The sequence below is a fragment of the Apodemus sylvaticus genome, chromosome 17, assembly GCF_947179515.1.
Source record: "Apodemus sylvaticus chromosome 17, mApoSyl1.1, whole genome shotgun sequence".
In the NCBI taxonomy this organism is placed as follows: domain Eukaryota; kingdom Metazoa; phylum Chordata; class Mammalia; order Rodentia; family Muridae; genus Apodemus; species Apodemus sylvaticus.
The window spans coordinates 22,974,995-23,047,083 of record NC_067488.1 but is presented as its reverse complement, the minus strand read 5'-3'; the positions used below and the strand labels follow the sequence as shown (position 1 = coordinate 23,047,083).

At 41.7% G+C, this 72,089-nt stretch overlaps 1 protein-coding gene across 1 annotated transcript; it reads right to left on the bottom strand.

The window, feature by feature from the left end:
* Positions 1 to 28,043: 28,043 nt before the first annotated feature.
* On the bottom strand, positions 28,044 to 68,189 carry Mal2 (mal, T cell differentiation protein 2). The gene is made up of 4 exons (XM_052160847.1): positions 68,058 to 68,189; positions 49,592 to 49,762; positions 32,297 to 32,452; positions 28,044 to 30,165 (listed from the first exon to the last, which is right to left on the bottom strand). The coding sequence occupies exons 1-4, from the start codon at positions 68,187 to 68,189 to the stop codon at positions 30,094 to 30,096; spliced, it is 531 nt and encodes a 176-aa protein (XP_052016807.1). The 3' UTR covers positions 28,044 to 30,093.
* Between the last annotated feature and the right edge of the window lie 3,900 nt (positions 68,190 to 72,089).

Here is a 72,089-nt window from a genome sequence, read left to right as displayed (position 1 = left end):
GCTGAAACTAATGGACAGGCAATGGGAAATTGCTACTTACTGACTTGCTCCTTATGACTTTCTTATAGTACCAGGACCACCATCAGAGTGGAGCTGTCATCCACAGTGAGCTGGGCTCTCCCTCCTCAATTATCAATTAGCAAAGTGCCTCACAAACCAATGTGGTAGGAGCACTTTATTAATGAGACTCCCTCTTACAAAGCACTCAAGCTTGTGTCAAGTTGACATAAAAGTAGCCAACATGCCCCAAAATACTCTTTACTATTATTGAAAAACAATAAGTTTCTAAGCATGTGAGATGGAGACTTGAAGAATTATGCTTTTGGAGTAATAGAAATTAATATCATGGAAGCTGGAATGTTGTGGAACCTTTAGAAGCCTATCTGTTGAGAAAGGTCATTGGCAGAGTTGGGGGGGGGGCATGACCTGGCTCTGGTTTTGGTGGACATTTTTGCTTCATGGTTCACTGTGGTGTGAGCAGTCTCTGGCACACATGCCAGCCACCATGAATATACCTTTCTGTCCTGATAGACTGAAACCTGACACCATGAGCCAACCTTTTTTTCTCTGTTTTCATTCTATTTTTTATTGGATATTTTCTTTATTTACAGTTCAAATGTTATCCCCTTTCCTGGTCCCCCCCAAACCTCCTATCCCATCCTCCCTCCCTCTGCTTCTATGAGGGTGCTCTTCCATCTCCCTGCACAGCAATCCCCCACACTGGGGCATCGAACCTTCACAGGAACAAGGGCCTCTCCTCCCACTGATGCCCAACAAGGCCATCCTGTGCTACATATGCAGCTGGAGCCATGGGTCCCTCCATGTGTACTCTTTGGTATGTTTGTCGCAGTGATGTAGATGTAACTCATACAGGCACATAGCTCCTTCTGCACAGCGTTCTGCCATCTTTCTTTCAAACATTCATGTCTGTTTCATTTGTGTCTCTCCAGGTCTGCCCAGAGCTCTCTGTGTACTTTGGGGCCAGAGCCTAAGAGGTATACCAGTGGGAAGGAAACTGAAGAAGCTATTACGCCTCTCCCAGACTCTATCAGAAGTCTATAATTCAGAAGGAAGGGTAGTGTCCCATAAACCCCACCTTCATTCATGTCTGGCTGTTGAAGCACTTTTCTGTAGACCTACGTACGCATGGAAGGTCAGAATTACTTTGGCTGCGTTCTATCTAGAGGACAGAGTTTTAAAGTTGTTCCTTGTCCTTTGCATGTTAAATTCTTTCATTATTTCTTCCACACATTTATCTGAGCCTTGCATGAGCAGTATAAATCACTCCTTTAAGGCTGAGCCTTCATCTGTCACTTAACTCTCAGCATCTGTGGCAGCCAGAAGTTTTTGCATTCACAGCAGTTCACTGCAAATAGCTTTTTGATTAGCGTTGAGAGTAGCTTTTGTCTAAGGCTATAGACATAGATACTTAGGAGGCAGATTGATGATATGTCTGTTTAGCTAACCATCACTAGTAGCATTTTTTTTCTCCTGGGGCATGGGTTTGTTTATTTTTAACCTGGCTTCACTTAAAAAGTTTTTTTTGTTTTTATTTTTTTAACTTTCTGGTGGATCTTGATGTTTCTTGGCTTGTGATAACAAAACTTTAAATTCTCTGTTCATCTTCCCATAGCCTTCATCCTGACATCACAACCCTGGGTCTTCATATCATCTCATTTTTGAAAGATATTTAATTTACTTTGTGAGTGTGTAGTGTGGGTAGGAAGGGTTTCAATAAAACAGGTATTGTCAGAAGACATTTTGAAGGAATTTGTTTTGTCCTTCTATTATCCCAGATTGTATTTAGGATGGTTTCTAATTCTAGAGTAGGATTTCTTATCTTGGACTATGTATATTAATTATATTTAAATGAATCTTTATGTGCAGATATCAGGGAATAGGACCAGGATGTGTTTTTAGACACAATTCCCCCCTCTGCACTTTCTAGGGCTGGGATTTTAGTGTTTCCCCAGGTCTATTATGAATCCTGGGTTTATCTTACCAGATCAAAATGATTTTAACATGTTTTAACTGTCTTCATGTATTCATGTTTAAATTAGCTGGGGTCAAATACCTAAATAGGTTAGGTATTTACATCCTTACCTATTTAGCACAGTGCCTGGAACATAGAAGGAAAATTGACAAGTATTACTAAAATAATGGATTGCAACCAGTATGTAGAAACACTGAGGAAGGTAACATTCGGGCTAATATAAAAATACATGGAGAAATAGTCTGTTACTTTAAAGTTAACCATGGTTTTTACTTGGCTATTATATGGGTGAAGGTTAGCATTAATGAAATGAACATTCCTTTGCATACAAATTCCCCCAAAATCATTCTGCAAATACATATTCTCAAACTAATCTACACAGAAGAAGATAAAGTATGAAATGATATCTGTTAGTAAAACAAGACTTCACACTATTAGCTGGTAACCATGGCAGGGTGAAGAAGAACATGAGAAATACGGCTGACGGAATAGGCAGGAGAGAGATTGGCAGCCCAAATCATGAGCACGAGGATGAGCAGTGGGCTCAACTGAGCTGCTCAGTGAGCAACAATGAAATCCTATTGTTGCATATGGATAAGGGTCTATTTAACTGTACATTCTAGTTGTAGCCCAATAACGCTGCCTACTCAAGAGTAAAAAGTCTTGAAAAACCTTTTTATACTTGGTGCTTTGGGAAATGAAATGTGGGCTAATCCATGCACATCTGTGACATAATTATGTTGCAAGTTGATAGCAGCTTTTGTGAACAATGGGAAAAGATGTCCATGATATATAACCAATCTGAGCGGGCATCCAGAATGAAATAAATATATATAAATATATGAAATAGGATCTTGAAACATCTTGCTTTTGCATCAGTGGGAGTTTGGACAATGGAGATTAACTACTAGAGACTTAAAAGATGGTTGAATTGCATGTGTGCACGTGTGTGCATACCCACACACGTCAGTTTTTTGATTTTTAAACAGTCTAAGATGTATTCAGGGAAAAGATGCAAAGTATGCTTTATCACTATAGGCACACAAGCACTACTGAAAGACAACTGATGGTAAAAGAATACTCTGGGTATACGTCAGAAACTGAGATGCAGGACCCCGCCACTAGGACATTCATATATCTGCTGCTGCTTTGGGAAGGTTGACCTAATTCAAGAGAACCAAAACAACCCCTTTAAGGAGTTAGAGGATAGATGGAGAAATCAGTCAGATGACTTCACACGGCATTACTTTGCTTTTTTTCTTCTCTTTCCTCTTTTCAGTATGAAACACAGCATAGGCAAGCATTGCAAACACAGAGATTACCTCATCTTAAGGTTGCTCTCAACTGTCTCAGATATAGTTCTCCCTAATCAGTCTGTGATTGACTGGGTTAGCCCTATGTTACTTTTTTTGGGTTGAGTTTGCACTATACTGATAGAAACACTTCTGACAGGGAGTTGCACACTTTCTTCATCAGTGCTAGAGACTGGACATAAGTGTGCAATTTGAGCTACACCATGACCCAGGCTGTTGGCTTTTGAATATTATCTATGCTGCAGTGATTCTAAGATTCTTGGGCTGGTTGCAATGCAAAGCAACTTTTAATTGGGGGATATTTCATTATTTCTGTGGGTTAACTCTGAAATGAGGTAATTTGTAGGACATGATAGCTGAACGGAGTATGTACTAGACTTCCATGTAGTTAAAAAAGGTCTGAGTTCATCTTGTGTGCAACCCTGGCCTATGTTCTGTTTATGGAGTGTCTACACTTAGTGTCTTACTGGTTCTTTAGGAACCTGTAGCAGGTTTGAGTTCTGCATGCAAAAATGCCTCGTAGCTTTTGCTTCCGTCCTGAACAGAATTCTATATTAACTTTCTCTAAGAAAGATTCATAGTGTTCTACAAATTCTGCCTGGCATTCAAGCCAGACTTAAAATAAAGTTCCAGATGGAGACACCTACATAAATGTACAGAGTGAACAGCTAAAGAAAACAAGTAAATGTCATCACCACCTTAGGAGTTGGAAGTTCTGTGAGATATTACATTGGTAAGTTGAGGGCTCATACTGAATCCATACATTATTCTAACAAAATTAAACTTTCAACCCACAAACATGGAATATCTTTGAACTTATTTGTACATTAATTCACTTTTTAAACCAGTTTTATATGTTTTAATACATGATTTCCCCCAAATCTTTGGTTAAGTTTAGTTCTAAGAGGTTGATTTTATTTTTTTAATTATTATAGATGAGATTATTTTCTTGATTTATTTTTTGAATAGTTCATTAGCAATATGTAGGATAGAAGTGCACTGATTTTGTGTCTTATAATTTTGCTCTTATTTACTAGTGGAGAAGGAGAGTGACACACACATATGGAGAGAGACAGAGACAGAGACAGAGAGACAAGAGAGAGAGACAGACCACACACACACACACACACACACACACACACACACACACACACACACACGGGGGTGGGGGTGGGGGTGGGGGTGGGGGGAAGACTTCAGGGTTTCTTATATGTGAAAGCATACATTCTCACAAGATAATGTCATTCTCCCTTTTAGACTTCCTCTGTTCCTCATTCCTTTCTCTTGCCTAAGAGTTCTTAATAATTCCAACTGGGACCAATCTAGCACTATAATGACTGCCTAACTGGCAAGAATGTTGAGTCTTCTGATATTAGCAAAATAACTTTGAAGTTTTCATCATTTCATGTGATGTTGTCTGTGTGCTTGCTCCATTTGGCTTTTGTTGAAGGGGAGGTTTCAGCACTTGGAGACACAGCAGGAATAAGAAAAACAGCATTTGAAGAGCAAAGGGAGGAGAGTGTTGAGTGATGTGTGTTATCTCTTCCCTTATCTCAGGCAGCACAGAATACACCCTCCACCTTGGAGCAGGGAGTGTAATAATACGATCCATTGAACCCTAAGCTTGAGACTATCTCAGTGAACCTCAGATTGGACAACCCATATCCTCAAACTACAGTAGTCCCAGATAAACCCTCCAGATACATCCCACCACCACGTTTGATACTGTAGTCTATTGTAGGACTAGCCCTTGGAAAAAAACAACCCAACAAACTACTGCTTGAGACTGGAACTCCCAGACTCAAGGATCTACAAGGTCACCATGACCACGGGCTTCACTGGTCTGTGCCCAGGCCAGTGACAGATGAGCCCATGGCAGAGATAGCATGGTGGTGGCTCAGGATGCCCTGTGCTGGGAAGAAGTGGCAGGAGACAGCAGCTCCTCATTTCCTGGAAGACAAGGAAGCAGAGAAAGCAGGTTAAGACAGAGCTAAGGAAAATTCACCCATGAACACCCTCCAGTGACCCACTTTCTCCAGCTAGAGGAAGGTTGTGCTGGATAGTTTAATGTCAATTTGACACAAGCACCTGGGACGAGAGAACCTCAATTGAGAAAATGGCTTCATAAGAAAGCATTTGGAAGGTAAACAAAGAATATAGAAAAACAAAACAAAACAGAAACATTATTCTGGGCTTGGGGGTGGGGTTGAAAGCTCAGTGTCAAATGACATGTTGAACATAGGTGCAGTTCAAGGTCAATCCCTAGTATGAAGGCATGCATAGACAGAAGCATATAATTATGAATATTCTCATTACTACAGAATTTCAAGTAATATGCCATTAATGATAGTTGAGACTTTAGAGATACTGAAAATATACATAATAACGAGGCGGCAATGTAAAACAAAGCAGATAAACATCAAAGGATAAGAGGATTTCAAGTTATAAATAAGTCCTACTAATCAATAACAAAAGAGATCCATTTTTGAAAACAATACAAATCCTAAATAAAGGAATAAAATAGGTCAGGATTATAATAGAAGGGTCCTTTTGGTATATACACAATGAAATTATGAGAATGAAAAAAATGAAATAATACGGGCTTCAGACCAGTCTGTAGGGCTTTTTCTTGGTGATTGATGGGAGAGGGCCCAGTCTATTGTGGGTGGTGCTATTCCTGGGCTGGTGTTCCTGGGTTCCATAAGAACGCAGGCTGAACAAGCCATAAGGAGTAAGGCAGTGAGCATTAGCTTCCGTCTCCAGGTTTCTGCCCTGCGTGCGTTCCTGTCCTGACTTCCCTTGATGATGGACAGTGACATGGTCAGTGTAAGCCAAATAAGCGCCTTCCTCCTCAAGTTGCATTTGGCTATGGTGTTTGAGCTCAGTAATAGTAACCCTAACTGAGACAAGGTTCAATGTACTATTATCATCTGGGAGACAAGGTTTAAGTCATGAGCCTTTCAGGGTTGAGTTTTTGATCCAAACCACGTCACTTGGCATGGGAGAAAATGATGCCATATTTGTATTTCTCACTCTCTTTAATGCTCTCTTCTGTCACCCTGAGTTAGTCCTCCTCAAGTGGACTGTGCTTGTGTGTGTGTTCTGTGTGTGCACGTGCATGTGTGTGTGCATGTGCGTGTGTGTGTGTGTGTGTGTGTGTGTGTGTGTGTGTGTGCATGCATGAAGACCATGCATATGACAGAAAACGTGTGCTATTTGTCTTTCTCAGTTTGTCTTCTCTCACTTGTCATGATGACCTCCAGTTCCATCCATTCTTCTGCCAGTTATATTGCTTAATTCTTCTTTACAATGGAATAAACACTATTGCGCCAAAGGAAATGTTTCAAATTGAGAACAGGAAAGTTGGGTGTTTGTTTAAATTCTATATTTTTTAATGGTTTAAAAAAAGGTATTTTGAATAATACCACACTCCTTTTATCTATTGACCTGTTAATGTAGAATCTAGGCCAATTCTACAACTACACCATTGTGAACATGCAGCAATAAATTCAGAAATGCCTGTGGAACCCTAACACACACACACACACACACACACACACACACACACACACACACACAAGGTGGGGTGGCAGGGAGAGATTTGGGGAGTGGTATAGCAAGATTATATAGCAGCTGTATTTTTAGATTAAATTTGTCTTGATTTTTTTCAGAAGCAGATTGCTCTATAAGTTTTGTTTATTTGTTTAATGTGTATGTGTGCTTCGCCTGTGTGAATGTGTATGTGAGTCTGGTATCCACTGAGCCAGAAGAGGGCACCAAATCTCCTGGAACTCTAGTTAAGGATAGTTGTGTGTCCTTAAGCCACCTTGTGTGTTGTTGAGATTGAATTGGAGGGGCCCTCTGCAAAACCCAGGAGCGCTCCTGGCTGCTGAGCTGTCTCTCTGGTCCTCTCTGATTTTAGTATTTTTGGATACCTTCCATCCTGACTTCCACAGTGGTTGTACTAGCTGCGTCTTGGGGTTCCTCTTTCTGTATCTTCACTCGTGGTGTTTGTTGTGAGTTTTCTCATGGCAGCCATTTTGAACTGGGTTAGGCTGACTCTCAAGTGATAAGGATTTTGAACTTTTTTTTTTTTCAAATAGTTGTTGGCTTCTTGTATCTCTTAGGGCTTTTTGCTCAACAAATTTTTGTTAATGTCTTTTTAAAAATGAATTGATAGTTTCCATTTTAAATTAAAATGCAATTACATCACTCCCCACTTCCCTATTTCCTTCCATCCTCTCCATAGTCCATAATAGACTCTCAAAGTGAAAGCCTGTTTTTCTGTTATTGTTACACATGTATGTACTCTTCAAGTGGTATAAGTCAGTTTGCCATTTACCTGCTCTAGATTTTCTACTTAATGATACTTATCCTGTTCTCCATTTCAATCAAGTTGTTTCCAACCTTGAAATACAATGTATGTTTTTCAACTGCCATTTATCTTATATTCAACAGTGAGGCACTCTTGGTTAACTTCCAACCAACTCCCTGCTATCAGAATATAGGCAGACTGCCATAATTCTCAGCCACAATATAAGTGCCTGTAAGTGAAGTCATCTGAGCCGTAGACACTTACCTATCTTTAGTTGAGAACAAGAGGTTTCAGCACAATAAGCCTAAATTCTCCAAGAACTCACCAAGAACAAAACCAGCCCAGGCTGGTATCCTGACCTTTTCTGTGGCAGCTTTCATGAAGGAATGCAAAGTATTTTATGGTGATGAATTGTGGTAATTTGAGTTGGCACTTTGGATAAATACTGTAGGGCTTATTTTTATGAAAGGATAAAATGTTGATCCCTGAGCTTGGGTAATTCATCCAACACTTACAACAGACTGGCTGCAAGAACCTCTGTGGAGTCTGTCTTCTGCCCTCCATTTTCCCCTTTCTGTGAGTTCAAACCACAAAGGGGGAGCCCTTTTTTGAGACTCTACCCTCCCCAATGCCCACTGACAGGTTGATAGTATTGAGCTGGATGACTAGGAAGTCAGAGAGAGAAATCTTGGCTTGAGCTTGCCTCCTAGATACAACTGAATGGGGGCTGTAAATAGCTGGTTTGCTGGTCACTCTGCCTGCAGCCAGTTCCTCTACCCTGCAAGTGGCTTACAAAACATGTTTGCAGCCCATTTGTTCTTGTTCTCAAGGAGACAGCCAATATATATTTGGCAAAGTATATTATAGTAGAGACTCAACTTCAAAGGCAGCAGTTGGATCAAAGTATGCTGAAAAATCCCTACTAACCTGTCATAAATTTAATACTTGTGAGCACAGTCAATATTTTTGAAATGCTCAAGGTATAAAATGTGGTAAAAAAAAATTGAGATAGTCCTCAAGGAATACTCTTGTTTTTTTTTCTACCTATAGAATCCTTATCTCAACAATGTGGACTAAAGGAACTGGCCTATAGAAGCCATTCAGACGGACGACTTGAGTAAGCATTTCTTGGTTGCATGTGAGGATAGACTACATTTGCTAGTTGCAATCTGTTGGCCATATGGAATCCTTTTTAGAGCTCTCTGCACCAAGGTTCTGCTTCTGTTTTGTTTTTGCCAGACAGTAGGTATTTCAGCTTCATAGTGCTAAAGAAAATCCCTTCTTACTTTTAAATACAAACTTACCACTTCACTTAATGAGAGCAAAACGTGAAGTAATTAAAGAAATCTCTATAGAAGTAAAATTTTTGTTTGTTGATTGGTTGGTTCCTGTTTTTAAATTCAGCACAACCAAAGTAACTTTGTATAAAAATCAACTAATAACCCTGGTCAAAATACAAATTATTTTGCTCTAATATCTTATATTGAAATGTAGTGATTAAAACATGTAAGTGGGCTTAGAACTGGTTACCTTGAAGGGTGTGAAAATGAAATTATACCAGTGATGCATATACTTAGAAAATATATTTTATTTATTTCTCATTTCACTGATCTCTACTTACCCATGTGCTTACTACATCTCTATAGATTGTATAGAGATTGTATAGATTGTTGCTATATACTAGAAGTACAGTGAGATGCTGCAGATGTACACTGTATGTCACCGTGTGTTAGGTGTGTGTGGTCATATATTATAGAAATATACAGTCATGGTGCAAGAAGAGAACCAACTCTACACAGTTGTTCGCTGACCTCTACATGGGCACTACGGCATGCACCCCATGATAAATACATAAAGCAATACAATGTGTTTTAAACTAGGCAATCATAATGTGGGCTATTAAAAGCAATGTGAGGGACACATGCAGAGTGCAATGGACTCTGGCAGCACAGTGGAGCATATTTATGCAGTTGCACTATTCATTCTGCCACCCTTCCATACATTCTTCCTACCCTTTCAACTGATGTTTATTTAACAGGCACTGGTCAAGGTGCTGGAGATACTCCAGTGAACACAACACCAGTTCCGGTCCTTGAAAAAAAGGGAGTAACAGATAAAAGTAAATACATGAGATACATATGATCATTATACAAGGTGTAAAGGAGTTTAGCAAGGTGCTGTGCTATAAGATAGAATAATAATGTATAGACTACAGGATATTGGAGTATCAAGGAAGAGCTCTTCAAGAATATTCTATTATAGGTAAATTTCCAGTCATCAAAAGATCTTTCTTAAGAACAGGGAAGAGTTGTATAAAGGCCCTGAGGTATGAAGATTTTGACAAGTTCAAGATATGGTAAGGGATACGATATAAGTAAATAAGAATAAGAAAGTAGAATCAGAGAAGCAATAGATAAATACTCTTGCTTATGCTCCCAGGCTTAGCAAAGAACCCTCTCTTTTCAGCGAGCAGGAGTGATGGCTGAGACTCGTGGCTATAAAAGTTGCTGGGAATATGTGATGGATGAGCACTTTGCCTCAAGAAAGATATTTTCTGTGGGATATCTACACAATGGAGTACTATTCAGCCATTAGAAACAATGAATTCATGAAATTCTTAGGCAAATGGATGGAGCTAGAGAACATCATACTAAGTGAGGTAACCCAGACTCAAAAGGTGAATCATGGTATGCACTCACTAATAAGTGGATATTAACCTAGAAAATTGGAATATCCAAAACATAATCCACACATCAAATGAGGTACAAGAAGAAAGGAGGAGTGGCCCCTTGTTCTGGAAAGACTCAGTGAAGCAGTATTTGGCAAAACCAGAAAGGGGAAGTGGGAAGGGGTGGGTGGGAGGACAGGGGGAGAGAAGAGGGCTTATGGGACTTTCGGGGAGTGGGGGGCTAGAAAAGGGGAAATCATTTGAAATGTAAATAAAAAATATATCGAATAAAAAAAAATGTGAAAAAAAAACCGATATTTTCACCATCTACTCTGAAGCTCCAGGAATACTATGGAAGGGGTGGCAGAGAGAACGTAAGAGCCTGAAGATAGGGGGAAGGGACATGGAGGGCATCTTCTGGGTAAGACAGACTTGCTGCAATCATGAGCTCAGAGCAGCTGCAGATAGATGTGTGTGTTGGAGCTGGCAAAGACCAGACAGATCAGGAATAAGGTGAGGATGAAGAAGCAGCTCATGAGGCCCCCAGCTCTCACTAAAGAACTATTTACTACTGATAGGCCTAGGGAGAAGGGGAGTCATTCTCTTCAGTTAGCACCCACTCATGACACCATGAGATGACAATGGGTAGTTCTGAGCTAGTCTCAGAGGTGGTCCTGGTCAAATTGATGAGTCATAAAACGAAGCCAAGTCATGAACCTGGGAAAATGAATACTAGGGAGGTGTTAACAGGGATGGGAGAGAGATTAGCAAGGCTAGGAAGAATAAAATGATCAGAATACATTGTGTGCATGTATAAAATTGCCAAAGACATTTTTATTAAATGTATTTTTTTATTCACTATGCAACCCCAAATCAGCCCTTCCTCTTATCCCAGTACCCTTCATGCAAGTCAACTTCCCATTACACCTTCCCTTTCTCTTTTGAGAAGGGTGGAGCTTCTCAGAGGACAGTTATGGTAGGTTCCTGTCTGTAAGCACAACAAAATAACAATACTAGTGTCAGGGTCTTGCTCATGGGATGGGTCTCAGTTTGTGGCGGTCTTTGGTTGGCCATTCCCTCAGTCTCTGTTCCATCTTTGTCCTTGCACATCTTGTAGGCAGGACACACTTTGGGTCGAAGGCTTTTGGATTGAAGGGTTGTTTGCTCTCCTTTTACCTCCACTGAGAATCCTGTCTACAGGAATCTTACCTGTTAGGAATCTCAGATAGGTCACAGCCAAAGAAATTTTAGTTAATAAATAATTTGAAAAATCCAGAAAACAAAAGTAGAAGTAAGCAGGTGGATAATTGGGAAACTTCATTTTTTTTTAAACTTTATTCGATATATTTTTTATTTACATTTCAAATGATTTCCCCCTTTCTGGTTCCCCACTACCTGAAAGTCACATAAGCCCCCTTCCCTCCCTCTGTTCTCCCACCCATCCCTTCCCACTTCGGTTTATTTTTAATAGTTGATGATCCATCAGTCACTGTATGTTTGTTTCGATACCTACCAATTTATTTATTTATTTATTTATTTATTTATTTATCTATTTATTTATTTATTTATTTTCTCTCATATACTACATCCCAACTGCAATTTTCCCTCCTTCTTCTCCATCCAGCTCTTCTCCCATTTCCCTTTTCCTCAGGCCCGTTCCTTCTTCAATTGCCCCTCCGAAAAGGGCACGCCTCCCAGGGATGCCAACCAAACATGGCATATCAATTTCAGTAAGACTAGGCATATCCAGTCTGGACCAAACAATTCAGTAGGAAGAATAGACTTCTAAAAGGAGGCAAAAGAGTCAGAGACAGCCTCCACTCCTTCTGTTACATGTTCCACAAGAAGATCAAACTACACAACCATAGCATATATCCATAATGCCTAGGTCAAACCCATGTGGGCTCTGGGATTTTTCTATGAGCCCCTATGAGCCCAGGTGAGTTAATTCTGAGTTTTCTTGTGGTGCATTTGACCCCTTTGGCTCCTAAAGTCCTTCTTCCTCTTCTTCCACAGGATTCTGAAATTCCTTATTCTTTTTCTCCTAAAGCTGGAAAGGCTTGGAGCCTATGGTTTGTCTCATCTGAACCTTTACACATGAGAGAATTTACATAACTCAGACCTTCCTGAACAGTTCCCCCTATACTTTGGAGGTCCTGAGAAGGTACTTTCCAGATGCAAGTCAGGTTTATTCAGCTAAGTGCCCAGATGTGTGGAGATGGACATGTTAGATATTCAGTTTTTCCCCAGGGTCTTTACACAAATCAAAGCTCTTCCTTTGATTTATAAACTCATGGGGAGTTGAAGGCAAATAGTCTGGTGCTTCTGACTCATCTGCATTTAGCTCATTACCATGTTATTCTTTTACAGTGGTCTGAAGTTTAAGAAATCGCTTGGGACTTATTTATTTAAACAAGAAAAAAATAAACCCATTTAACTTTAAAAGCCCCTTTTAACTTTTTCATCTTAGGAGCAGGAAATTATGATTTCATAAATATAAACAAATGAAAAAAAAACCTAAGTCAGTTGGCAGCATAATGATCCACAATGCTTGTGTAGCTCTTGCATTAACCAAATAGATGCCACAGATCCACAACACAAGAGAACAGCTTTGATCTCACAACCAATGGGTGTCTCTTTTGTAAACTGGACTATATCATGGTAGCACAGTTTGCCCACTTTATTTCTTCATTTTGTCTCAATGTTAGGCTGCCAAACCTCAGAGATTCCTAAAGTGTCCGTCCTATAAAAAAAGGACAGCCAAGCCATGACCACAATCACACTGGCATGGTCTGAATAGAACTCTGTAGGAGGTCATTTTATTGGTTAAAGAACATGGGGTTAAGACTGGGTTTGTGAAAAAGATCTTTATTGGTCTATGTGACACCAAAGCTCACAGGTAAAAGGAAATGCAGGTATAAGAGACACAGAAGCTCAAACAAACAAACAAACAAAGAGTTTCAAATTTAGAGATGCTAACAGCATTGGTGAATGCCTTCATGCAATGGCAACATGGTCAAAGTGACTTGACAGATGCTGCCAGGTTCAATTGGGGCACTCTAAAAGGACGTGCCCTTGCTAGTATCTCTGTATTTGAGAATCTCTAAGTCTTAGACTAGGCCAGACGACAGTCCTAAACCAAGCACTACGTTGAAGCCTTATAGTTCTCTGACTGGCCTGTCTTCAGCTGTGTTCTACAGAGGGAACAGGCAGACTGATTAAGCCTCGCTACCCTCAGCAGGATGGAGATGGAGAAGGGACATTAGTTAAGTAACTCAAGGCATTGTTTCTACAAGAAGAGACAGGAAATACTGAGTGAAAGCTATCCAACAACATTTAATGAGAACAAGCAATGGTCATAGATAAGTGAAGAGTTATTGGCCATACTGCACACATTCATCTGACATTTGAATCTCGATGGAGAAAGTGGGACCACAATTTGGATCAAAGTCTCCATTTTGTCATAAATTACTTAGTCCACACTGCCAAGTTCTTTCACTTCTCTGCGCCTCAGTATCCTCATTTCTAAAAGGAAGTGCTTGAACTCAGTGTTCCCTCCAAGTTTTTCCCCCTGGCTCTGAAATGGTAATGATCCCCAGCTTGCCAAAGCAGAAAGGGAAGAGTCTCCTGGCCTAGGATTTCATGGAAAAGAAAACGGAAGCAGACCCAGGTGCGGGGCAGAAAAGGGAGCCAGCGGCCCCTGGGCTATAAAGTGAAGGAAGCGAAGCGAGCTGCTCAGGGGAATGAGGTCAGCTTCAGGACAGGACATCTTCATGAGCTGAGGAGCACCCTCCGGGTTCCTCGGGGTTCTGTGGAACGAACACACTGGAGCAGTGATGAGAGTTGCCATAGAGAGGGACAAATAGACTGTTGTTTGGTGAAGTAACGTGGATTCTGCCAGAAGTCTTCTCACACTCAAAATAAATATTATATATGGCTTCCATCAGTGGTGCTTAATCCAGAAAGAAAAACATATACAGTGTCTTTTCTGAGGTGTTAGAAATATAATAATTTGGAGCCTGAGAGATGGCATTGTGCTTAAGAGCACTCGGCTCTTCCAGAGAATCTAAGTTTGATTCTCAGTACCAACATGAAGCAGCTCACAACTGCTTGTGCCTCCAGTTCCCGGATATGCAACATCATCTCTGGCCTCCCTGAACACCTCCATACAAGCAGCATACAGCCACCCAGAAACATTTCCATACACACAATTAAAGCATCACTATGAAGAACAAATACACTAACTTGGCATGTCCTCACTCTAATGCAGAGTTTTTAAAATAGTATGCATTTTAAAACTGAAATTTTGTTTGTATGCCAAAAAGATAACATGTATTACATATGAGCATCTTATACATATATGTGTGTATATGTATGCATGCATGTGTGTGTACATGTATGTATGTGTGTTTATATGTATGTACATACGTACGTATGTATGTATGTATGTATGTATACATTAGTTCTCTAGTAAAATACGTAGTTGCACACATAGAGAGGGAAAGGTTTCTAAGAGCTTTTAGTTCAGGTTATATTGGAGTTTTGAAATAAATATTTGAAGAATTTAAAGGATTTTGCAACATTGGATAAAAAAATCTATGGGCCATGCGTACCCCCAGTTAATTGACACTACACCAGGTAATGTAAGAAAAAAGGGATAGAATCTGTGATGTCATTGAATACATAGTTGGTTTTCGCTATTATTTCAAGTATGTGGAATTCTGTACCTTGCCTTTTCCCTCTGTGTGACTTGATGGTGCTGGAAATGAATGTCCCTGTCCCTCCTGCCACACTGCCTGTGGTCTCAACTCATTCCCCAGCTTTTCACTGATTGGCTCACATCAGTGTCTGAACGACGTTTCAGTATCTGGTGGTCTGAGAGTTCTCCCCAGTTCTTCCTTTAATGACTTTATTCAAGTGGTACCAACTCTCTGTGCATGGTCTTCCTTTATTTTTATTGGCCGGCTTTCCCTCTTCCTGTTCTGGGCTTTTCCTCTTCTCTGGCTCTGCATGTTTTCATTTGTGAAGTCAGCCTAGTGAGTTTATCAGCTTTCTATTGCTTGAACAAAATACTCGAGATCATCACCTTAAAAAGAATTAGTTTTGGTTCACTATTTGAGAGACTTTTGTCCAATGGTTGGGTTCTGTTGACCTGTTCTTCTTGAGCCTGTGCTATATGCACCTTGGTGACAGTATTTGACAGGCTGTGAGGCAATTGGGAACTAAGGTCCCAAAACTCTCTTCAAGGGCACATCCCCAATCAGCGCAAATTCTTTCACTCCACCTCTGATTTTATCAGACCCCAGTAGCACCTCATGGTGAGGACTAAATCTTCACATATGGATGCTTTGGAAACACTTGAAATCAAACCAAGGGCCTCTTGGTGTTTCTGTCACTTGCCTATTCACATCTCCAGTTTTGTAGCTCTGAACTGACTTACACAAATAGAATGGGGTCTTCACTAGACTAATGAATTTAAATTAAAATTACTATATTTCCCTTCCTTCTACCCTTCCACCCTCTGATCCTCCACCCCAGATATAGACATAGAAACAAAGATACAGACAGGAACAGAAAAACAGACATAACAGACAACAGATAGACAGACAGACAGGTGCATATGTGTGCTTGTGAGCAGTTAAGAATAACTAGCCATCCATCTACTCAAGAGAGACTCCTGAATGCAGGCCTGTCAGTTATACTTAATTTATCTTTCTTTTACGCCTCTCTTCTCCATCATTTCCTTTACTGTTTTCTTAACTCAAAGCTTCTTCACCTACCCCTGTCACCCAGCAGCCTCCTAGATCCCTTCCCTGTGCTCAGTGACCTCTCTATAATCCATTCTCGCCAGTGCTGCTACCGACTTTCACAAGATGTGACCACACCAGCACTCTGCCTCCCTGGGTGAGGTCCTGCCCCTCAGGACTGAGGCGACAGTTCTCACAAAGATAAGGCACTAGGGCTCAAGCTACCACACTCCTAAATTCTCCTTTGGGTTCCTCCTGTGTAGTGTGATCATAGTGGCTATTTATAGTTCTCCAAAGTCAAACCTTGCTTTCCTCATTCCTTTACAGCTGTCAATCTCATTTTCTACAGCTACTTTATCCTCTCAAAGACTTAATTAATGTTCATTTATGATTTAAATTCAGCTTAGACATCTGTTCCTCCAGGAAGATATTTTTCCTGATTACGCCCAGTTAATTAAAAACAAAGGGCCCCTCAGTAAGTTATAGATCAATATACAGGACCTCCTCTGCATACCCACAAAACTGTATTTATGATCCTATTATGTCATGGTTTATAACGTCCCATTTCTTTTACTAGATTCAAGATGTGTGAGTAAAGGTCAGGAAGTTTATAGCTTCATTTCTGAGATTTGTCATTTCCTTCAGGAAACATGGGTTGAAAGATGGAACAAATATACCTATTCATGAGCCTGTACACATCTACACAGACCATACACATATTCAGTCTTCAAATAACATTCAATGTATTTTTATCAGACCATTAATTCTAGGAAATGAAGTTTTAATTTTCTTAACTCAAGTGGGTACTTATTGCTCAGGATAGGTGAGATTGTTTTTTAGCGAAAGTTTCTAATCTCATTGGTCATGTAGCCTCAGCTCATTACATGACCCCCAGCAGAATAACCTAGCTTGTGCCTAGAATTGTGAAAATATCTGTAATGTTTGCCAATCAGAATTTTGGAAGTGAAGATTTTTCAGTTTGTTTTTCTATAGACAGGGATCCACATCAATGACAACAAGTAGAGTTTAATCTCTTTCACATGTTGAATTAGACTAACATTCTAGATAATCGATGTGGTTTAATTTCCCTCCTACATTATCATTGTTAATCCTTAGTTCTTTGGGCCTTCAGAGGATTTTTTTTGAAGATTATTCAATGACATGCATGTGTTGGGTAGAATGTAAGGACAAGATGCATGTGTACAGCATGCTGTGACCAAAACAGGGGAACACTTCCAACCACAGATTTTTAAGTTGAGTATCAACATACAGCAATTGTGCTCATTTGATGACTATGGTGTGATAGTTGAGCACGTGTACAGTGTCCATTCATCAAACCAGGGCAGGAACGGCACCCTCTGTCTCCTTATTGCTACTTTGTGTCTGGATACTTCAACCCTACAGATTTTTGTGAGCTCTGGTTACCCCAGTGGGTGTTGTTATGATTTTGGTACCTGTGATGTCTGTACCTGCTGCTATTCAGCATCCATTCCCTCCAAGTTATCATCCAAGTCTTTCCACCTTAAGCCGTCTCTGGTTAGCAAATAGCCAAGCATCATAAGAACCCTCCCTGCCCTGTCTACTCTCATTCCTTAACCATCACCCCTTTAGTCTGAAGGATTGCACAGCACAGCTTGTCACTGCACTGTTTCTCTCTCTCTCTCTCTCTCTCTCTCTCTCTCTCTCTCTCTCTCTCTCTCTCTCTCTCTCTCTCTCCCTCCCTCCCTCTCTCTGTCTCTCTCTCTCTCCCTCCCTCCCTCCCCCCTCTCTCTCTCCCTCCCCCCAATCCCCCTCCCAATCCTCCCTCCTTCCCTTCCTCCTTCCCTCCCTCCCCCCTCTCTCCTTCTTAACCTGATACATTGCACTTGAAACATTCCTACTAAGATCATCCTTTGGGTTACCATGTGTCTCATAAACTCTCAGAATAAAGAAGGACACCTTAAGCTTATCACTCAGGGCCTGCTACACAATCTTTCCAAATTCCATTGTGACGTTATTTTCTAATTATCTTCCTGGGAAAGCCTTTGGATAATGCATTAGACTCTACTGGAGCTTTTACTTTCTTATCGGTCCTCATGTAATATGGACAACCACTGTCTCTTTTTGATTTCTGTTTCATGATTGAATGAAGCAATATTTGAAAAGCCTCGATCACATAGCTACGACACCCAGTCTGCCCTTGGTGTTATTGTGTTGCACTGTTAAAAATACAAATTATACATTTCTGACACTTCCATTAACATCTCCTATTGTCAGCATCCACACAATATGCCAGCATCATCATTCAACATCTAGGATTTATTGAGAAGAGCGAGTTTAATAACAGGCACACAAATGCTGATCGCTGGAAAGCTCAAAGACACAATAGCCAGAGCTCAGTTCTCTGCAATGCGAGCCTTCAGTTCATATCCTTCAAATGGTGGCAGGCCCCTGCTGCCTTTTGTTTTGTTAAGTTTTACCCAGACTGTCTGCTGACTATGAAGCAGCTGATTTGAGGTGCTGTTAGCCAAAAGATGGGAAACCCTGTCTTAGTCACTGCCAGGCTCTCACAGGACTACTGCATTCTCCCTTTTAAGCAAATGAATCGCCAAAGCCTTTGGTTACCTCCTGGTGGAGTTAGCAGGGTCAGTTTAAATCCATTGTATTTCTTTATCTTAAATTGTTTTTATTTATCTATTCTTCGTAATTTCACATCATGCATGCCAATCCCAGTCCTCCCTCTGTCCCTTCAAATCCTCCCTCTGCCCTTGCACAGGGGATCCCCTCCTGCCGAAAAGAAAACAAAAATGAAAGACAAACAAACAAACAAACAAACAAACAATCCAATTCACCATGGAAGCTCAAGTGTGTCACACAGTGCACCCTTTTGCCCAAACAGCTTTCCTTGCAAGTGCTCATTGCAATGAGTCAGATTGAGTGGCCAAAGGTATCACACCACATTCTGGCACATTTACTGAGAACAAGGGTCACACACATGCTTGCCCGTCCTTTATAAATGGACGGGCAAATCACTCAGACTTAATTGCTTGTAATGGTGCAATAAAAATGTTATGCTATATAAAACAATTGAACTGTAAAGTCTAGAAACTTGAGATTTAGTTAGTACCCCAGTAAATTGTAAATAATGTATGCCTCCACTAATGATGATTGAAAATAACATAATTGCAATAAAGTTTATATTTAAGTCAAAAGTTTTACATATATACATGTTACACATATGCAATGGAATACACAAATCTTATTGAGGATATACTTTTAGTATATCTGTAATTCTGAAAGTATTGTTTCCTAAAAAAATTAAAATTAAATTTAACTTGCTTTGTGTGCAAGTGTGTATGCATATGTATGCTACTGTGCTCTTGTATAGTTCAGAGAACAACTTGGGAGGAGTTGGGTCCTGGAGATTGAGCTTACTTTGTCAGGCTTGATGACAAGCACCTCTCCTCTCTGAGTCTTCTTGATAGCTCCAAATACTCTTTAAGAACCAAACAATATTTCTTCCTGAGATACAACTCGTGTCAACTGTTGCTGAAGTTAACTTTTTAAAAGTTGCCTTTTCCCCTGTTATTTTTGGAGTTAGCATTCTGAATGGAGGAGGGGAGTGTGCTGAAGTGCTGTCTTATTTTTATTGAGGAGTCTCTATTCACCCTACATAGGTGTCTTAATTAGGCCTTTACTGCTGTGAACAGACACCATGACTAAGGCAAGTCTTAAAAAGAGCAACATTTCATTGGACTGGCTTACAGGTTCAGAGGTTCAGTCCATTATCATCAAGGTGAGAACAGGGCAGCATCTAGGCAGGCATGATGCAGCCAGAGCTGAAAGTTCTACAACTTCATCTGAAGGCTACTAGTAGAATACTGGCTTCCAGGCAGCTAGGATGAGGGTCTTAAAGCCCACATCTACAGTGACACACCTACGCCAACAAGGTCACACCACCTGATAATGCCACTCCCTGGGCCAAGCACATATAACACCATCACAATAGGGAAGGAATTAACAGATTGAAGAAATACCTATACTCACGTGTAGCTTTTTGATGAAGTAAGTTTTCCTGGGTTACTTAAACAATTATGGTGGAGGGGCTACTAACTTGGTAGGTATGCTAGCAGGAAGAGATTTGTGCTTAAGGTCATTGTCAAGTGCTTACATATCCCTTGGGAGGGCTATGAATCCATTCCTCCTTCCACAAGGGGATGTTAATGGGTCCTACACTAAGTGATCACAGTTACTCTGACATGCTGGTGGGGGAGGGGCACATGGGCACAGTGGTAAGGATTTAAAAATCTAAGGTACATGGGACATGCATGTAATTTAGAGAAAGAGAGGAGGTAAAAGCCCAGTAACTTGCTGGACAGCTAGTCTTGCCAAGCAATGAGCCGCAGGTTTAGTGAGAGACCCAGTCTCAGAAAACAAGGTTGTGCATGATGATTGTGCATCTGGTATTAGCACCTGGCCTCATGAATACACACGTGTGCACAAGGAAGTGTACAGACACCATGACCAAGGCAAGTCTTATAAAGAACAACATTTCATTGGACTGCACATAGCAAACACACAAGAAAGCAAAAGAGTAAACAAAACATGCTACACGTGGAGGACAGAGCTCCACAAGAAAGGGAATTTATATGACAGAGGGAATTTGATGTGTACAGCGGTGTTTAGGCTTAGAATGAGAGGGAGGTTTGACTTGTACACATTAGAAACCGGAATGATCTGGACAGTGATAGCCTCAGTAGAACAAAGCATGACCCAGATAGATACCGCTGGAGGGAGTAATTGGTTAGAGCCAGACTGCTGTCCTCAAACACTGAGTCAGTCACAGCTGCTGTGATTCTTATATTTTATGGTTGTGAGCCTAACCTTTAACAGCTGAGCCATCTCTCCAGCCCAAGCGGCTGTGATTCTTATGACCCAGACAGACTCATTATCTAGACTGTAGAGAAAAATGGAAATAAAAATGAGGAGATTTGTCCCAAATCATATCCCCAAGCCAGAGTGAAGGGTCTTCAATCTGAAACTCAATTCAGTGCTCTTTCTGGGGCCAACAGACCAAACTACCTGGAGAACGGTCACAAAGACAATGACAAAAGAAGGTTTACCATGGACCATAGCACTTTTTTTATGCATGTACTTCTATTGTGGAATGTACGTTGTCTTTTAGAGTGCATTGTTAGTAACTTGATCACTGTGATAGGTGATCAGAGGAGGGAAGACCAGAAGGAAAAGACGTGTTTGTTTGCTAAGGGTGCCCTGTGTATACTGTTCAAATTGTATCTGGGGTTATAGTGAATAATACCAAAGGTGTTGGGAAGCCAGTTCCTAATGGTGGTAAGTGGAGTGCCCGAGAACATGCAAAAGACTGTTCTGTTCAATTTCCAAACCGGACTCCCTTATTGTCCTGTGAAAGCAGGCATTCTAATCATATTCCAGCAGTCCACTGCCTTTCAGCATTGAGCTCTGGTCGGTGCCTAAAGAGGGGCCGAGGTTCTTGGCTCTCACCCTGAGTAGCATGTTACACAGTGCCTTAAAGTTTGGATTTTCATATTACCCAGAGGAAAGAGACTCAGAGTGGAAAATATTGCCGAAGTTTCCCACCCTTGAGCAGCTGCCTACATCTCTAAAATATATTCTGAGCGCCCTCTTCTGGCTGTAGGGAAGCATAGCTTAAGGGACTAGTAAGCATCTGTTTTGCTGTTTGCTTGTTCTTTGATCAATCGGAATAGAAACGGATGTTATTAAGTGATCAAGAGAGAAAGGCAGTGAGGCCTATGAAGAATTTTCACTTGTGGCTTTGCAATGCAAATATAAGTCCCACCTAATGCGTTCCATGAAAAAGACTTCTCATGTTGTCCTGAAGTCTTGTTTGGGGACATTTCATCAGAAGGATTGATCAACTGCTCACAAATAGCTACTGTGAGCGACCAGAACCCATTTAAGTTCGAGTTAGGGTTGGGCAGGCTCAAGACGTTGTAAAACAGAACTCAATGGGAGCTTAGAACGTAGTGTCGAATTTTAAAGAATTCAAGTATTCACTTGGTAGCTTAGTGACTATTGAAGTACATTAAGGAAGGATGAAAAGTTTATCCGGCTGATGTATTAGAACAGAGGTAGATAGAGATCAAGGGAGTGGTCCTCTTTTTTTTTATTGCAAAATAACCTGTCATTCCTTCATCAGATTCATGGTTTGTGATGAAGATTAGAACGTCTGTCTGCTCAGCTACTTGCAACCGATTCAGAACTGTTACTTTTCAAGGCTATGGATACCATTGCTTGCTGGCTCTGGTATAACACTTCACGGCATTGACATGGCTATATTCCAGTTGCATTACTGTCTTAGTTAGGGTTTCTATTGCTGAGATAAAATGTTATGTATGACCAAAAACAACTTGGGGAGAAAAGGGTTTATCTGACCTTACACTTCCACATCACAGTCTATCATTAAAGGCAGCCAGGAAAGAACTCAAGGCAGGAACCTGAAGGCAGAAACTGAAGTAGAAGCCATGGAGAGATGCTGCTTACTGGTTTTGCTCCATCTGCTTTGCCCACTCTGCTTTCTTGGGCAACTTGTAACTGCTTGCCCTAGGGCTGGCACCAACCATAGTGGGCTGGGCTCTTTCATATCAATCACTAATCAAGAAACTTTCTCACAATTATTTTACATAAGTCTCCTAGCTTATAGGAAACTCATTTATGCATTGGTCAGAAATGATGGCCATCAGAGAATATCCTTGTAATTGTGATGACTCAACTTGGTGTATGCAGAATTCTTAAATTAGTGACTAGCATGTAATGTAAGCTCAATAAATCCTATTTGCTGTTTTTATTCTGCAGCCAAAAGAGGGGATCACTCACTTATTCAAAGCTCTGTTTAGTGAAAGAAATATAGATTCTCTTTTTTGCAATTACCATGTATAGCAGACTGTAGAATTATAGTAGTTGCCCGGCAGTGGTGGCACATGCCTTTAATTCCAGCACTTGGAAGGCAGAGACAGGTGGATTTCTGAGTTCAAGACTAGCCTGATCTACAGAGTGAGTCCCAGAGAAATCCTGTCTCTATAGTAGTTTAAAAATATACTCTGATCTGTCTAATTCTTTCCAAGGTTTCCACAACACAGGAATACAGATGTGTTTTGTAAACCAGGTTCAATTTTTAAGTTTTTTCATATATCTGTACCCATGCATTTCTTGGGTATAGTGTGATATTTCAACATGTGTACAAAAAGCCTGATGATTGAATCAGAGGAATTAGCTCATCAATTAGACGACCTATCTTTACTTGTTTTGAAATCTATAATTTGTTATTGTTAATTTCAGTCTCCCGCTGCGCATGAGAACATCAGGACCTTACTCCTGTCCAACTGTTATATTGTACACACTGCTCAACTTCTCTCCATCTTTGCTCTACCTTTTCTGTGTTTGGAAAGCCCTGTCCTACTCTCTGAAGTCGATTCTTTATTCAAGTCTCTAAAAGATAGCTTAAAATGTCAGAACTGATTTGAATTTTATAGGTTAATGGGAAATTTGGGGGAAGGCATAAATAAAAATCGCTATAATGGATAGGGAAAGAAAGCTTCATTATTCAAACTGAAGGGGGGGACCATCAATTCAAAGTAATCAGGCAATAGCTAATACCTCAGCAGCTTCCCTCACTCTAGAAACTCTTCTACATTTGTTTTTCTTCCTCTAGTGTCAATCCAGTCAGTGGTCCTGACTACAGAAGACTGTTCACTTTATTATGTTGCACATAACATGTCCAACAATTGAAAAATAAGAGGAATTTCAAGCCTATCATTTCAGGAAAGAGACCATTGTCAGCCACAGAGTTGTATTATAATGTAGGTTCACTGTACACGGTGGATGTCACCCAAGGGATTATGGGATCGAGCTGGAGCCCCCTGGGACAAAGCACAGTTCCTCAGCCTGACCTGGATGCTTAACCTCTGCTGACACATACACACCACATGAGTCCTGCAGGCACCGCCCTCTTAGCCTCTCTTTGCCTGTGGAGCAGAAGCCACTGCCTCCCTCAGCACAATTTCTTCTTTTGAGCCTTCACAAGAGGATACTGCTCTGTCATAACTGCTCTACTTTTTTAAATTGACTTTCAGAGTGTCCGTCTATCGCTTCTACCATGAAGCACTCTGATCCATTTCTCCTTCAGACTAGATTAGTTAGCTTTATGGCCTTCTTTCTAAGGGGAACTAGTTCTGTGATATTGCATGTTTATTTCTGTGTCTGTCTCTTTAAGGAAAGCTGCTGTATGGAGTCTCCTTCACCATCTTACTGTCCCTTCTTGGACAGTGCCTAACCTACATTGACTGTCCTTAGTTGTTCTGGATGATTGAAAAGAGTTCTTCAATTGTTCAGAACTTTTAGTTCAGACTTGATACTGAACCTTCCTGGTAAAGCCACCCTTTGGGCATGACCGCTCAAAACTCTGAAGATTGTCAAGACAATCAACAAAATGGAAATTTGCCTTTTATAAAATATTCACTCCTAATTATACTTTGCTGAGCGACTAGAGACTAAATGGCCACCAAGAATGGCAAGGACAGGTGGCTGCCATTAGAAGCTATGAAGATGCAAAGGATGGTGCTGTGGGTCTCAGAGAAGGTCTGGCTGCTCTGAGCCCTGATTTCCAGCTTCCATTATACAGAAGAGTGTTTGGGTTGTTCTATACCCCCCTTCTCTCTCTCTCTCTCTCTCTCTCTCTCTCTCTCTCTCTCTCTCTCTCTCTCTCTCTCTCTCACACACACACACACACACACACACACACACACACACACACACACTATGCACACATGTAGAGGGGAATTGAACCTTGGGCCTTATGAAAACTTGGTACTCCTTCCACTCCTGAGCCACCGAATATATCAAGTATACATTAAGCCAGACCACAGCATTCTTCAATGGTTTCCCTGCCAGCACAGAAAGAGCCCTTGCAATTGATGAGAATTTCTGTCTATGAGCTTCACCTCAACCAGGTGAAGCTGTTTTTTTCACCTTACCTCACCCAGTCTTTTTACTCCTGATTCTCTAGACATGAGATGCTTGTGTGTGTGTGTGTGTGTGTGTGTGTGTGTGTGTGTGTGTGTGTGTGTATAGCTTGATCATACCCAATGATCACTCTCTCCTTCAGCTACTGGATTCCTCTTGTTTATCTGAATTATTATTTCCTTCCCATCAGAGATTAGAGAAGATTGTAAGCTCCCTGCTTCTGCCCCTCCTATACTTGACTTTTGATTTCTTTTCTTTCTCACTCATGAACATTTACCTCAAAATATACCATAGCCACCTCTCAGATTGCATGGGAAATTGCCGCAGGATACTCCATGGAAACAAATCTTCATATGCTTAGGTCTCATTAAATGGTCATATTTGCATATAATCTATGCACATCTTCCCCTACACTGTAAATCATTTTAGCATTACTTATGCATTAAATGCTATGTGGGGAGACTGTGCCGTGTGGCATAAAGAATAATAGCAAGGAAAGGTTGCACATGTAGTTCAGATGTAATTGATCTTTTTAATATTTTCTATCTGTGATCAGTTGAATGTGCAGATATACAGAATCCCAATCTACACAAGGACCATTATGTTTTGTATGTATTTAGCGTCTCCTTGCCCTTAAGTGGAAACCCCGTGGGAACAGCCACCTTTCTTTACATCTAGAACACACATAAGAGTTCAATAAACGTACCTTAAATGAGTGGATGAACGAGAGATCTATTAAATCTTCTGTTTTATTCCTCCCACTGGAGAATTTTCAGAAAATCAGAGTTCCAAAAAAAAAAAAGTCCAAATTTTGCAATTTTAAAAAGCAAGTGTACTCAGTACTCCAGCAACTAATTTGAAACCCCTAATCATCTGAGTTGAACGACTTTAACAATATAATTTCCTATTGACTTGAAGTGAACAATAGATTCAAATGTAAAGGAGCCAGAAGCAGGAAGAAGACATCTAGGCATTCCAGGATTCAGTGCTTACTCCTGCGGTGGTTTGAATGCAGGTACCCACATAGGCTCTTAGAGAAAGGGACCTGGATGTGTGGCCTTGTTAGAGTAGGTGTGACCTTGTTGGAGGAACTGTGTTACTGAGGTGGGCTTTGAGGTTTCAAATGAGCAAGTCAGGCCTGCTGTCACTTCCTGGAGCCTGGGGATCCTGATATAGAACTCTCATTTACCCTCCCCCCCTCCATCACTGAGTCTGCCTGCATGACATCATGCTTCCCGCCATGATGATAATGGACTAAATCTCTGAACTGCAAGCTAGCTTCTAATTCAATGTCCTTTACAAGAGTTGGTTGTGCTCATAGTATCTCTCCACAGCAATAGGAAGTCTTAGACAACTATTATGACATCGAATTAACATATACTGTAAATAAACACGACTGAGTGAAGATCTCGTGAGGAGAGCCATCCCTGCTAATTTGAATGAACAAATCACAATATCTGTACTTTGTTTTAGCTAGCTATCTGATTTCATTTTCTGTATTGGAAAGGTAAGTCTGTTCAAATACCTTCAAATGACAACAACAATCACAACAACAACTGCAACAACAACAACAGCAAAAAGGAAGAAAAAAAAGGTACAATTAGTTACTGGAAACACAGTAGATTTATTGATGCTTTAGAAGAAAGAATCTTTGCTTTCATAGGGCGCTTCTTTGGTTAATGGTGAATACACTTAAAAATAAGATTAGGTAAAAATTTAAACTCTCAACTGCTTTATTGGGTAAATATAACCATTGTAAATAACAAAGAAAACAAACATATGAGGGGCAACTTTTTCAAGTGCAATGGGGATAGGTTAGAGGGTTTTTAGAGCGGAAACTAGGAAAAGGAATTAACATTTGAGATGTAAATAAAAAAAATGTCTAATAAAAAAAGAAAAGTCTGTCCAGATCAGTTTTAGGGATTGCTATTCAGTTGGGCCAACTACTGGAAAATTGCTGACTCAGCATGAGGTAATGCCATTCACTGGTTCATTGAAGTGTCTCCTGGCCCCTTTAATCTAGCTCCTTCCATACCAAGATGAACAGACTAAAGAACAAGACAATGAAGAACTCCTGTGTCTGCCCAGATTGTAGCTACCCAACAGTATACTTTTTACACAGGTTTGGCCTGAAATCCTTTTTATTTTTTTGAGACAAGTTCTTACATATTTCAGGCTAGCCTTGAACTCACTCACTATGTAGCCAGTGCTGACCTTAAGCCTCTGGTACTTCTGCCTCCACTTCCTGGGTGGTGGGATGACAGGCACATGCTACCACATTCTGTGGTTCTGGGCACCAAAACCAGAGCTATAAATTGGAGGCAAGACTCAACCAACTCCTAACCAACTCCCTCCCACCCCATGTTAGCCTAAATTAGTTTAATGAAAATCAGAGGTCTGTTTTAGGACAGAAATTAGTCTAAGACAAGATATGATTATGTGGTTAAACATTCTGCTAAATACTTTGGGTGGGGGGCAAAGAAAGTAAAAATCGGGGAGAATGGAGGCTTACAGAGAAATCAAGGGACATGCAAGGCTCTGAAGCCCAGCTTTCTCGTGGTAAGGCTGTCCTCTATAGTGTTTTAGTCCCCTAATCTTTAAAATAAGGCAATGGTATCGAGGCCTTCCAGTAGGTCTAATGAGTTGTAGGTGAGAAAATAATTCTTACAATGCTTTAAACACCACCTGGCATACACAGAACACAGGCCAGATGCTCTTAAAATACAGCAGAGGGCAGGTCTCACCTCAGTTTCCCTCTCACGGTGCTTCTCCAGATGCCACCTTCTCATGCTCACCCCAATTATTTACTGATATTTTCTGAGAGATCCCTTTTACCCAGAGCTATCAGAATCAGAGCTCATTCATGGGTCTGGAGTTTCAATCTGGTTCCTACTAAATAGTTAACTGAATGTCAAAAATGAATGTCATTAAAAAAAAGAATGACCCAAAAGGTTATCAAATGAATACTTTATTAGAGTTGTAACACTTATAAAATAAATGTCTCAGATTTTAAGACCAAGCAACACTTTGTCGTTTTTTTTTTACAGCTAAGATACATAAAGAGAGATCCTTAAACGCCATCATCTTTGTTCAAGTGCTTTATCACTCAGCTCACAAATCTAGAATGCAATTAATCTACAGACCTAAGTATTCACAGTTAGTCAGCTTTGGGTTTGGTCCTTGCTAATCTAGAAGCAATCCATTTACAAAAGTACCACCAATACATCTGAATGAGTTCTCTTGAGTTAATACCACACTGAGTGTGGCCTGTTACACCTGGGGGAAAACAAAATCTCAACTAAATTCTAGTGTACTACATCTTAGTGATTCCAAGTACAATTTACAATGTATCTTTATGGCACGTTTGTGTATTATATAGTACATAATTCATAATACAGGCTTTCAGTGTGTGGTCTGGAGCTAGAAAAATATGAAGTTGGGCATTTGATAAGAAGAGATAAGACATGAGTATAAGGCCATAAGACTGATTTCTTCAACCTGCATATAGAAATATATCTCTTCTTCAGCTGTATTACAGACTGAGCTCCCAGTTGCTTCTTCTTCTTGGGGAGTATTAGAGAAACAGCCTTTGAACACTAGGTCATGTTATTCATTCATGGTTTCACTATGTTCCAGGGATCCCAGTACTCCAACCATACATGGCACCCTTAGGTGATGGGTCATCTAGAAAGCAATTCCCAAGCTTCCATTTCCAGAGGCAGCCTTGCTAAAACTATAGGGAGTTCACTTGTATGAGAATGTGGAATGAAGTGTGGCTACTCATGGTATATTGCTAAGTCTGTGACATATATGGGTGAACTAGGATTGTTTTCTACTGTATTCAGCCAGATCCAGTTTTTGTGTTAGCCATTGTGCTAAACTTCCTTTGCCTGTCTGACACCAATGTAAAAACAACATAGGTATCTGGGCTACTATCAAAGCATGTAAGAATCTATAGCTTTATGTTATAGTTAATCTGTTACTCAAATTCAGCTCAGAAAGTAACGCAGAAACAATCAGAAGTTAAAAAATTCAACTCTTCAGAGAGCTATTTGGGAGAGCTTTACATACATAAATATTTATATATTCATGCACAGGGCAGACAACCACAGTCTATGGCATAAATAAACCAAAGTAAGACATCAGTAGCAAGATACTAAATCCAGTAGTGATTAATTGCCTCTAGGGATCTTGTCTTAAGCACTCTTGTGTGAGTGCCTTGCTGAGCTATTAGGAAATTATTAGTTAGGAGTTTATTTCCTACCTTATTTGCTCTTTATCCAAGGTTCTGCTGGGCTTAGCTTGAGAAATTATATGCCCTTCCAAGGGCAATATTTGACTATTAAACAAAGGTAGTGTGATTGTTGTATAATGAAACAAAATATGTTATGTGGCTTGTCTAATGAGGTTGATAAACTTTCATGATTAGTTCAGTAGAATGCAGAATACCTAAGGTTTTTATGGCAGTAGTTGATAAAATTATGGTCTGTAGACCACATCCAGTTTTGCTCCCTTTTTGTAAATAAAGTCTTAATAGTATATAGACATTTATTTACTCATCATCTATAGCTGCTTTTATGCTACCTTAGGATAGACCTATTGCCACAGAAGCTATATGGCCTATTAAAGCCTACATATGTGCTACCTGGCCTTTTTGTAAAAAAAATGTGTATCATTTCCTGTTTTATATTAAAGATAGAATTAAATGAGAAGCTTGCTTGAGATATATTGTTTTAGTTATTTACTATTATTAAGGTTCAGGTGACTCAACCAAAAAAATAGGTATACTATTGTTTTGTGAATAGTGTCTGTGTATTTTAAGGATATAGAAGGGGAATGTATTTAAAAAGAAAACAGAGATAAAAAGGGAAAGGATATTTCTCTAACATCAGAATAAAATGAAAATCCTACCAATGTAACAAACCACAGCTTTCACTGAGGTTCTGTCTGTACTAAACTGATGATGTTTGCAAAGTTATGTTGGGACAAATGGTACAGTGATTAGACATATAAAGCACATATGAAACCAGCACACAACTGTCCGGTTCCAAGGAGTGTTACGGTCGCCATCTTCGCAAAGCCAGACTCAAACTGCAACCATAACAAGCTGTTGTCATAAAGGTAAAAACCTAAGAAAAGGAAAGAAACACCGTCATCAGATTCCCAACATGGACTTTTAGACGTTGCATCCCGAGAGACCACTGAACAAATACTCGACAACTGACCTGTAGATACTTCAGCAGGACCATAATTTATACTGATGTGTGTTTTGACGATGTGTGTTTCCTTACCTCACAGTGCTGGCCCTCCCTTTGTGTACTTTAGCTCTTACCTTTCAAATCTATAGGCAGCCTTCCTTTCACCATTTCCTCCCATGTCAGGCTTACTTGTTAAGTATTTATGAATCCTCAGGCAGGGTATTAAAAAATTCAGTCTGAGTTATCTCATCATCCAGTGGCTTCATAGCTAAGAAGACAGTAACTATCAGACCCTGAGGACACATCAAATCATTTCTGTCACTTTTAGAACTCAGTAGGCAAAACCCATAGGAATGTGTTCTGAGTTCTGCTTCTCCTCACGTGGGACACAGTTGTCCCAGTCCAAGTCATGCTTGGAGCTGTTTCCTTGGTGTCATGGTGGGCGTCATTAACACCAACTGTGCATACATCACTGCACTTGGTGCAGATAAGCAAACAGTGCACATTGTCCTCAAATGACATTCAGAGGCTTGTGAACGAAAGGAAAGAAGATTACAGGCCAATTCAAAAGGATAAAATATGACTATCTGTGGCAGAGACTCCTTTGTTTCTCGAGACAGGGTTTTTCTGTGTACTCCTGGCTGCCCTGGAAATCATTCGATAGACCAGGTTAGCTTCAAACTCGGAGATCTACCTGCCCTTGCCTCCCAAGTGCTGGGATTAAAGGCTTATGTAACCACTGCCTGGTACTTGGCAAGGGTAGGGATTCCTAACCAGGAAACTGCAGCCTGGGAAGGGAGGACAGATCCATTCACAGACATTTGTCTCAGTTTAATTAACCCTTTCCATTTCTCTTGCTTTTGTAATATATTTTTAATATAGACAATGTCCTCTGAGTGAGAATAATTGCTTTGGGAATTTATCAGTAGTGAGAAGAAATTGCCCCCATTCTCAACTATACCGAGTGAAAAAGAAAAGGAGAACATTTAACTCAGTGTGGCACACGAATGGCTGGTCAATTTTAGCTACTGAAAACTCAAGACCTAGAATTCTGACTGGACTGGAGTGTGTGGAAAAAATTAAATGCCATGAAAGACTCAAAACATTGGTCTACACCTGGTGGTGGCTTCACTCTGGCAGAGGGACAAAAAGACAGGTTTTCAAAAGAGGCACATCTAGAAAAGAACTGTCTAGAAAATTCTAAAAGTTGGATTCTTTAGGGTGTAAGGACTAAAGAGGAAAAGATACTAGGTTCACTAATGCTCTATAGCATCTACTAAACATCAATGAAGATACTTCATTTCAGAAAGCAGTTTCAATTTGTGGTAGTTTTAAAAATTATCCACGAAGTTTGATTCCAGCCTGGTATACCAAGCGAGTTTTAGGACAGCCAGGCTGTTAAACAGAGAAAGCCTATCTTGAACCACGTCCCCCAGACCCCACCCTACAAAATATTATTCATGAAAACAAAAAAAAAAAACACCCAGTATTTCTTTGCACTATTTAATACAAACTGACAGGTTCACTACAGTGTATGAGTGAAAGACATTCATGTTTTAAAGTCCCCACAGAAGGCTTTCTCCTGGGTCCCATCTGTTACAATGACCTGCGGATTTGCCTTCCCGCTCACCAGTACTGACCCAACAATAAAAACTGAAACTTACTCATGTCAGCCCCACCATGAGAAAACACCCTTCTACTTGGCAGGCTCATGGTGAATATGTAGCCAATAATACCAATTAAAAATGGGCACAAGGTTGAAAAGAGCAAAGTCCTCTCACTACCAGGTCTGAAAATTTAGAGAGAACAAACACTATAGTGGATTCTTCTTACAAAATCGAGTGCTATAGACTTGCCTTCTCCGATAATATCAACAGCTTTGGGCTGCAGTAGAGTCCCACACAACAGGGGTGATGAGAGGGCTTTTGTGGGATGACTGAACAGATAAATAGCTAGTACACATTTGATTCTAAAGGCTACTATTAAGAGATCACTGTTGCCCTGAGGAGTCTCCCAGATGCTGGCCCATGGAAAGACGATCCTTTCCCCTTGGATCACTTACTGTGGCAGCCACATTGATGTTGTACTCGGTGTCACTCAGTAGTGGCTTCACAGTCATGGTAGTGTTGCATTGCAGGTCATGCAGGGAGGTGGCTGCTGCTTCCAGTAAAAACGCTCCGAAGTAGAAGACGAAGACTACGAAATGGTAGACAAAATCCTAAAGGAGTAGAGGAAAGGCATTTATGGGTAACAACTCTAAGATGCTTTCCTGTTCTTTATTTTAAATGAAATTTTAGACAGGGAAGCACAGGCCATTTAATCAATTTATCTTAAGTATATCTATTGTTTATTTTGAATGCTTTAGCAAAGTTAGACCATTAGACTCTAGATAAGCCCATCCTCGACTGTAGAGTGATAGCAGATGTTAGCTGCTGGGAGAGGAAGGGATAAGTTGACCACATTCCAGTGGAGGCCATATGTCCACAAACATTTGGGAGCACAAATGGGCCTCGGAGCATATTTTTAAAGAGGTGACACAGAGTTGCATGCCTTGGGCGAATATGATCAAAACATGCTGTATGAGAGAGAAGCTGTGAGCTCTCAAAGAACTGATAAAAAATATCAGTGAATCTATCTTATTTGGTACAACAGTAAATTTTCTTACAAATTGAATTTTCTAATAGAACATAATATCAATTTAGATTAATATACAGAGATATCCATATTAATTACCATAAGATAAAAAGGTCTTTAATTTAAATTATATTGAAAACTAAAATAAATGGCATCTTTAAAGTTCAAATAAATTATATTAATTTCATATACTTACAGTTTAGTAATTGTTATTGTAATTATAATTATATATAATTCTATATTCTGTAAGATACACTTAGTGATAGAACTCAAAGGCATATGACCTTATATTTCATTAAAAACAAGAAATGAATACTACTGCAAAAATTATGTATGTTATTTTGTGCACTACTAAAATTAGTGTGAAGCATAACCTATTATAATCCAGTTTTACTTGAAATATACCATCTACATATTTTACATTTATAGCTGCCACATTCCAGTGTCTTCATCTGTATAAATTTTTGTCTTTACAGTTATCACTTACTATCTCTTTTATAAACAAAATTTCATCTTTCTTTTCATACAAAGGTTGACTTTTGGGGGGAGGATCAGTATCATGTTTATCTGATTCTGAAGGTATTCATTCTTTCATTTAAAAAATCTAAATTAATTAGTAATTTTTACTGACTAATAGAAATTATATATCCGTTGCATGTGTTTTAACATACGCATGCACTGTGAAACAACTAAGTTGAACTACTTATTATCATCTCACTCACTCACCCTTTAAATGGTGAGAACTCTCAGAATCTACTCAATAGTTTTCCAGAATACATTGTTATTACCTAGAGTCTGTGCTATAGCGCCTACGAAGGCATGACTCCTTGCTGAGGTACTGCAATGCTTTGGCAAATGCCTTCCCAACCCCCTCTCCCCAACAGCTTTCATAAATCACCACTTTATTCTCCACTTCTTTGAGTTCAATTTTTTTTCACCTTTCATCAATTGATGAAGTTATGATGAACATCATTTGGTGCCTGGCTTATTCATTTTACAGATCTTCCACGTCCACCTATCTTATTGTAAATACCAGGATTGTCTTCAGTTCTAAACAGCCAAATAGCTTTGTGGATATACAGTATGTATATTTACCTATCAATGACTAGTGAAGACTTAAGCTGATTCCATTTGATGGCTACTATAAATAATTCTGCAAAGAAAATGTGGACACAGACAGATGGACTGACTTCATGACCTTTAGCTATACATACAGATTCATGGATCATATGGGAATTCTATTGCTAAGTTTTGGAGAAGATTTCATAGCAACAGTGCTAATCTGCATGTTTGAAAACTTTCTCTTCAAAGTCTACCTTATAATACAATAACAAAACAACTAACAAAATTACAAAAGGGGATGTTGTACTGTCTTTGTAAGTGTCCATTCATCAGCATTGTCCATAGAATTATTCTTCTTCCTAGAATGCTAAGTCAAATTTAACCAGGGTGATATATATGGGCATAATGAAAAAATTCTTTCTGTGGCATACCTGTCACTGTGATCCACATAACATACATCTAGCCCATAGCCAATGCTCAGATACATGTGCAGTCATGTGTCTACTCAATAAATGTTCACAAAGGTCAACATCCAAATTGGAATGTAGGTGTGTTCATGAATTAAATGTTATTTTAATATTTAATATTTTAATATTTAATACTGGGTTATTAAGTATCAATAGTTGTAAAAATTGAGAAAGTGCATTGAGATTGAATATTAGTCACTCATTCTCAAGAAGGTTTAGTTTTATCTTAAAAAGACAAACTAAGGGCTGGGACAATAGTTCAGAATGTAAAGTACTTGACATGCAAACACATGACCTGAATCCTAACCTGACACTCATGTTAAAAAGCCTGAAATGGTGGCATGCACTTGTAAGCTCAGAACTGAGGAGGTGGGGACGGACCCCTGGGGTTTGATGGACAGCTAGTCTAGATGAGTTCCAGATTTCAGAGAGGGATTCTGTGCAGATTTAATCTGTTGCTATGCACTGCAATGCTAAAAACTGACCACCGAGGTCTGGTTGCCTCAAGGGAAGTGGCGAATGATGCTATGTAACCTTGCTCTTTAACATAAAACCATTGGCTGAATAAAGATACCCACAGCTTTTAGCTGGGCAGAGAGAGGTGGGTGGGGCTTTGGTTCCCAGGGCTAGGGGTCTGAGGCAGAGACCACAAGGAGAGAAGAGAGAGGTGAAGGGAGGAGAAGATGCCGTGGGGTTGGTGAATCATGACTACATGGTCTCCGACCAGTTGGAGTAAAAGGGTCCCAAGCAGAACATGGCAGTCTATATGGTGGGTTGACAGAGAAGTAGACAAAATAGCTTAGAGGGTTGATGTCTGCTCAGCTCTAGTGGTATTGAGGCTTATAAATATAAAGGCTTTGTGTCTTTTATTTGGGAACTGAGTGATCAAAGGGGGAGCAGAATTAATGTTTGCTATAATAGGATTCTGTCTCAAAAAGAACAATAACCTCCTAAGAAGGAACAATACCCAAGGCTTCACAGACACCTGCATATACATGGGCACACATACATAGCTATACATATAACCCTGACACCTTCCACACAGAAAGGCAAAGATCCAGTTTAGTGATGTGACTTGCAATCGTTAGGAGATTTACTGCTTATTTTTTTGCATGACTCCATAGCATCAGCTTTTGTGATTGGATTTTTGGTGCCTATGGTACTTTCATTCTTGGGTTTCCATAGATGTGTGACATGCTTAAGAGTCTAAGCCAAAGACACATTCTTCTGGGGTGGCTTTCATGGAGTCCCAGTTCATTTGGGCTGAACACAGTCACTGTGCCCGTTACAGGATCTCAGTGCAGCTTCTCACGGACTTGGCCAACACTGCATCATAAATGAGGCTTCTCTTTATTTTACATCCTTTGGCATTGTCTAGTACAGGTCTTTTCCTCCCCATAAAAGATATCAAGTGCATGTGCACACGTGCTCATGAATATGCACACATGCCTACACACACACACACATACACACACACACCACACCACACACATACACCACAGACACACACACACACACCACACACACACACACCACACACACACCACACACACACCACACACACACACACACACCCTACACATACACCACACCCACACCCACACCACACACCCACACCCACACACATACACACACACACCACACCACACACACACATACACACACCACACATACACCACACACCCACACACCCACACACATACACCACACACACACACACACACACACACACACACCACACACAAATCAGAACCAAAAACCCAAACCAAACAAACAACTACAAACAACAAAATCAAACAACCACAAATAACATACTCCTCTATTTCCTTTTTGGATTTTTAAAATTAATTTATTATCTCATATATTATACACTGACTGCAGCCCTCCTCTTCCTCCTCCCTTTTCAGTCCTGCCTCTCACCCCTCCTCCCCACCCACTCTACCTTTATTTCCCTTCAGAAAAGGGTAGGCCACTCAAGGATATCAACCAAATACGGCATATCAAGTGCGGTAAGATTAGGCTACCCCCTCACATCAAGACTGGATAAGACAACTCAGTTGTATAAAGTCCCCAAAGCATCAGAAACATCCCCTACTTCCTCTATTAGGATTCCCACAAAAATACCACACAACTCTAACATATATGCAAAGGGCATAGGTTAGACGCATGCAGGCTCCCTGACGGTTGGGTCGGTCTCAGTGAGCCCCTGTGAGTCCAGGTTTGCGGATTCTGTGGATTTTCGTGTGTCTTCAACCCCTCTGCATCTACCATCTTTCTGTCCTTCTGTGGAGAATAAACTAAGCCCTGCCTTATGTTTAGCTGTGGGTCTCTGTATCTGTTTCCATGGAGCCGCTGCAAAAATCTCCTTTTCTAAATCTTCCATCGAGCCTGTTACTTAGTAGCTTTGAGATTACTTAAGCTTTTTTTTTTTATTTTATGTTTTCACTTCTTGACCATTAAGTAGTTTTAGCTACGTTATTAACAGCACGATGATTCTTCTGCTGCCCTATCTACTGCAGAAACATCTTGAAAGCCTCTCCCAGCCCTGTGCACCCTGACCACTAGAGAGCTACACACTAAGATCTGGCCAATCTGGTTGTCTTACTCTAATGCCTGTTGTGCACACTAAATGCCTTCTGCAAACTTCACTCGTGGTTTGGAACACTCAAACTACACTGGAGGTTCTCAAATACTGGAACGAAACAGAACCATCTAGAGAACTTACTTAAGCACAGATCAGTGAGCACCATTCCCTAGTTTTGGACTCACAGAATGGACTCAACCCTATCAGTCTAGGGTTGGCTGAGGCTATGCACTTCTGACAGGAGTCCGAGTGATGCTGATGCGGCTTGCTTGGCAGCTATGTTTTAAACCATCATCCCTGACAGTTCTTCATCAAGGTAGGCCCAGTCCCATTCCGAGTCTTGTTTGCACGACCTTCCTCCAAACCAATCCTGCTAGCCCTCGCACACCCCAGAGCCTTTCTTGTCTCTTCATACTTTTCTCGGACAACCTCAACCTCAACCTCAAAAATTGCTTGGAATTTTTTTTCAACCCACACGACCATTTCCAAAATTCTAATCTTGAGAAAAGTGTTCTGCTCTTTTGCTCAGGGATGAACATTAACCAAATAGTTTGAGAGAGGTGGGGGAGGGGAATGGAGATGGGAGGGGCAGAAAGGAAAGAAAGGAAAGAAAAGAAAAAAGAAATATCTGTATGCCTATGGGGAATCCTGGTTACACAGCAGCATTCAAAAGGAAAGACACCCACTAAAACTCAAGTTTTACTATTGGTAGCATACACCGTAACCCTAGCACCTAGGAGTCTGAACAAGGAGAATCACCAGTTTGGGCTACAGTCTGGTTTACATATCTGTAGCGAGACCATCTCAAACGAGGTCAAAGTGGCATAGAATGTAGCTCAGAACATTTAAATTATTAGGTGATGTTCATAGCAGGAATCAGATTAAATGTACACCCACTAGACTTCTGTAAAATAAAGTGGGATTTGTTTAACTGTATACGATTTAAACATCTCTTTTAAAGAACATTCTTCCTTAGCATATTCCCCCTAAAAAGGGAAGGATGTGAATAAGAAATCTGTTCTTCAAAGTTATACCAAAGTCATGTTATTGTGCAGGGCTGAGAGAAAACCTGCACAATCAAAACTGGTTTCTTACCAGGGCAGACCTGCGATCTTAGGATGGAGGAGCCACGTGGAGGTCAAGGTAAAAGCGACTTCAATGGCACCCTGGGCAAGTAAGGCTCTGCCTCAAAATAAAAGATGAAAAGGGGCAGGAGATGGAGCTCAGAGATGGACAGCTCACTTAGCATGCAGAAGACCTCCTGGGGATCAGCCTCCAATGCTATACAGAAACAGGAAATGCTTGCCTTTCTTCAAAAGGAGAAACAGTTTTTTTTTTAAATGCACCAGCTATACCTAGCATAGTAAGCTTGTGAAAAAAAAAAAAACTAAACACATCTTGAATTATGAAAGTGAGAAAATAGAAAATTTGCCCCAAAAATGACTTGGTGGTGAAAGGGTTTGCCAGGTAAGCAAGAGATCCCAAGAGTTCACCAAACTCAGACACTATTGTGGATGCCAACAAGCGCTTGCTAACAGGAGCCTGATATAGCTGTCTCTTGAGAGGTTCTGCCAGTACCTGACAAATGCAGAGGTGGATGCTCTCAGCCAACCATTGGACTGAACACAAGGTCTCCAATGGAGGAGCTAGAGAAAGGACCCAAGGATCTGAAGGGGTTTGCAGCCCCATAGGAGGAACAACAATATGAACCACCCAGTACCCCCAGAGCTCCCAGGGACTAAACCACCAATCAAAGAGTACACATGGAGGGACCCATGGTTCCAGCTGAATATGTAGCAGAGGATGTCCTTATTAGATATCAAAGGAGGAGAGGCCCTTGGTCCTGTGAAGACTCACTGCCTCAGTATAAGGGAATGCTAGGACAGGGTTAGTGTGAGTGGGTGGATGGGTGGATTGGTAAGCCGGGGAATGGGGGATGGGATAGGAGGTTTTCGGAGGGAAAACCAGGAAAGGGGATAACATTTGAAATGTAAATAAAGAAAATACCTAATTAAAAGAGAGTACAAACAAAAGAAAGAAAGAAAAAAAAGAAAAAAGAATCTGGATTCTATAGCTCCTACTTAAATGCTAAGTGTGTGTGGTGGCCCACTCATATTCCAGTCTCCAGAAGGCAGAGGTCTGGGAACCCCAGAGTGAGCTGGGTACAAGACCTGTCCTTTAATCACTGAGCTCTGGTTTGAATGAGACCCTGTCTCACAGATGGATGTGGAAGAATTATTGAGGCTGACTCTTGACAATAACCTTGATTTCACAGTCATAGGCACATACATGTATGCATATCCAAGCATATGTGTCCATGCATGTGCATCCACATACATGCATACCACATGCACACACTATAAATATGGAAAATGAAAAAAATCACTGTTGGTGTTCACAATAAAAACTTGTAGTGTAGCAATTAAATTATTTCTAAAATGGGCTCCTACCTCTCTCCATCGGAGTACAAAGTAGCGTTAAATTATTCACAGGGGAAAATAATTAACTTTTTTTTATCAGTTAATGTCCAATAATTACAGAATGCAGCAATTAGAACTTGTACCAATCTGATGAGGACTCTGTGATGAGCACGACTCAAAAACTGCTGTGGCCTGGGAGCACACAGCAGGCATTACAGCCTACCCACGTAAGGCTTGGCTATGTGATCAGAACGGGCATTCATATGAGGAAAGCCACGTAGAACATGGAAATCTCTTTTAAAGGATTTGAAAATATTTTTATTGAATGATTTTGTTCTTTGACAATTTCATATGTATATATAATTACACAGTTTGATTACATTCAATTCTCTCTTTTTTTTGACTTTAAAAAATTTATTTACATTTCAAATGTTGTCCCCTTTCCTAGTTTCCCCTCTGGAAACTCCTATCCCCTCCTCCTTCCCCCTGCTTCTATGAGGGTGCTCCCCTACCCACCCACCCACTCCCACCTCACTGCCCTAGCATTCCTCTACACTGGAGCATCGAGCCTTCACAGGACCAAGGGTGTCTCCTCCCACTGATGAGAGATAAGGTCTCTTCAACTCCTTCAGTCCTTCGCCTAACTCCTTCATTGGGGTCCCTGTGTTCAGTCTGATGGTTGGTTTCGAACATCCTTGAAATCTTTATCTAAACCTAAACTGCACTTAGTCAACTCTACTGAGGCAGGAGCTGGTACACCAGCCACGTGATGAGCCCTGCCACAGCTACAATGGTGTCACGTGTGCTGTGTACAGCTACTGCATGGTGAACAATGTTAACTGGAAAATATGACCACTAAAATGGCCCACACATTAAGACTGTTTGAGCACTAAAGTTTGTGCAAATAACCCCAAATTTCTTTTAAATATTTTTATTTTCTATATTCTTTGTTTACATTCCAAATGATTTCCCCTTTCCCAGATCCCCCCTCCCCATATGTCCCATAAACCTTCTTCTCTCCATCCATTCTCCAATCGTCTCCTTTTTCTCTGTCTTTATATTCCCCTCCAATGCTAGATCAATCCTTTCCAGGATCAGGACCTTCTCTATACTTCTTCATGGGAGTCATTTGTTATGCGATTTGTGCCTTGGGTATTCAGGGCTTCTGGGCTAATTAATATCCACTTATCAGAGATTGCATTCCATGTGTATTCTTTTGTGATTGGGTTACCTCACTTAGGATGATATTTTCCAGATCAAACCATTTGCCTAAAAATTTTGTGAATTCATTGTTTCTAATTGCTGAGTAGTATTCCATTGTGTAAATATACCACATTTTCTGTATCCATTCCTCCTTTGAGGGACATCTGGGTTCTTTTCAGCTTCTGGCTATTATAAATAAGGCGGCTATGAACATAATGGAGCATGTGTCTTTATTGCATGCCGGGAAATCCTTTGGGTATATGCCCAGAACCCCAAATTTTAAAAGTCTACACATTTGAGATACTGTTGGCTCAGAGCACTTTCTCAGCCCTGTATTGAGTTCTTTTCCTTAACTGGCAAATGCACAAGAACATAGGGTAATCTTCCCAGATGAACGACAGGGCAAAGCACTGGAGGGTTCCTCAGTTTTTTAGTTTTTTATTTGTTTGTTTTGTTTTGTCTCACTTTGTTAGCCCAGAGTGGCCTTGGACTTAAGACCTTCTACAGAGTGCTGAATTGTGGATTTGCACCATCAGGACCAGCTTCCCAGCAATCACTTTGATACAGTGGTGAAATTAAGACAAGGAGGAGAACACTTATGGCTTATTGCTTGACCACTATATACAATGCTACAAATGGGAGGGAAATGCAAAGTTGGGAAGACCAATAAACTACTAAGAATGCTTTAGTACTGAAAAGAAGATTCAATACCAGCAGGGGAAGGAATACAGTGTGGTATCTGTCTAACAAGAGCAGGAATGACATCATAAAGTATTTAAGCATTTAAATGGTACATGTATCAACCAATTAGAAAGAACACAGGATACTGCAGGATCCCAGTAACATTTCCAGATTGAACACTCAGTTGCTAGGCAATCAGGAGATCCAGGACTCCCATGGGAACGGTCTGGTGGTGTGTGATACAGCATTTGTGCAGAGCCAGCAAGACGGGTAATAATTATTAAGGCTTCTGAGGTACCAGCAGGAGCTGAGTGGAACAAAGGCATGGTACCACCTTTAAGTCAGATGCCCAAAGGGCATGCTTTCCCTTAGTAACTTTGGAGATCAGCGGATTCATTTGCAGACTTCAGAGAAAGCCAGGCACTTAGGAAGAAGAGATGAACTATTTCTTGGTACCCTAATTTGGGACTGTGGATTTTAATCACATGATTAAATAACAAATATTGAAATTAGGGAAAATGTAGGAAAACATGACCTTAACAACTGCATAGAACTAGAACCCTCAAAGTTCTGAACTACAAGCCTCTTGTCTTTAAGGAATTAGAATTATTGTCATTTGGCGATTATAACCCAGACACAAAGCTAAGCATTCTGAATACATCATTTCTATTATTCGTTAATGGCATCTGGCAAGGCATCTGATATTACTTCCATCTTATAGAGGAGAGAATTGGAATATAGAGAGGTTAACTATTTTGTCCAAAGCAAATTAAGCTTCACATGAAAGCCTGTTGAGGGCAGGCTGTGACCATTGCACAACACTGCTTTCTTAGCTTTGTCCTAACCCACGCCACCATGAGCCTGTTTGCTGTCTTAGAGGGCATCCCCATTTGCTTGATACCTCTGCTGAAAACATTTAGCATTATAGTTCTCCTTAAGTTTTGTAAGCAAATCACTTCCCCTTAACATTCACCCCTAAAGCTTCTGGGGGAGGGAGGCAGTGCTATTACACTCAAAAACAGCATATAAAGCTCAAATGAAAATTCTTTGTTTAGCTCTGTACCCAATTTATTAATAGGGCTATTTGGCTCCCTGAAGTCTAACTTCTTGAGTTGTTTGTATATATTGGATATTAGCCCTCTGTCGGATGTAGGGTTGGTGAAGATCTTTTCACAATTTGTTGGTTGCCATTTTGTCCTTTTGACAGTGTCCTTTGCCTTACAGAAACTTTGTAGTTTTATGAGGTTCCATTTGTCAATTCTTGATCTTAGAGCATAAGCTATTGGTGTTCTGTTCAGGAACTTTCCCCCTGTGCTCATGTCCTCAAGGGTCTTCCCCAGTTTCTTTTCTTTTCTTTTTTTTAATTAGATATATTTTTATTTACATTTCAAATGATTTCCTTTTTTTCTGGCTTCCAACTCCCCGAAAGTCCCATAAGCCCTCTTCCCTCCCCCTATTCCTCCATCCACCCCTTCCCACTTCCCTGTTCTGATACTGCCCTATACTGCTACATTGAGTCTTTCCATAACCTGGGGCCACTCCTCCATTCTTCTTGGACATCATTTTATATGTGGATTATGTTTTGGGTATTCCAATTTTCTAGGCTAATATATATACCACATTTTTTGTATCCATTCCTCCGTTGAGGGATACTTGGGTTCTTTGCAGCTTCTGGCTATTATAAATAGGGCTGTTATGAACATAGTGGAGCACGTATCCCTATTACCTGCTGGGGAATGCTCTGGGTATATGCCCAGGAGTGGTATAGCAGGATCCTCTGGAAGTGACGTTGCCCAGTTTTCTGAGGAACCGCCAGACTGATTTCCAGAGGAGTTGTACCAATTTGCAACCCCACCAGCAGTGGAGGAGTGTTCCTCTTTCTTCACATCCTCTCCAACACCTGCTGTCTTCTGAATTTTTAATCTTAGCCATTCTGACTGATGTAAGGTAAAATCTCAGGGTTCTTTTGATTTGAATTTGACTAATGATGTTGAGCATTTTTTAAGATGCTTCTCAGCCATCCGAAATTCTTCGGGTGAAAATTCTTTGTTTAGCTCTGTACCCCATTTTTTAATAGGGTTATTTGGTTTTCTGGGGTCTAACTTCTTTAGTTATTTGTATATATTGGATATTAGCTCTCTGTCGGATGTAGGGTTGGTGAAGATCTTTTCCCAATTTGTTGGTTGCCAATATGTCCTTTTGATGGTGTCCTTTGCCTTACAGACACTTTGTAATTTTATGAAGTCCATTTGTCAATTCTTGATCTTAGAGCATAAGCAATTGCTGTTCTATTCAGGAAGTTTCCCCTCTACAGATGTCCTCAAGGGTTTTCCCCAGTCTCTTTTCTATTAGTTTCAGAGTGTCTGGCTTTATGTGGAAGTCCTTGATCCATTTGGTGTTGAACTTAGTACAAGGAGATAAGGATGGATCAATTCGAATTCTTCTGCATGTTGACCTCCAGTTGAACCAGCACCATTTGTTGAAAAGGCTATCTTTTTTCCACTGGATGTTTTCAGCCCTTTTGTCGAGGATCAAGGGGCCATAGGTATGTGGGTTCATTTCTGGATCTTCAGTCCTATTCCATTGGTCCGCTTGCCTGTCACTGTACCAATACCATGCAGTTTTTAACACTATTGCTCTGTAGTATTGCTTGAGGTCAGGGATACTGATTCCCCCAGAATTTCTTTTGTTGTTGAGAATAGTTTTAGCTATCCTGGGTTTTTTGTTATTCCAGATGAATTTGAGGATTGCTCTTTCTAACTCTATGAAGAACTGAGTTGGGATTTTGATGGGTATTGCATTGAATCTGTATATTGCTTTTAGAAAAATGGTCATTTTAACTATATTAATCCTGCCAATCCATGAGCATGGGAGATTTTTCCATTTTCTGAGGCCTTCTTTGATTTCCTTCTTCAGAGACTTGAAGTTCTTGTCATACAGATCTTTCACTTGTTTGGTCAGAGTCACCCAAGGTTCTTTATATTGTTTGTGGCTATTGTGAAGGGTGTCATTTCCCTAATTTCCTTCTCAGCCTGCTTATCCTTTGAGTATAGGAAAGCTACTGATTTGCTTGAGTTGATTTTATAACCAGCCACTTTGCTGAAGTTGTTTATCAGCTGTAGGAGTTCTCTGATGAAGTTTTTTGGGTCACTTAGGTAGACTATCATATCATCTGCAAATAGTGATAGCTTGACTTCTTCCTTTCCATGTTGTATCCCTTTGACCTCCTTATGTTGTCTAATTGCCCTAGTTAGTACCTCAAGTATAATATTGAGAAGATAAGGAGCGAGGGGCAGCATTGTCTAAACCCTGATTTTAGTGGGATTGCGTCGTTTCTCTCCATTTAGTTTGATGCTGGCTACAGGTTTGCTGTATATTGTTTCTACTTTGTTTAGGTATGGGCCTTGAATTCCTGCTCTTTCCAAGACTTTAAGCATGAAAGATGCTGAATTTTGTCAAATGCTTTTTCAGCATCTAATGAAATGACCATGTGGTTTTTTTCTTTGAGTTTGTTTATGTAGTGGATTGCATTGATGGATTTCCATATATTGAACCATCCCTGCATCCCTGGAATAAAGCCTACTTGATCATGGTGGATGACCATTTTGACGTGTTCTTGGATTCAGTTAGCAAGAATTTTATTGAGTATTTTTGCATCGATGTTCATAAGGGAAATTGGTCTGAAGTTCTCTTTCTTTGTTGGATCTTTGTGTGGTTTTGGTATCAGCGTAATTATGGCTTTGTAGAAGGAGTTGGGTAGTGTTCTTTCTGTTTCTATTTGGTGGAATAGTTTGAAGAGTATTGGTGTTAGGTCTTCTTTGAAGGTCTGATAGAATTCTGCACTGAAACCACATGGTCCTGTGCTTTTTTTGGTTGGAAGACTTTCTATGACCCCTTCTATTTCTTTACGGGTTATGGGACTGTTTAGGTGATCTATTTGGTCCTGATCCCAGTTTCTTTTCTATTAGTTTCAGTGTGTCTGGTTTTATGTGGTGGTCCTTGATCAAGGAGATAAGAATGGATCGATTTCCATTCTTCTACATGAATGGCTGAGAAGCACCTTAAGAAATGTTCAACATCATTAATCATTAGGGAAATGCAAATCAAAACAACCCTGAGATTTCACCTTACACCAGTCAGAATGACTAAGATGAAAAACTCAGGAGATAGCAGGTGTTGGTGAGGATGTAGAGAAAGAAGAATATTCCTCTACTGCTGGTGGGGTTGCAAGTTGGTACAACCACTCTGGAAATCAGTCTGGCAGTTCCTCAGAAAACTGGGCATGACACTTCCAGAGGACCATGTTATACCACTCCTGGGCATATACCCAGAGGATTCCCCGGCATGCTCCACTATGTTCATAGAAGCGTTATTTGTAATAGCCAGAATCTGGAAAGAACCCAGATGTCCCTCAATGGAAGAATGGATACAAAAAATGTATATTTACACAATGGAATACTACTCAGCAATTGAAAACAATGAATTCATGAAATTTTTAGGCAAATGGTTGGAACTGGAAGATATCATCCTAAGTGGGGTAACCCAATCACTAAAGAACACAAATGGAACGCAGTCGCAGTCACTGATAAGTGGGTAAGAATTAGCCCAGAAGCTATGAATACCCAAGACACAATTAGCATATCAAACAATTCCCAAGAAGAAGGAAGGAGAGGGCCCTGGTCCTGGAAAGACTTGATCCAGCATTGTAGGGGAGTACCAGGACAGAGAAAGGGGAGGAGGGTAATTGGGGAATGGGAGGAGGGAAGAGGGCTTATGGAACTTATGGGGAGTGGGGGAACCCGGAAAGGGGAAAGCATTTGGAATGCAAATAAAGAATATAGAAAAAAAAAGATCAAATGATGGTCTGACTTAAGTTTCAAAACACCCCAGTGTGGTTCAGGACCTAAAGGGAGCTTCCTATGAACATCCCCACACGCCTGTCCATTCTGGATCAGAATCTTCCCCACTTGCCTTTCGAATGCATCCCAGAGAATGAAGGACCTTTGGTATGAATGAGAAACTCCACATGACACACAGAAAATAAGTCCGTCGATTTCAGGGAATGGTAGCTTATCTCAAACACTGAGTTCAACATCGTGTTATCAATTTATCTTTCAGGACTCAGTAATTAATTTTAGAGAAGAACTAATTACAAACATTCTCTTTTGGAAACAATATGGAGCTACATGTATTCTGAAAAGCTTGGACAATCTGCCCACTTTTATGTCTGTGTATTTTCTGTGTGTGAATTTAATCAATTATGCATTGAAAATATTCAGAAGCAATCCCACTAAGATCAGGGACTAGACAAGGCTGCCCCCTCTCTATATATCTTTTCAATATAGTTCTTGAAGTCCTAGCTAGCACAATTAGACAACATAAGGAGGTCAAATGGATACAAATTGGAGAGGAAAAAGTCAAACTATCACTATTTGCAGATGATATGATAGTATACTTAAGTGACCCAAAAAACTCTACCAGAGAACTCCTACAGCTGATAAACAATTTCAGCAAAGTGGCTGGTTACAAAATCAACTCAAACAAATCAGTAGCCTTCTTATACTCAAAGGACAAACAGACTGAGAAAGAAATTAGGGAAATGACACCCTTCAAAATAGCCACAAACAGCATAAAGTATCTTGGGGTGAAACAAACACCAAACAAGTGAAAGACCTATATGACAAGAACTTCAGATCTCTGAAGAAGGAAATCGAAGAAGACCCCGGAAAATGGAAAAATCTTCCATGCTTGCAGATTGGCAGGATTAATATAGTTAAAATGGCCATCTTGCCAAAAGCAATCTACATATTCAATGCAATCCCCATCAAAATCCCAACTCAGTTCTTCATAGAGCTAGAAAGAGCAATTCTCAAATTCATCTGGAATAACAAAAAAACCCAGGATAGCTAAAACTATTCTCAATAGTAAAAGAACTTCTCAGGGAATCAGTATCCTAGACCTCAAACATTACTACAGAGCAATAGTATAAAAACTGCATGGTATTGGTACAGTGTCAGGCAAGCGGATCAATGGAATAGGATTGAAGACCCAGAATGAACCCACAAACCTATGGTCACTTGATCTTCGACAAAGGAGCTGAAAGCATCCAGTCTTTTCAACAAACGGTGCTGGTTCAACTGGAGGTCAGCATGCAGAAGAATTCAAATTGATCCATTCTTTTCTCCTTGTACTAAGCTCATCTCCAAGTGGATAAAGGACCTCCACATAAAACCTTACACACTGAAACTAATAGAAAAGAAACTGGGGAAGACGCTTGAGGACATGGGCACAGGGGAAAAGTTCCTGAACAGAACACCAATAGCTTATGCTTTAAGATCAAGAATTGACAAATGGGACCTCATAAATTACAAAGTTTCTGTAAGGCAAAGGACACTGTCAAAAGGACAAAACGTCAACCAACAGATTGGGAAATGATCTTCACCAGCCCTAAATCTGACAGAGGGCTAATATCTATATACAAAGAACTCAAGAAGGTAGAACCCAGAGAACTAAATAACCCTATTAAAAAGTGGGGTACAGAGCTAAACAAAGAATTTTCACATGAAGAACTTCGGATGGCTGAGAGGCACCTTAAGAAATGTTCAATATCATTAATCATTAGGGAAATGCAAATCAAAACAACCCTGAGATTTCACCTCACACCAGTCAGAATGACTAAGATTAAAAATTCAGGAGACAGCAGGTGTTGGAGAGGATGTAAAGAAAGAGGAACAATCCTCCACTGCTGGTGGGGTTGAAAATTGGTACAACTACTCTGGAAATCAGTCTGGCGGTTCCTCAGAAAACTGGACAACTTCACTTCTGGAGGACCCTGCTATACCACTCCTGGGCATATACCCAGAGGATTCCCCAGCATGCAATAAGGACACATGCTCCACTATGTTCATAGCAGACCTATTTATAACTGCCAGACGCTGGAAAGAACCCAGGTATCCCTCAACGGAGGAATGGATACAAATAATGTGGTATATATATCCAATGGAATACTATTCAGCCATTAGAGACAATGAATTCATGAAATTCTTAGACAAATGGATGGAGCTGGAGAACATGATCCTTAGTGAGGTAATCCATTCTCAAATGATCAATCATGGTATGCACTCACTAATAAGTGGATATTAGCCTAGAAAATTGGAATACCCAAAACACAATCCACATATAAAATTATGTCCAAGAAGAACAGAGGAGTGGCCCCTGGTTATGGAAAGACTCAGTGTGGCAGTATAGGGCAGTATCAGAACAGGGAAGTGGGAAGGGGTGGATGGGGGAATAGAGGGAGGGAAGTGGGCTTATGGGACTTTCGGGGAGTGGGAAGCCAGAAAAAGGGAAAATCATTTGAAATGTAAATAACGAATATATCGAATAAAAAAAAAAGAAAAAAAGAAAAAGAAACTAAAAAAAAAAGAAAATATTCAGAAAAACACGAGTCTATACTAAATATGTACAGGCATTCTTCTCTTGTCTTCGTTATCCAAACAACACAGTATAAAAGCTCCATGCAGGGGCTGGAGAGATGGCTTGCTGGTTAAAAGCACTTATACTCTGACAGAGGACCTTGGTTCCATTCCTAGCAACCACATTATAATTCTCAACCATCTTCTGACTTCCACAAATACCAGGAATGCACAGAGATACACACAAGTAAAACATTCACACATAAAATAAAATGAATCATATTTTTTTAAAAAAGCTGTGTGCAGAGCATTTACACTATGTATTCCAAGAAACCTGCAGATGATATAAACTTTATAATACAATGGATGTAGTAATATGCAAATTAAACTTACATGCTTAATTATATATTTAAATATATATAAACATATGTATGGCTTGAGGATCTATAGATCCTAGCATCTCGGGTAAGAGGGTATGTCATGCAATCAGTGACCTGCTTATTAAGGTATGACTAAGCCCATTTAAATATTCGAAGAAGAAATGAATGGAAACAAGACATATGTGACTCAGTTCTCAAAGGCATCTCTTCTAAGGTTCAGTTATAATTGATCTGTTGTATGATATGAAATAGTTTTCAAATAAATCATAAAAATAGCAGTGTGATTTCTCAGTCCTATCAGTGTGGGAATCTTACAAACCAAGGTCCTGCTGTCCACCGTGTGGATGCATGGTGGGTAGCCCTGGGCACCATAGTGGCCTTCTCATGCTGACCTGTCTTCTCCTTTGTACAGCAACAGAAAGAGTAGGAACGCGGGCATTTCTGAACAGGATGAGATATTTGTACATTTCTTACATCTTCTTGCAGGCGGCTTACTATAAAAATCTCTTACCAGGAAGTTCCAGTTGGCATCAATCTGAGTCACCATACCAGAGAGGAACAAGCCCAGGAAGAGAAGCGAGAAGAAGAAAGCTGTCACAGACACAAACATGACCCATCCTTGTAGCAGAGGTAGAGGGACATTGGAGGAAGCAACCAAAATCCAGACAAGTCCCCCAAGTACCTGAAAGAAAAAAAAGAACAGGGTAGCAGGTTTGCATTAGAGTACTCAAACCAAACCAAAACCAAAACCAAAAACCCAAAACCAAACCCACACTAGCAGCTTCCATTAGAACCCACTTCTCTGCTGAGGTGACCCTATTTGCATCCACATTGCCCTCCCATTCTGACCTGAAGCCCCAGTACTCCTCCCTGCTACCCCAGTTTCATTGCTTCCATACCATTACACAAAATGTGCTCTTCCCATAAATGCAAAACCAGCTCTGATGCAGAATTCAAGTCAACTCTGGATCTAGATTTTCATGTTGGATTCTATTCCTCACCCAGGTGTTCTCTAGTTAGCTACACACACCTGCACTGTTCCCTAGCCCTCGACACACCCCTGCAGTGTTCCCCAGCTGTCCACACACTCACCTGCAGTGTTCCCCAGGTGTCCACACATACTTTCAATCTTCCCCAGACATCCACACACACCTGCAGTGTTCCCCAGCTGTCCATACACACCTGTGGTGTTCTCCAGCTGTTCACACACACCTGCAGTGTTCCCCAGGTGTTCACACACACCTGCAGTGTTCCCCAGCTGTCCACACACACCTGCAGTGTTCCCCAGCTGTACACATGCACCTGCAGTGTTCCCCAGCTGTCCACACACACCTTCAGAGTTTCCCAGCTGTCCACACACACCTGCAGTGTTCCCCAGCTGTCCACACACACCTGCAGCGTTCCCCAGCTGTCCACACACTCACCTGCAGTGTTCCCCAGCTGTCCACACACTCACCTGCAGTGTTCCCCAGCTGTCCACAAATACCTTAGATGTTCCCCAGCTGTCCACACACACCTGTGGTGTTCTCCAGCTGTTCACACACACCTGCAGGGTTCCCCAGCTGTCCACACACACTTGTGGTGTTCTCCAGCTGTTTACACACACCTGCAGTGTTCCCCAGCTGTCCACACACACCTTCAGAGTTTCTCAGCTGTCAACGCACATCTGCAGTGTTCCCCAGCTGTCCACAAATAACTTAGATGTTCTCCAGCTGTCCACACACACCTGTGGTGTTCTTTAGCTGTTCACACACACCTGCAGTGTTCCCCAGCTGTCCACACACACCTGCAGTGTTCCCCAGCTGTCCACACACACCTGCAGTGTTCCCCAGCTGTCCACATGCACCTGCAGTGTTCCCTAGCTGTCCACATGCACCTGCAGTGTTCCCCAGCTGTCCACACACACCTGCAGTGTTCCCCAGCTGACCACGCACATCTGCAGTGTTCCCCAGCTGTCCACACACACCTGCAGTGTTCCCCAGCTGTCCACATGCACCTGCAGTGTTCCCTAGCTGTCCACATGCACCTGCAGTGTTCCCCAGCTGTCCACACACACCTGCAGTGTTCCCCAGCTGACCACGCACATCTGCAGTGTTCCCCAGCTGTCCACACACATCTGTAGTCTTCCCCAGCTGTCCACACACACCTGCAGTGTTCCCCAGCTGTCCACACACACCTGCAGTGTTCCCCAGCTGTCCACACACACCTTCAGAGTTTCCCAGCTGTCCACACACATCTGCAGTCTTCCCCAGCTGTCCACACACACCTGCAGTGTTCCCCAGCTGTCCACACACACCTGCAGTGTTCCCCAGCTGTACACATGCACCTGCAGTGTTCCCCAGCTGTACCATGCGCCTGCAGTGTTCCCAAGCTGTCCACACACACCTTCAGAGTTTCCCAGCTGTCCACGCACATCCGCAGTGTTCCCCAGCTATCCACAAATACCTTAGATGTTCCCCAGCTGTCCACACACACCTGTGGTGTTCCCCAGATGTCCACAGACACCTGCGGTGTTCTCCAGCTGTTCACACACACCTGCAGTGTTCCCCAGCTATCCACTCATACCTGCAGTTTTCCCCAGCCATTAACAGATACTGCTGATGTTGCCTATTGAACCACCACCTTGTGGATGGGTTTTCATTCCAGACAACGTCATACCGCTTTGTCCTCCATTCCCTCTTTTTCCTTTCCCACTGATATTTAGAGAGTTTCTGAGAAGCACAGCTGTAACCCTCTAATTTCCCACGTGTAGAGCTCATTGCTCTGTGTGCACCACACCTATTTGTACTGTGGACATCAGTTCCCACCTATCCAATCACAGCTGCAACTGTTGCACAAGAGAGTAAGCAAGGCAAGACCTCGGCACTCAGTGTCTGCCATGTGCTGGAAATCAACTTTGTGTCTTAGATTCATGCAATAATTGGTAACTACCAATAACATCCAGGCACTGTGCAGGGTGCTGGGAATAAAATCAAGCTGCACTGGCCTCTATTTCAGATCTGGGTCTATTCTAGGAAACAGACAGCAAAACAAGTGCTGAAAATACTGCTGAACCAAAGCCAGAGCTGGCAGAAAACTGGGCACTATACTTCCACTACGTAAATGCTCCAGATGCAGATCTGGGCAGCCAGGAAATGTATCCTAGAAGTCATAAGCCCGGGGATGGGCTTGGGGTGGTATAGAAGGAATCTAGGCAGGAGACAAATCTGGTGGTGATAGTATAGGAACAAGGACAGCACCTTAGGACAGCAAAGAACACAGAGCAGCAGTATGTGATGTGAGCACTTGAGCCAACAGGTAACAAGCTAGAGGGTCTTGAGGGCACATAGAGCAATTCGGTTCACGGAAGGGCCATGGTGGCCATGACTGTCTTGATCAGGGAGTAGCGTATTCAAGCCCTGCACCTGGAAAGTTTGCTGGCTGTGACAATGGACTGAGTAGGGAAGGACTCAGGGGAGGGAAGGATGCAGGATTGAAGGCCACATGGGATGACAGTGTAGAATAAATTATCATGAAGGAATGGAGACCGGAGAGGAGATAATGGATTATATTGGAATTTTTAAGTAGATGATGACAGTGCTTGAACAGATATAGGGCCTGGCAGGCAAAGCATGGAAGGGAAGTCCCCAGAGTCTGGCAAAGGGAACTAGGATGACATCAGAACACATGGGAGGAGAATCAGGGGCAATGATACCCAGTCTTCCCCATCTTGCCATCAAAGCAAGAAAAGTGACATGGCCTTTGTCAGACAGCATGGGCGTTCTGTGATTGTACCACTCCTTTATATCCTTTTAAAAATTATTTATTTTTATTTTATGTGGATTGGTGTTTTGCCTGCATGTTTCAATTTGAGGGTGTCAGATCCCCTGGAACTTGAGTTAGATAGTTGTGAGCTGCCAAGTGGATGCTGGGAGTTAGACCTTGGTCCTCTGGTTGAGTAGCCAGTGCTCTTAACCACGAGCCATCTTTCCAGCCCCTCTTTTTATTTTCTGCCACGAAGCCCTTCACACTTTTTATATATATTACAGAAAGAAAAAAAAATCCACAGTTCAGAAACAAACCTCTTTCATGTCTGAGTGGCTGGCACTGCTGGGCCAGAAAGTTGCTGGAGTGTGTTTGAGTCCCGAACGCCTACCTAATCTTGAACTATTATCTTTTTAAAAAATCTGCTGAATTCTACCTGTTCTCAGCTACCCTCTCCCCTGTCACTTTCCCGAAGGAGATTTGAATACATTGGCCCTTTCTCTGTCTTCACTATCTTGGCAGTAAACTACTCCTTATATCTCGGCATCCAAGTAATTTATTTATTTATTAATACCATGGTAATTCTTTCCTAACCACCAGTCACAGACTGGTGGTTATATTTGGCAACACAAAAAGTTTGCTCACACCCTTGCTTCAAAGATGCCTTGGGCAGGTAGGAAGCACTTTTCCTGCTTTCCTACCCCCATAACCCCATACAGGATGTTCTCAATATTTCTTTAGTGAACATCCAGACTGTAGTGTTAGACACGTGCTTTTATAAGGACCAGCTGAGCTCCGACCCTCGAAGGCCAGCAGGCATCTGTATGTGGATTTCTTTGTACTTAGGTAATAAACAAATTGTACAAATCACAAAGGATAAAATAACTTCAATTAAGACAAAGGCCTCAAGTTAGGTATGGTGGTACAGGCCTTTAACCCCAGCAGAGGCAAAGGCAGGTGGATCTCTAAGTTTAAGGCCAGCCTCATCTATAAAATTGAGTTCTAGGACAGCTGGAACTACACAGAGAAACCTTGCTTAAAAAAAAAAAAGCCATCCAAAGGGCTCAGTCATATATTTTGATGATGTACTCTGAGAAACATTCTACGCACACAATAAATTACTACTTGTGTAATGATAGTTCAAGTATCCATTTAATATACTTACAGCTGTGGTAATATATCTCAATTCCTATTACTTTCAAATAAAAAATTAACAACCCCCAATATTTTATACAATAAATTTAAGAAATGAATATTAATGTATGTTAATTTTAACGGCTACTTTATTAGTTATCATGAAAGTTAGAATAAGCTTGTTCCCAGAAGAGATTATCTCCTCTTTTTCATCATTTATTGCGTATATGAAGGCAATAAGAATGTCTATAACTTGTTTCTCAGAGTCTTCTTTCTAGTGGTCTTTTCTTACTCCATACCCACAAAATTTTTATATTGCTATAACATATAAGTTGTAGATTATTATTAAATTTCAATTAATGTGGGCATAATTTACTGAGAAGCTCTGTGCAAGGGAAATGAGGAATCAAGAATAACTGGTCAGCATGTATTTAACAGCAAACTGGACAGACAAGCACACTTGCACAACTCAGGCATTGTGGTCAGTTCACATCTCTTCATAATCTTTCAGAATAAAAGTAGCCCTTTGGGATAAACCCGAACTCAAATAGATGGGCCCCAAACCTACTCTGCTAGACCCATAGCAAGAACATTAAAGAAAAGAGGAGTTAGGGACTCAAACACGCACTTTGTTTCAATAAAACAAAACAAAACAATCCAAAGAGCCCAACAGCAACAGAGACAGCAAGCCCGCAAACAGGTGAGGTTCCGGCTCTCAGCATTCTAACTGACAGAGAAATACACGCCATTAAATCGGATTGGGGAACAGATTGTGGCAAGTGCTATAAAAAGAACTGAGCACAGCGAGTTCTGTGCAATGGGAGGGGGGGCCAGAGATGGAACCAGAGGGGTCCTGAATGGTGGGCAGAACGGCAGGCTTGACGTCAGACTCTGGGCAGGGAGACTAACAAGGAAGAATATGGGCTAACCGCTCTTTCGAACTCTAAATTATAGCCTTTCCGACACCTTGAGCTTTGAAAAGGAAACTGGGTACTTAGAGAAGAAATGATCTGATTGGCCCCATTTGTGGAGTGTGGGCAGCAAGGCAACGGGAGGGGGAAGAGGGAATGAGTGCTAGTTTCTTCTTTCTCAATTATTGCCACCCACACAGCAACATCTATGTGTTTGTTCTGCTCATGGGCTAGCTTTGAATGACAGTGAATCAGTGCAATTAGGCTCTCATTTAAGTGAATGAGTGGATAGCACGATTATGCTCACATTAAATAGCCATTTTCCCCACTTGAAGAGTTTCATTAACTGTCATCTACACGGTCCTGAGTTCAAAACCCATGCACATGCGCATGTGTGCGCATCTGCACACACACACACACACACACACACACAAATATCCAGCAGCAGATGGAAACATGAAGTGACCCATAGCCAAACATCAGGCAGAGCTTGGGGAGTCTTGTGGAAGAGTTGGGGAAAGAACTGAGCAAGCCTGAAGGGTCAAGGACAACACAAGAAGACCTACTGAGTCAACTAACCTGAGCCCATAGGGGCTCAAAGAGACTGAATCACCAACCAAAAAGCATGCAGGGCCTGGACCTAGGCCCCCTACCCTTTTGTAGCGGATGTGCAGCTTGGTCTTCATGTGGGTCCCCTAACAGTGGGAGTGGGGGTTGTCTCTGACTCTGTTGCCTGCACTGGATCCCTATACCTTACCTAGACTGCCTGATTGGGCCTCAGTGGGAGAGGAGGTGCATAGTCCTGCTGGGTCTAGACATCCTATGGTGGAGTGGTACCCAAGCGGGGGGGGGGGGGAGCTCCTTCTTCTCTTGGAGAAGGGGGAGGAGTAAAGAGGGAAGGGACTTGTAAAGGTTGGGATTGGGGGAGAGGAGGGAGGGGGCTGTGATTGGTGTAATAGGAATACATAAAATAATGGAAAGAAGAACAAAAAACAACTTTGATTCTGTAGAGGTCACTATGGCTTTGACCCAAGTATCTCTTCCCTTCCTCTGATTTCCTTTCAAGTGAAGCTACCTTCTCTTCTAAGCTTTTCAATCTGGCTTCAGCATTAATATATGAGTATCCCGTGAGACTGGCTGTGCTTGGACTACTGGATTCCAGTTCTGGGCTTAAGTAAACTTGGAATGTTTCCCAAGTAAGCGACAGTCGCCAGTGTCCCTGTTCAGGGGAGAAAGTCCTGCTATTAGGGCTGGACAGGAGAGCACTGAAATGGTTAACGTTGGAGGGGATGAGTGGATAAAGTATCCTGGCAACAGCAAGCATGCAAACTGCAAAGAAAGGATTGCAAATGCTATCACACCCCCACGTTCTCGTTTGCATCTTGGATCTGAGACCACATTCTGACCTCATGTCTACCTCTGCCTGCAGCTGCTCCTAGTGTTCTAAAAAGCATGATAATTATGTAGAAAATGTGCTTTCACTTCAAACTTCTGAAAGGAACTAAATCAGGGCTCACAGATCCAACCAAGCTTCAAATTCTAACAAAAGTGCTCTTCTACATCCAGGTAGCACAAAGAAAAGAACCTCCTGGAAACATCCTCCAGTGTCCCTGTTGTTGGCAGCCCTTATCCTCTTGACCCAACTTTATAAGTACCTGGCACAAGTGTTCAATTATGTTCTGAGGTGAAGTTATTAATTTGTTCTCCGTTAGACTTTTGAAAGTGCAGTGCTCACCTGAGGCTGTGTAGTTGGCTGTGGAATATTTTGGAGGTGGGGCTTAGCTGGAAGAAGTTTGTCACTACAGGTCATGCTTTGAGGGTCACAGCCTGGACCCCTTCCTGGCTTGAGTTCTCCTTCTCCTTCTAACTTGCTAGTTAGAAGCAATCTGAGGAGTCTTAGTTGCACAGAAATCCACTATGCATGGATCCGATATGATGAACTGTACCCTCTCAAACCGTGAGCCAAAGTAAATTTTCTTTCCTTTAAGTTGAATGAGCTAGGTAGTTTATCATCACAAATAACAGGAAATAAAATAGACTACTCATTTCTTTTTTCTCTCCTTCTTTTTTAATTATATATTTCCTTTATTTACATTTCAAATGTTATCCCCTTTCCCTTCGAACCCCCCCCCCCCCCATCCCATCCCTCCCTTGGACTGCTTACTATCCTACTCACTCTCTGACCTGGCATTCCCCTACCCTGGGTCAATGAGCCTTCACGATCCAAGGGCCTCTCCTCTCATTGATGTCTGACCAGGCCATCCTCTGATACCCATGAGGCTGGAGCCATGGGTCCCTCCATGGTTGGTGGTTAAGTCCCTGGGAGCTCTGGGGATACTTATTGGTTCATATTGTTGTTCCTCCTGTGGGGCTATAAATCCCTTCAGCTCCTTAGGTCCTTCAGTGCTCAGTTCAATAGTTGGCTGAGAGTACCCCCTCTGTATTTGTCAGGCACTGGCAGGGCCTCTCTGGAAATATCAGGCTCCTGTCAGCAAGCACTTGTTGCCATCCACAATAGTGTCTGGGTTTGGTAACTGTATATGGGATGGATTCCCAGGTGGGGCAGTCTTTGGATGGTCTTGATGTGGAGAAAGAGGAACACTCCTCCATTGCTGGTAGGAGTACAAGCTAGTACAACCACTCTGGAAATCAGTTTGGCAGTTCCTCAGAAAATTGGACAGAATACTCCCTGAGGACCCAGCTATATTCCTGGGCATATACCCAGAAGATGCTCTAACAAATAATAAGGACACATGCTGCACTATGTTCATAGCAGCCTTATTTATAATAGCCATAAGCTGGAAAGAACCCAGATGTCCCTCAACAGAGGAATAGATAGAGAAAATATGGTACGTTTACACAATGGAATACTACTCAGCTATTAAAAACAATGAATTCATGAAATTCATAGGTAAATGAATGGAACTAGAAAATATCCTTAGTGAGGTAACTCAATCACAAAAGAACACACATGATATGCATTCAATGATAAGTGGATATTGAGTAATTGGATTACTCAAGATATAATTCACAGACCTCATGAAGCTTAAGAAAGAAGATCAAAGTGTGGATACTTTGGTCCTTCTTAGATAGGGTACAAAATATCCATGGGATGAAGTGCAGAGAAAAGTGTGGAGCAGAGACTGAAGGATAGACTACTCATTTCTAAAACAATAGAAACATTTGTGGTTTAAAATACCTTAAACCAATTACCTTTTTGCCAATTAACTTTCACTTCTGTAGACCAGATGCCTTCTCCCTAGTCTTGACTAGAGCTCCCCTCCCACCATAAAAACAAGGGGGCAGAGAGTCACCTACAGATTACAATACACTGAACCCTCACATTTGGCCCTAAGCAGTTTCCCGAGAAACTACAGGCTGGTAAAAATAAACAGACCCATAACAAAAGATGGTCCTAGCAGGGGTGAGATGCTTGTGATTTGGGTTGTGTAGATACAGACTTCTCAACCTGCCTTCTAATTGGATGGCTCTCCTATGCTCCCACAGGAGTCCTCTTTGCAAACAGCTCTTCTCTTTCCCAAAGACACTCGTTTCCTTCCTGACAGGTTCTGACATTTTCACTAATAACTTTCCAACCTACTTGACACCTCCATTTTTTGAGTACCTTACTATTATCGTCTTAAGTAAACACGCAAATTTCTAACATATACGAGAACACCGATCTTTAGAGACAATTTCCCAGACCTAATACCCAAGAGCAAAACACTTTGTTATTTAGAATTTCGTGTTGTATTGTTATCTACATGAATGGCTGTGCCATCTCTCTTCTGCAGCAGGGAGACTGAGCAACCAGCAGGTTGGGGGTGGGGAGTAACTGTCTCCCAGGGTGGCTTACAGAATTAATTTAAACATGAACTTGACAATAATAAAATCATAGAATTATTGCCAAGGTGTACTGGGTTTTTTATGGTCAAGTCTGCTTTATTTTATTTTTATCAACTTAACCCTTACAGAGCCGGAGAGATATTAGGAGCCCCCTTTTATAGGGAAGTTAGTTGAGGGTCAGAGTTCACAGTCAAATTTGCCAAAGCCATACAGTTAACAACTGTGGGATTTGGACTTGGCATTGGGTTCCAGTGCTTATGCTTTATCAGTATACTTTTCTGCCTCTTTAAATGTTAATGTTCATTCTACACTTAGATTTCTACCAACTATCCAAATGACTGCCTCTAGTCATGTAAAACTACTATGGCCAAATGGTAACCTGGGAAAGTTTCATGCAAATGTTTTGAACTCTCACCTACTGATGAAGTGCTTCTGTTTTAATAAGTGCCCATTTACTGGGTACCTATTCAACATCATAGTTACAAAAAATGTTTTACTATACCTAGAATTTATCACCCACAGAAAGAGAGAATCTATAGTAACTCCATGTTACATACAATTTATATCTTGAAGCTTATTTTTTAAACCAGAAACATACTTATGTCAAGAGATACAATATTTCACTGGTATATATCTTTACAAGCTGGCCCATAAAATACAAGTTCATTTACAATGTAGCTCTGCCCAAGGGTAGCTACTAGAGAATTTGGGCACATGCCCACATCAAATCCCTTTTATTCAGTAAAGTTCCTTTCTCATTAACTTTTCTCTGCATTACTATCCATTATTTCATCCTTTACACACAAAGAATGAGCCACACTTGTCCACGTGTCTGCCCAGCATGCCACAAATCACCGCATAGCTGACCTGTGGTACCATATCTCCCAGAAAGACTTCTCTGGCCAGAAGCCATCCTCCGTGTTTCTGTGGTTACTGATGCATGCATCCCTTTGACCGTTTACAACATCTAGATTGAAATCATAGACTCACATGCCTTTTACTCATTGGGCTATGAAGTCAGAAGTGGTAGCATTTCCTTAAATGTTTCTGAAAACTGGGAACCCAGGTGGTTCTTTCTGGATAATGTATTCAATGGTGTCCTGCTCTGAAGTGACAGAAACCAATCAGCGAGCAAGACATGCACCATCAGATCCAAGGTACACCTGGCTGTCTGAAGGCCAGCCCACTTCCTGGTACATGATGAATGTCTAAGACAGGTAAGATAAACAGACGCATCTCCTTCTTAATTAATTTTCTAGTAATTATTGGAAATAAGCACCACCTGGGACAAGGTCTTGGGATGTTGGATGGAAAAAATGATCACGTCTTACAAACAAACCCAACCAATATCAATTTTCAATCTTCTTTGGTCCCCATTTGCCAAAATACCCTATTCATACTGCAACTGCTACTGCTAACTTCTGATAACATTGGCCTGTAGGCACCTGCTTGCCTGCTCCCTAACCATGCTGACATCCATTCAGATTGCTCCTGGATTAACCTTGGTACAGATTATAGATGACACTAATCTGGAGGTTCAAGTCAGAAGAATCTGTTACTTCTGAATTAGGGAAACAGCAGATAATAGGAAGCAAGGGCAGAAAAGGCATATGCAGACTTGGTCTATAAGCTCAAGTCTGTTAATTACAAAATAAGTTTTATTTTCTGGTTTGTATTTGAATTACGCTTGCCATCCCTTGACTTCATGTGACTTGAAATTCCATGTCAGTTTTCTGACCAGCTAATGCAAACACTAAAATAGAAAGCAAATGGTATGGAAGAGAAGGGAGCTCTGGTCTCTTTACGTTTGTATTTACCATTTCCCTTGCTTTCTAAAATCTCCTTTTCATTTATGTAGTTAACGTACTATTATGTGAATTAAACATGCCTACATGCCAATGCCCTGGCAAGAACTGGACAGACTATTACCTTCTTTTTTTCCACTGACAGCCTTACTTCTGAAAGGCTTTATACAAAAGTTAAGAGTCTCAGGCAGGGTTGCTATGAGAAGATTCTGCCTTCTTCTATAAACAGGCCAATGAGGAATTCAGGTCAAACTGGGAAAAATATTAGAATTTACAACCTTAAACAGCATATCTGCTCCCAAACTGCTTTTCTCTACCTTCCAGTTCTTCTACAATATTCTTACACACTATATTATAAGCCAATAGCATAGCATTTGCTGACTTCTGATGTGTGTCATGCTGAGTCCACTAGCCTAGCACCAGGTCCTCATCACTGGCCTTGTTAATTCAGTCACATCTCAAGCCTCTATGTCAAGTCCTCAGCTCTTATTATCAGGCACATTTTTACACAGCCATATAAAGCAAATCTCTTCCATTTGACCTTTCCATTTGCAGCTCAAGGTCAATCCTTTCAGCAGGTTGGTTTAAAGTCTTCAAAATTTTAGTTCATATTTCCTACAGGGCTGTGACTCAGAGAACATGAATGGTGAACAAAGGACTCTGTCAGGGGCATTGGCCCACTTTCCCTTACAAAAAGTTAAAGGGTCTTTTCCTGTGATGGAAGACTCATAGGTTCGGGACTGAGGGGGGTGAGTACTATGCACAGGATAAAAACACATCTAGAGAGGCAAACACATTGGTTTCTAGGCCTGTTAATCTACTTCAGTGTCACTTTGCAATCAAAATCTATTTTCTAGACGAGGAAAGAAAGCCATACATACCAGCACATTTACATGTCAGTAAGACTATACTCAAATCTATTGATTGATTGGCAATAACTGGAAATACCTTCCATAGAGTCCCCTGTATGACTGCATCTGCCTCTGCCCATTCCCTTCTCAACAGACTCCCCTTGTACTCCTCCTCAGATACATCTTATATTTCAGTCGTGTCCAGTAGAGCCTGAGAGAACATCCAAGTTCATGTATTAGTCAACTCACTAATATAGGAACCACTAATATATGAACAACCCACTAAGCCTCCAGCTTTTCTCCTGTACTTCTTCCTGCCTTCCTTTTTTGGTATTATTTCAGGGTCTTATCAGTTCTTATCTGAATGATCGTAATTGACCATTGATTTCCTGCCCTTTTAACTTTAATCTCTGTGTTTTACAAAGAAATTTCATTAAAGATTTCTAAGACACAAGCCTCACCCTGGTTGACCCTGTCCTCAGCAATGTTCTATGAAGGACAGATTCAAAGCCTGGTCGAGCATCTGTGAGCAAACTTCAACTTTGCTAAGCAGCATCTTCTTTCTCTTTTCCTAGCTTCTCATCAGTCACACCAAATAACTAACAATTGCTAGATGTTTCATGGTGTGGTCTGATGGTTTTTTTCCTTTTTCTTAGTCTCTGAGGCTTATACATACCCTTCTTTCTACCTGGAACTTTGTCTCACCACTTTAGGCTAACCTCAATGTTACTGCTCCATGCCAACTCCTTGTCCTAGCTCTCCAGTAGCTAAACACTCTCTTTCTCATTGTATTTCCTTAAGACTATCTCAGCATCTCACAAAACTGCAAGTGCTTTTAACTTTTATACCCTGCTACACTATCTACTATCTATCTATCTATCTATCTATCTATCTATCTATCTATCTATCATCTATTTGAGACAAGGTCTCACTAAGTAGCCCTTGGCTGGCCTGGAATTCACTTAAGAAGCCAAACTAGCTTCCATCTCACAGAGATCTACTTGCCCCTGCTTCCTGGGTAGAAATTAAAGGCATGCAGCAATATGTCTCGCATATACAAGGGCAAGGATTATACAGGCTCTCAGATTCTCAGGGTATAAAGAGAAGGCCCAATGAAGAGTGTGCCCTTTAGTATATTATTATGTTAAATAAAGGAAAAATAATTATGGCACTACAACCTCTACAGTTAGAAGAATGTAGAAAATGTGGTCTAGAATTCCTCTCATAAAGAGAAATGCAAACAAATGATTTGAAGGTGTTTTTTTTTTAAACAGGGAAGCTGTGAGAGTCACTAAATAAATTAATGTCACTGTTTTCCACAATCAACAGTGGTATGCTTGATCTTTCTTACACATTTTTATAAGATAATGTCATTGAGAACAGGAACATAACTATCTTGTGCATGCCATGAGTAAAGACACTCTGATATTATTACAGCTAGGCCCAGACAGAAAATGTTTTTCAATTGTATTTCACCTTTCATGCCAGCTTCTCTTTCCCCAGTAGAAATGACATTTTTGGTACAATCTCTTAACTAGATCATAAGGGCTTTCAGGTGAGGAGGCATGCAAATAGTTTTATACACACTAGGTAGTCGGTAAATATTCACTCTAGAAACACTGAAAGGATGTGAAAATTGTAAATTTTGTTCATGAGAGTAAGTGTGGGCATTGCATGGCGCTGTGTTAGTGTGAACAGCCTTGAGTGTCAGACTTCATGCTCCCCATTATTTGAGACAGGGTCTGTTTTGCTGTTCACTGATGTCTAGTGAAGTTCTCTGGCCCATGAACTTTCCAGGATCCCATTGTCTCTACCCCTAGTTTCTCACAGGAGCAATGCCTACAAATACAAACTACCTCAGAGGCCAGCATTTCAAGAGTTCTAGTGTTTGAACACAGGTCCACATACTTTTCCATCAAGTGCTTTACTCTTTGAGCCATTGTCCTAGCCTGGAAAATGATAATTTTTGGAGTTACTGTTTTCAGTCTGAGCTAAAAAGCTTGGCTTTGCAGATGGGATGGATCCCTAGGTGGGACAGTCCCTGGATGGCTTTTTCTTCAGTCTTTGTTCCATTTTTTTGTCCTTGTATTTCCTTTGGACAGGAACATTTCTGGGTTAAAAATTTTGAAATGGGTGGGTGGCCCCATCCCTCAGTTGGGGGCCGTGCCTATCCACTGAGATGGTCCTACAGGTTTTATCTCTCATTTTTTGGGTATTTCAGTCATGGGCCCTAGGGATCCATCTCATCTAGACACCGAACACCCACACTATTGCTGATGTCAAGAAACACTTGCTGACAGGAGCCTGGAATGGCTGTTCCCTGAGAGGTTCTACCAGCATCTAACCAATACATATGCAGATATTCACAGCCAACCATCAGACTGAGCCTGGAGACTCCAATGGAAGAGTTAGGGGAAGGACAGAAGGAGCTGAAGGGAATTGTAACCTTATAGGAAGTACAATATCAACTAACCGGACCAACCAGAGCTCTCAGGGACTAAACCACCAACCAAAGAGTACACATGGAGGGACCCATGGCTCCAGATACACATGTAGTAGAGGATGGCCTTATCTGACATCAGTGGGAGGAAAGGCTCTGGTCTTGTAGAGGCTTGATGCCACCAAGTAGAGGGATCCTAGAGTAGTGAGGCAGGAATGTGTGGGTGGGTGGAGGAGCACCCTCATAGAGGCAAGGGGGAGGGGGGAAAAGGGGTAACTGGGAAGGGAGGGATATCATTTGAAATGTAAATGAATAAAATGATTAATAAAAAAAGGCTTGACCTTGCAATTCTAACTTTGTGTTAAACTTTATAGATACACGGTAAGGATACATCTGGAAAGGATAACTTAAGCCAAAAACCAAATGGCTAGGAAGTCAGGAAAACAATGGTAGAACATACCTATCTTAAAAAAAAATTCATGAACTCAGTGTTGGAATACGACTCACTTATGAAGCAGGTGTTGTGAATTGCCCTGCCTGGTTCTGGTGGGCAGGCACTATTTACAGAGAGTCATAAGTACAGTAAAGTACCAGAGCCTGGGATTAAATTCCTTGAGCAAAGTTAGCGTAAGAACTGAGTTCTAAGATCACAGTCTCATTAGCAGAGTCTCCTACTGATGGATGAAACCATCTTCGCCGAACACAGTTTGCATAGCTTCAGAGAGCAACATGACCCAAAACGAAGAAATCTTGGAGATAGATGGATTTCAATGGAAGGTCAAAATTTAAAGGGAGTTGAAGAGAGAGCTAGAAACATTCACAGAGGTTAACATAATCGGTTCTCCTTGCGGAGTTCACTTAATATTTGAGTCTGTGCCTAGGGGATCCTCATATTTAGTTTACAGGGAGAAAAAATTCTGGAGGAACCATGGGATTCTCTGACTTAGGAATCAAAAGGGAGTAAAATATATCCTAGAGCAATCGTAAAATTTAGGGATCACGTTGCTTCAAGTGAGTCACTTAACTCTTGTCTGTATGCCTCTCAGGGTGGGTATTGGAGGCAGAAGACCACGGAGGTGATCTAGTTGCTTTCTTAATCTTATGACCCAGTATCAGCAAGCATTCCAGAAGGGCGGGGCGGGGGGGGGGGCACAAAAAGGAACTGCTAGTTTGGTTCCATGTGGCCTCTCATTTCCCCGAGGTCACTGGTTTCAGTGGTACATTTTGATCCTCCCCATGGGGAGAGGTAACAGAAGTTCAGGGAAGAGGTAAAAAGATAACTTCAACTTAAATTTGGAAAGACAGTTGGCCATAAAAAAAAAATGTAGGGCTGGAAGAGTAGCTTCTTCTGTAAGGTGCTTGCACTTTAGTCCGGGAGTCCTGACTTCAACTCCCAGGTTGCATTTAAAACAAGCTGGGAATGTCGATGTCTGATCTCGGTGCTAGACAGGCAGAGACAGAGGTGAGCTGAGCTCTGGCTGGCAAGTTCCAGGGCAGTAAGAGAACATGATCAGTCAGATCCCCATGTACCCCCGAAAGAGTTGACAGGACGGTGAGATGGTTCAGTGGGGGAACCCTCAAGTTCCTGACCTCAAGTCTGTGAACATTAGTTTGACCCCTGGGATCCACACAGTAGAGACCCCACTCCTGAAAGTTGTCCTCTTACTTTCATAGAAGCATTGGGGAAATGATCATGCCCTCCCCTTCCCTCAGTTAGTAAGCAAAATGTGAAAAAGAAACAGCGGTCAGTCTCTGAGGAATGACACTTAAGTTTGACCTTCGGCCTCCATATGCACACCCAAGCATGAGCCCCCATACATGCACCCATGTCTACTGAACATGCATGTGTGAGTGTGCACATGTATGCGCATGTACACACACACACACACACACACACACACACACACTGCAAATTCAAATGGCTTTGGAAAGAGCCACTTCTATCTTTATAAGAGTCTGAGCACATATCAGGCTTTGGTAAGTTGCCAGAAGAACAGAAGTTTAAGAAAGCAGGAACCAAGCCACCTTTTTGAAAACGAGTGGGATACTTTTCCCCCATACTTCCTGGATCTCATCAGCCTGTCTGTTCTAATGAACAGACATATTCACATTTGTGAGGGAATTCTCTTTTCTACACAGCCTGCTTCCAAGGTTCTCTCAGTGGGATGCAGCTAGACCATGTGTTAGAATCCCCAGGACATCTTTAAAAAAATGAGCTGACTCTGGGTGCTCCCCTAGAGACTCTGATTTAATTATCCTGGGCTGGCAACGGGACTTGTGAAAGCTTCCAAGTTATTAAGTACAGCGAGAATTGAGAACTAACTACTGTGGTAGATAAGAAAGGGAGATATGAAGTCGGGAAGGGTTCAGTAAGTCACCATTTTGATTGTTTAACCTTAAGAACTAGTGTCCCACAAAGGGTGTGCGGCACGTCCACAGGTGGGCCCTGAGTATCGTTTTTGATTTAGTAACACATGAGTAAGACTTTCATGTGTGTGTGTGTGTGTGTGTGTGTGTGTGTATTAGTTAATATATTAAAGACTATAATATAATAATATTATATAATACAATTAATATATATTAACATATAGAAATATATATATTTTGGTGTGTATATTTTACATATATATCTGAATAACTATTAGAAACCAACATATCAAATTGGAGATTAAATGTATATTGCTCCTGAGGATAAGGCTAACTTCTACCAAAGTTTAGGCTGTGCCTCTATGGGTGCAGATCATCTGTAAATTTCAGGATAAGTAAGTAGGATATAAGTGAAACCGTGGGAAGAAAGCATGTAGAACTTGAGGAACATGGCAGAAAAAGGAGTCCAGAATCTGGGAACGCTTCCTCTGCAATGCTTCCTGTTTGAAACGCTGTGTCCCTCCACAGGCGGGAGTCTGGTCCGATGCCATCTCCCCCCTGTTCTCCATCCCTCTCACATGGATGCCTGCCATGCCCCTCAGTCATTCCTGCGATGCTGAATTGGGCTCAAACCCGAACCCACCCACGCCAGGGTCTTCTAGTGTCACACTCACTATCTGATCTCAGCTGCCAGAGCCTCTGATTCATTCACTTGGGTCTCTGCTTTCAGATTCAAATCTGAGCTAAACCCAAGGTGGCTTGGCTACCTAAGCATAATGGGGCAGAAAACCAATGCCTACCAGGTTTTCAGCTCAGGGCAGTACAAAAGGGAACCCCGAGTGACCTAGATCCAGGTTATGCAAACTCGCAGGAGTGGATGAGAGTTGACATGAAAACCCTAAACAGAGCAAACAGAACCAGCCTGCAGGAATGACAGGGCTTGGATGACATTTCTTTCTATTTGACATTCTCCGGGCATGATGCAAACCCAGTTGCCCAATTTCTATTTGCACATTTCCCCCTTGTCCACAAGGAGCTTCAAAAGCTCCCAACTCCAACAGCATTCCTTTCGTTAAGTTCAAGTGTCTAGTTCAACAAGGTGGCAGGGCAGGCCTGTGGCATCAACTTGACTTTGGGCGGAGCAAAGTGTTCTGGGGTGGTTTGGAATTCTCAGGTAAACTTAGAAAAGGACAAGGTGCACAGGCAAGAGTTGTGGCTGACAGCCCCATTTCCACTTTGCCCCTCCGTTTTCACACCCACTTGATTACACACTGCCTGCTGCACCTACAAACCTCACCTTTCTCCCTGCCCTGTTCTTCCCCAATCCAAAGGGCACTGACGATGGCAAGGGTGAGTCCAGTGAAACCCATACCCAGGCTGCAGCCTCCTCTTACTTTTCCTGGCGCCTCCCGCCCAGGCTTTCCACATTCTAACAGCTTCCTGGCCACCCAGTCATCGGCACACCTTTGCACCACCCAACAAAATGGCAGGTTGAGGACAGGAGAGGCCGAGGGCGCTGGTTCCTCCTCTAGCCAAGCGCAGCACCCGTCCAAAGACCTGAGTCCCCAAGATCCCCCCCACCCACCAAGCGCAAACAAGAGAGGTCTCCTGCCCAAGTCCCTAATCATGGGCCCCTTGCCTGCTCCGTCTCTAGGGCACATTTTCATTCCAGGCCGGCGAGCAGGTGTCCGCGTAACAGGTGCCAGGCAAGAGGCCCCAGTACTGCATGGAGAGGACCCCGAGACCGACTCCAGGAAAAGGTCACTGCTAGAGGAAGAAGGCTGAGGGAGGGTGCAGAGGGACCAGTCCGGGCCGGGGGCAAGGATGCTGCTTGTCCTTGCTCCCAGGGCTCGATCGATCGTGACGCTGCCCCACTTACAATCTCCAGGCAGACGAAAGCTCCCGAGTAGGTTCTTAGGATGTCGGGGCCAGCGGGCAGGGTGATCCGGGGTGCCGGGAAAGACACGGCAGGGTTAGGGGGCGGCGGGACTGCCGCTCCGCCGGCCGACATGCTGCCGCTGCTACGTCTCCGCGCACCGCCGCCGCCGCCACCGCCTCCCGCGTCCCGCCTCCGCCTCCCGGGCTTGGCCGCCGCCGCCGCCCGCCGCCGCCGATCCGGTCCGCGGGGTTCAGGCGTGCTTCGCGCGGAAAGGGTGTGGCTACGGGCCCTCCGCCGACAGAGCCCCGCCCCGTCACGTGGGCACAGGTAAGCGCGCCTCCGCCCTGGCGCTCGGCAGGGTTACCAGCACAGGTTAGGTGCGCCCTAGCCTCAGCGCTGGCTCCGCAGCCTTTCCGGATCTTCAGATCCCTCGGTGCTCCTGCGCTGTCTGCTGGTTCCCACCTGCCCATCCCACCCAAGTCTTACTGCTGGTCCTCATCCACTTTCCCATCAGTTGGGTAGGAAGACAGAAGTTGTGACTCAGAAGGAAAAACACCAAGTTGCCAGGCGCACCTGTTTTAAAAGCGATTCTAATGGGATTTTTCAGGGTCATGTGGCACATTGGAGTGGGTGGCAGTGGGACTCCAGAGGAATACCTTGATTCATTTCTGTTCTGTTCTCAGAAATCCGTACGAGGTTGTCCACCGATGATGGACAGAAGAGTTTGGTGTATAGGAAGTGATGTAGCTTATAGGATGGCAGCTAATTTTTTTTTTCAGTTTTGACGTCGGTAATCATACACAAAATGTTACCTTCATTATGTTTCTTTTTTATTTCATTCTCAGAAATGTATTCTTTGCTACTGCTTTTAAACACTTAACAGTTATTAAAGCAAAACAGGATACTACTATATATGAGACTCAAGCCTCAGTTTACCCCCTTGCATAATTGGTTTCGCTGTCAATGTTCTGTGAGTGGAATAAACGAAGGGGCATTTCTCAAAGATCATCTAAAGATACGTTACTCAGATCAGCACACATGTAGACCACGTTGGAAAAACCTGACCCAGGCATGGGGGTCACATGCCTGGAATAATAGGACTTCACAGACTGTGGATTGCCCTGAGTTTGAAGTCAGCATAGACTGCAAAGCCAGTACTAGGACAGCTTGGGATACCTAGAAAGAACCTGTCAAGCAACAAGAAAAACAATCAGATATATGCATACATATATGTGTGTCTATTATACACATAGGCATGCGTGTACACATAGGCACACACACAAATCTGTGCCAATATCGGACATTTTACAAATCGAGTCTTGTTCTGATCTATCAAGTTTAGCTCTTGAGCTGTGAGTGGCTGCCTGCATGGGTTGTCAGCAGGTTTTATCCTATGTCTTCATTATTTTAATAAGCGAAACTCATAGGTGTGGTGGCGGCACCAAAGTAGAAGCCACAAAGGAGGGTGTGGATGAAACCTTGTGTGTGCCTCCTGATACCTCCACCTGTTAGTCACCAGTTTCTGGCAGTTCGTGTGTGCTGGCTAACTAGTAGGAAACCTCAACTTTTCTGTACTGATTTGTTCGACTGATGAACTTTTCTGTGTCAAGACCCTGATTGGCAAGAGATCTTTATGTTTTATTTTCTGCCTAAGCAGCACTTAAAGGATCTTCAAAGGCGAGGACGCTGTAGAGGATTTGTTATGGAAGTGCCCAGTCACTACATACAAGGTACCTAAGTGTTGTGGTAAGTGAACTTGAAATGATCTTGGGCTTTGCGGATCCATTAATGACTTAAAACTCCACGTTGTTTATTTTAAAAGTGTCATCAAAAAGAATACTTGTAACTACATTCTTTCGAGCACCTATTTTGCCAAAACTTCCCTGCTCATACTTACTTTGGTTTCCAGTATGGTCAGGAGAATGCGAGACTGCTGTGTGGCTCTCTCTCTTACGTAATAGATCAGCTTGATAATGAATGCTTTCTCTGGATGGGCTCCCTTTTCGTGATCACTATCTATATCAGTATTGTTTTTCTTAATGATACCAATTTCATCTTTACGATGGTAAGACCTCTAGTATCCTTTCCCTCCTTGCTTATTTCTTTCTCCACAAAATCAGCTCTGAGTTCTTAATAGTGCCACCTTCTTATCCATTTCTATGGATAGGGTTAGGGTTAGGGTTAGGGTTAGGGTTAGGGTTAGGGTTAGGGATTAGGGTTAGGGATTAGGGTTAGGGTTAGGGGTTAGGGTTAGGGTTAGGGTTATGGTTAGGATTAGGGTTAGGGTTAGGGATTAGGGTTAGGGTTAGGGTTAGGGTTAAGGTTAGGGTTAGGGTTAGGGTTAGGATTAGGGTTAGGGTCAGAGTCAGGGTCAGGGTTATGATCAGGCTCTGGGTCAGGGTCAGAGTCAGGGTCAGGGTCAGGGGTAAGGTTTAGGGTGAGGGTTAGGGTTAGTAAACATGTCTTACTTTGTTGAGGTTTGGTCTTTTCTAAGTATTGTAATGCTGGGCCCCAAGGCCTGGTTTTCCCCAGGGACAAGAGAATCTCCCCATACACGAAGTGATGCTGTGTCACCTTGTTCCTTAAATGAAAACTATTGGTTGAATAAAGATTCCAACAGCCTATAGTTGGGCAGAAGAGAGATTGGTGGAGGTTCGGTTTCCAGGCTTGGGGTGTGAGCAGAGGTCACAGGGAGGGAGAGGTGGAGAGTGTGAAGGACTCTATGTGGTAGGTGAGTCATGAAAACATGGCCACGAGGATTGGTCAATTGAACATAAGGCCTGCCCAGATGGAACATAGCTTATGGCGTAGACCTGCGCCCAGCTCTACTACATTAGAGGCTTTCTGTGAATGTAAATGTTGTGCGTCTTTTATCTGGGAACTGAATGATCACAGGTGGGGTAGAAACCCCCGACTGAGTTTAAATAATCACAACAGTGTTAATTTGCTTGTAGATTTTCTCTGAACCCCCTTATGGTACTTTTCTTCTTTTCTTTGTTTCTTTCTTTTTCTTTCTTTCCTTTTTTCTTTCCTTCCTTCCTTTTAAAAAATCACTTGCTATATGTTATATGTATTGATCTAAGATCTTGCCCATGCTAGGAAAGATGCATCTCCACTGAGTTAAAACCACTAGCTCTCTTTTAATATTTTGTAGCCATATCTTGCTTAAATTGCCCAGGCTGGCTTCAAACCCTGTGCTGTGGCCTCAGCCCCTAGAACAGCTGGAATTACACAGATGCTCTTTTCCACCCTGCTCAATGTCCATACTGGTAACATTCACACTGCTCCTGCTTTGCCAGCCCTCTGCTGTCTTTATGAGGATCAGCCAATTTTGGAGGTACTCCGCTCCTGGGGACATTGTGAGCATCATTTCTCCATCACAACCAGTTCCTTGCTTTCTAGCTGTTTATCATGTCGGTATTCCCTGACTGGAACCTTCTGGCATTTCTGGCATCTCTGTCCACCTTGGGTCATGAGGAAAGAATTAGGTAGCACTTGCACTGGGCTCACAAATGCTCTTTCCAGTCTCCTTTTCTTGTACCTTCAGTCTTCTTTTTCATTCCGCTTGTGTTCAATCCAACTTCTCCATCTGTCCTCTCTAATGGTATCACCCTTCCCAGGGTTACTCAGCGGATGTTAGAATCATGCCTACTGGTTTCAGCATTACCCGTGGTCGCTGGCCTTGGTTGGCCCTTGTGGATTCTTCCACCCCAGCCTCTTTCTCTTGGTTATTATTTCACAACTTCTGGCTTTTTTTTTTTTTTCAGGCTCTAGTCTTTGTGCCTGGAACAAGTAAACAAAGTGTTGAGTGGATGACAGTGAATCTAGCCTGTTCACACCTCTCTGACTTCTCTTATTTTACAAGGAGTTTGAGAACATCTAACCAATGGTATTTGCTTCATTGAAAACACCGCTGTGGATGCAATCATCCGGGACAAACACATGGACATCTCTGTTCGTTGTTCTCTCTCATGGTACAGCTTTAGTGAGCTACTGCGTGTGGATTATACTCAGTCTATCCAGTTCTCCTCA

Bases quoted from the DNA above. Each gene is read 5' to 3' on its own strand.
- Mal2 (XM_052160847.1), bottom strand. From the start codon at position 68,189: ATGTCGGCCGGCGGAGCGGCAGTCCCGCCGCCCCCTAACCCTGCCGTG. The intron at 49,763-68,057 runs GTAAGTGGGGCA...TTTTTCTTTCAG, and splicing joins CTTTCGTCTGCCTGGAGATT to GTACTTGGGGGACTTGTCTG. The intron at 30,166-32,296 runs GTAAGTGATCCA...TCCTTTTCTTAG, and splicing joins ACATCAATGTGGCTGCCACA to GTTTTTACCTTTATGACAAC.